This window comes from Micrasema longulum, unplaced genomic scaffold (genome assembly GCF_059751315.1).
Source record: "Micrasema longulum isolate JH-2025_06_02 unplaced genomic scaffold, ASM5975131v1 h1tg002250l, whole genome shotgun sequence".
In the NCBI taxonomy this organism is placed as follows: Eukaryota; Metazoa; Arthropoda; class Insecta; order Trichoptera; family Brachycentridae; genus Micrasema; species Micrasema longulum.
The window spans coordinates 252-72,340 of NW_028279408.1; the positions used below are offsets into that span (position 1 = coordinate 252).

The following is a 72,089-nucleotide window of genomic DNA, read 5'->3' on the forward strand; positions in this document are numbered from 1 at the left end:
TTTGTAACTTGTTCATCTTAATGACTCCCTAGGGGGTGAAATCCAGTCTTTTGTCTACAAACGTTTGGACAATCTCAAAATATTGTTGTTCAATTCAATTTAATTTTGTTTATTCAGAAAAACAACAGCAATTCAATAAAATATACACAACATTGTAAAAAAAACATAAAATAAAGCCAAATCAGTTTTCCACATAAATACAATTATAAAAATCCAGTTCAGTTAGATATTAATTCATAGAAGTGCATGTATCCGAGTTTTTTTTGTGTGAGGATGCGTGTAAAAAAGTGGAGTGTGGTTTTGGTAGGTATGTGAATATGTGTGTGATTGCATATGTGTGTGAGGGTAGGTTTATGGACAGGGTGAGTGTGTGTTTGATATGAGTGAATAGAAACAACTTTAATTTATAATGTAAAAATATTTTTTTTTATAAAGAAACATATTTTTTTTCATATTTTTTTCATATAAATACGTTTCGTATTCGTAAACTGCTTTAATTTATATTTTCGTAGACATTTCATAATAAATTATTAGTTTAAGTAACTTTTTATCGAGCTTGATGAATTAAATCTCCTTTATTGTACATTTTGCACGCTAACATGTAAATGGCATTCCAAAAATATTTCCTCTACAAAAGAAAAATATAAGTTTGTGCCACGTGACCTGAAAGTATTTTGAATCTGGAATTTGTCTGATTTCTTAGTTTTGTTAGGTACCTACCTGTTCCCGTTGTTATTATGACGTCATACAGCTCCGGGAGTCACGTGACCTATTTTACGCTTTATGACGTCACACTAAATGTCAGTGGTGCAATCAATGGCTGATTGATAATTGTCGAACAATGTTCTGAATTTCTCTAAAAACGAGGACTGGATTAAACCCCCTAGAGAGAAACTTCTAATTTTTGAGAGTAAGTGCTTGAGAAGAATATTAGGTATAAGGTCCGCAACCGTCCATGCGCTCAGTAGCTGCAAGACGTGTTGTAATCTTATTATTTTTTTTTATTATAATATATTTTTTGAAAATTTCATTAATACACAAAATGTCTTTGTCGATTTAATAAATGTGTAAATGTGGGCTGGATTTCTTACCGTCCATGCTCTCTGTAGCTGCAAGACGTGCTGTAGTCAAGCTCCTATCTGTTATATTTTAATCTGATTTGAATCGGAAACAAGGAACATGAATCCCAACCGTCCATGCGCTCTGTAGCTGCACGACGTACCGGTATATTTATTTACTATACAGCGCCCTTGAGATGATTTTCACAAAAATGCCGCTATATGAATTATCCAAACAAATATATTTATATATATATAACTAGTGGCGGCCTCCGTGGTGTAGTGGTCAAGACGCTTGACTCACGCACGGAAGGTTCCGGGTTCGATTCCCGGTGAGAACACAAAAATTAAAAATGTGATTTTTCTCAAGCCTGGTTGTTCTGTAATGTAATTCACCACTGTAATTAAACATTTTTCTTGCACCACAACAGGCCAGGAGGCCTAATTACAGTGGTGAATTACATCACAAAGCACCCAGGCTTGAGAAAAATCACATTTTAATTTTTGTGTTCTCACCGGGAATCGAACCCGGAACCTTCCGTGCGTGAATCAAGCGTCTTGACCACTTACACCACGGAGGCCGCCGTAATTGGGCCTCCTGGCCTGTTGTGGTGCAAAAAAAATGAAATTAACTAAGGTGGTTCGATTTTATAACTAACATTAAAGTCCGAGAACGGACGCAGCAGCCTCCCATAACGAGCGTCTTGAGGATGCGGCGGTGGACACGTGCTGCGCATGACTCAGGAGAACCTTAACCCGAGTTGCCTCTTTAAACCTGCGGGCTCACGCCGTCCTGGAAGGCCGTCAATGACGATCTTTAGACTTTATTCGGCGGAATTAAGGGGCGCTGGATTGACGTGGGAAGAAGCGAGAGTGCTGGCGGGCAACTGGGTGTGGAAAGGAAGAAGAAGAAAGTTATTGAGATTACCATATTATGACAGAGATGGAGAAAGTTCTAGAAAATGCGATATGAAGTCCCTTAGGCATGACGTGTTATTGGCTGGTTTAAATGGCCGCTTTACGCACTGTGTAACATTTACTATATTGTACCATCCATATTTTTTTAATTCTTTTAAATACTTTAACTTTGCACGTGGGGTCCAAAGTTCTAACCGTCAATGGGCTCAGTAGCTGCAAGACGTTTTGCAATCAAAATCCTATTTTTATTTTTTTTTTAAATTTCACTAAAAAACTAAAGTTCATTGTCAATTTAAAAAATAAATGGGGGTTAGATTTCTGACCGTCTATGCGCTCTGTAGCTGCAAGACGTGCTCGAATATTTATTTATTGTACAGCACCCATATACAAATTTTACAATGACATTTAGTAAATTTCTATAGGAATGTGCGATTTCAAATCAACGATTCTCGAAAATTTTCCTAAAACTATTTCAACATTGTGATCGTGAATTTTGTAAAAAGTTTACAGTTTAAAAACAGCATTCGTTTTTTATGGATCCCAATCAGATTTCTTTAAACTCCTTGTAATTTCTGTTTAACTCCTTGTATTACTGAATTTTCGGTAATACTAAATTAATAGTAACTGAGATAAAACCGCATTCCTAAATAAAGTGCACCCCTGTTGATGATAAGAACAGAGTTTTACATTAGCAAAGAGAAATCTACATTTGGAATTGAATTATTTAAAGTTTTGAAATTCAACCATAAACAAGTACCTAGGTACCTACATAAATGCAATATTTGAAAATAAATCATTTTAAGATCTTAAATTCAATCATAAACAAGTAACTAGGTACCGATAAAAAGTTACTTTTACGTTTATCCAAGCGGTTTTTACACGTTTCCACGACACAACCGAGCATTTCGATTTCGAATTAAATGTCAAGATCACGTCAAAACTCGACTGGCGGTTAAACAACGACTAAATACGCGTAGGGCAAGACTGTTTTTATAATCTAGGTATTTTAAAAATTTTCGTTGAACATTTTCAATCCTTTCAATGTTTTTTATGTATTGTGGGCTCCACACAACTGATACAAACTGCAAGTTCCTGCGTACAAAAGTGTTGTATAAAGTTTTCAATGTGTTTGGTTTTTTATTTATTTTATTTTACTAGGCAAACAAACAGTATGTACACATATATTGCCAATTTCTTTGTATATTAGTGTAAGAAACTCATGCACACACCAAAAAAATTGTCTACACTTAATTAAATTATGTTCAATATAATAAATGTAAAAGAAACGAAATGAACAAATATGTATATAATAATAGTCTTCTTCTAGTGGGTCCCTTCGACGTAGGCGATCACTACAGCCAAAGAATATGTATCTGTCCTGCGCTAATTTTACATTTCACAGCCAGGACGATTGCTTATTGATGTACTCGCTGTAGTGATTCCTGGGAAAAGATGACCAGAGTGGTTTCCCGTTGCCTTCTCTGGTGGATTTTCTGTCGGGGTTACCTTCCCTTAGCTGGTTGGTTTTGGTTTTGAGGCGCCAAAACCTCGCCTTTCATCCTCTCGTTATCTGCTGTGATCTCACCGTCATGAGTGTGATCCCATTGCCCAGGGCTCGCGACGTGGACGCTAACGAGTTGGACTAGTCAGTAGTGTTGCCGGTGGAACGCAACTGAGCGTTCGCAGCATTTTATAGAATCACATCCTCCAGCAAGATGTGACTCACTACGACCCTACTGACAGTTCGAACCCCTAATAATAATAATAAAGTTAAATGTCTGCTTCTCTCAAAATTTCTATAATTTTTGACCTAAATTTACATACATTGTCACAAAAAATATCAGCCTCGGTAAATATATTGTTATATTGGTCGCATATTCTAGGTATTGTGTGATTGATGTGATTGAGGTGATTTTCACAAAAATGGCGCTATATAAATTATCCAATATTATTGTAGATTGTTTAAAATAGTTTGTTGACGCGTTTTCAGTGTAAAACAGAAGATTTTGTCTTGTCGGTCTAGATGGCACACGGAATGGAAGTCTTTGAAGTAGGTTTGGAGAATCAATTTTATTGATTTGAATAAAAATAACTGGTCTAACATTATTCTTCGATTTTTAAGAGAGTTTATTCCATGGTACTGCATACTTTCAGCATGAATAGAAAAGTTCATGTTTAACCGGTAGTCGAAGTAGTAGTCGTTTTTTGAAGGGTTTGGAAATTCTTAAATTGAAGCCCAGCATTTGGTAAGCTTTTTCAACAATAGATACGAGTATGTACTCAAATCTAGCAATATCAAAGCATTGCCGGGTTTAGCTCCTATATAATCAAACGATTGTTCAGGTCGCAGAATAGAATTGCAACAAAATGTATGAAAACGTGTTCGCGAATTTGTCTCGTTACAAGAACTGTGAACTGCGAGTCGAGCGCCGACCTGTCTATGGAGAAAGTCATCGCCGTCAAATCTTACCTTATACCTGCAATTAGCCGTACTTACTCACAACATCGCCACTTGCGATCCGCCAATATCAGGTGCTCTCAATACATCACTCGGCGAGCGGCCCACGTGTCGCGTGTTGCCGCCTGCCGCGATGCGATACGCCGGCCGTCGAACGCTGTCGCGAAATTACACGTCAAACCTCGAACGCTGCTGCGAAATTACATGTCAAACCTCGAACACTGTCGCAAAATTGCAAGTCAAACTTCGAACGCTGTCGCGAAATTACATGTCAAACTTATTATTTATTGTTTCAGCATTTACTTAGTGGAAAGACATTTTATATATTTTTTAAATAAAACGCTTTGTAATTCTTACCACATGAGAGTTTTATATATAATGACACTACTAGTTTCACGAATTCTGAATTACCCATCATCAGGGCCTCGATTATGATGGGAAGATAAAGATTTCATACTTTCACCTTGACGGTATAGTTGAAGATAAATTCCCTCTAGCGATCATAAAGATAAACTACCAACCCCCCACCTTTAAGTTTTGGGTAGGTACATCGATATTAATCAAGGGGAAGCGTACGTCACGGTACACATATCTACAATCTAAAATGACATAGCTTCAGTACGATGTCATAGTTGAAGATAAAAGTCTCCCAACCTACTACAAAGGTATAGTATCGATACCCACCATCAAGTTTTGATGTAAGTTCATCATTTTATACCGACTTTTTTTTTTTTGTTCCACCGATCAATTTTTCCTTTAATTATGATTTATTAAAAATTTTAATCGTTTTGAGGTTGGCACTTTTTTTCTTAAAAGCCTATTAAAAATATGAGAGAGAAATAAGTAAGTTTTGAAGTCGAATTAAATTCCGACATAACTGTCACTTAATTAAAACGAACGCCTAGATGTGGAAACAATGTCGCTAGGTTCTCTCCTATTAACAAATAAGAGTATATAGGCGTCAGACACAGATAATATGCGTCAGAAAGTTACCACTCTAAAAAAATAATTTAGTTATTATATTTTTTCCATCTGTTTTACTATCTTTCCGAGTGTATGTATCGAGACGTTATAGGAGCCGGCTTTGTAGTCGACCGGTACAGATCGGTAGATACATACAGACGATCGTTAAGTGTACCGTCTAGGTGATTTCCAAAAGTCATGCAAAATTCATGTTCAAGCGAGCATTTTTTGCTTGAATTGGGATTTATTGGAGTTTATAACCGCTTTGAAGTGAGCACTTTTTATTGCAGAAGCCTATTTAAAATAAAAATGAGGACTGTTTTAAATGTTAATGACGTAAGGAACGCGGAATAATTGTTTGCGGTCATTCCATTGGCTTGTTTCCATCATATGATGTCGATATGACAAGTAGGTAGAACATACCGAGGTAAGATACAGATAGTACAGAAGTTGAGTATACCGTCTCGATATTTACAGATGAAGATAGCGTTCATAATCGAGGCACAGGTGTAAATATAAACTAAACTTTAAAAGTTTCACTAAACCACGTTTAATTTATACTAACACTTGATGATGGGACATAGTTTGATGAAACTTTTAAAGTTTAGTTTATATTTACACCCGATGATGGGTTATTCAGAATACCTGAAACAAGTAGTGTTATTATATACTAAACTCTTATGTGGTAAAAAATACAAAGTGTTTTACTTTAAATAAATACTTGACAAACGTCGAACGCTGTCGCGAAATATATGTTAATAATCGCACGTGTTCAATATTGTGTATAGTGCCATTGTTGTAAAAATTTGTGTCCTCACGGATGAAGAATACTCTTCTGTGTGTGAAACAGAACTAGAATCCTGAACGAGTGGTTTCGAGTTGATGGTTGCTCTCCTGAACGTGGAAATCGAATGGAGATAATTCCGCCTCGTCGTGTAGTGGTCGGCGCGTTCGCCTACCATCCTTGAGGTCCTGAGTTGGGAATCCTGGGAGGGTCAAAATGAAATATTTGTTTACATAGGTAGTTTTACACTGCAATATTTCATAGTCCCTGGACTGGCACCTGAAGCGTAATACTGATCATCTTACCTTCGATGTATGAAAAATGATCGAGATGTGCTGAGATTAGTGTAATTGGTGCAAAATAAAAAAAAAGTGCAATATCACCGGCCATATATAAAACTCTTCATATAATTCTTAAAATTATTAATATTCAAATATTGAATTTAAGTAAATACCTAGGTACTTTTTTATGGTTGAATTTAATTCTATTTTAAATACAGAATTGTTTTTGCAAATGTCCAACTCTGCTCTTCTAACAACAGGGAAACTTTATTTACGGTTGCGATTTTTAAAAAAGTGTATCGAATGTCAGTAAATATTATTTTAGTATTACCAAAAATCCTGACTGAAAGAAAAGAAACTGACTGAGATCAACAAAAAAACGAATGCTGTTTGTAAACATTCAAATACAATTTTTTTTTATATGGAAAAAATAACATTTTACCATTTTCTTATTATATGCATTCTCGTCGAATGCAACCCTGGAAGGTCGATGAATTAAACGTTTATGCTCCTAACTTTTAAAAAAAATAAAATAGATTGAAGATTTTAAGAGCTACAAACATGCGCAGCACAAAGCTCGTTATTATGCAATAAACCGCACGGAAATCGGTTAAGCCGTTTAGGGGGAGTGTAGTGTTATCACATGTACAGAAGAATTATATACGTAAAGATTAATAATATTTCGTTGAGAACCCCTTGCAATTATCGAAGCAATTGTTTGTAAAAAAGCGTTTTGAAAGTTTGAGAAATAATGATATATCTAACATCAATAATTAGTAATGCTACTTACTATAGTCATTTCCTCGAAGTGGTAGGCAGAGAGGATGGAACGCCAGTCTTGTCCTATCTGTTGTTTACCGTTGAAAATAGACGCACTATATCTGAATAGGAAAATATGTATATCGTTTTTTTTTTTGCTATTTTAAATTCATAAGATCAATAATTTCCCATCACTAATGACATTAAGATGACAGCTGTCATTTTAATCAAGCTATATTTTAAGGACTATAGTTCGGCATCCTGGAACTGACAGTACACTATCGAATCTATTACTAATACGATTTAAATTATAACTAAACAATTTCCAATTTAAGTAAACATATTTTAGGCACTGAAATAATAATAATTTTCTAAAACTAAGGAGTCCACTCTACGCATAATTTATTACTAGGAAATAGTCTATGTTTTTTGTAAATTATCTTGATTATATTTTTCTGTGCAACCCAGCGATCTTTCGGATCATCTCACCTTCATTGAGTTCATTATCTAACACTATCACTCGAAAACAAAATACGTAACATTTAAAAATAATAATAAAACTATAAACTAAAGTACCTTAAATACAAAACCGGTATTTGTTATGTATCTACTCTCACTGCCTCCACCTTCCATGGAATCATTTCTCTACAATACCGCAGAGTGTGTGCGGACCAACTACTGCTTTACAAAATTACGACAGGAATGGTTGACTGTACAGAGCTGCAGAGTGGGATTCGCACCGCAGACCTTTGGTCCGTGAGTCCGAGACACTAGCCACAGGACCACAACCCGATTTTTATTATATCTATCGGATTCTCTCAGTAGTCTTTATTTCTAAATTTATTTCAACAGAGAGGGAAAAAATTTGACAAGGGAATATGGAAGTCTAGGCATTTACAGGGCTTATGACCTGTCATTGGCTGGTTTAAGTGGCCACTTTACACACTGTGTAACATTCACCATTCTGCCTATGTTTGAACATCCACATTTCCTCAACTCTTCCATCTGTTGACTTTTGTGAAGTAAAAGAGCTGAAACCTTTATCACGTGGGTGAGATTCATCCGGCTGAACCAAATCACCTACTAGGCAACGCCTGAAAACAATTTTTCAATTTTTATACTTCTTCTTTTACCAGGTAGTAATTCAACAATGTTTGATTATGTCCAAATGCTTGCAGACTGGCTGGATTTCCTCCCTAGGGAGTTGTTCATATTTAAATTTATTTCAACAGAGAGGGAAAAATTTTTGAGAAGGGAATATGGAAGTCTAGGCATTTATAGGGCTTATGACCTGTCATTGGCTGGTTTAAGTGGCCACTTTACACACTGTGTAACATTCACCATTCTGCCTATGTTTGAACACTGTAAATGCCTAGACTTCCATATTCCCTTCTCAAAAATTTTTCCCTATCTGTTGAAATAAATTTAAATATGAACAACTCCCTAGGGAGGAAAATCCAGCCAGTCTGCAAGCATTTGGACATAATCAAACATTGTTGAGTCTTTATTTCAATTAAAAGTAAAATGGATACCCACTCACAGGCCATTCCGTTGTGGGATTTTTTTTGTTTTAATGTAATATAAAATTTCTATTAAAAAATGGATAGTGGAGGTGGGTTGCGCACGGATCGATGAGTGGATCAAGCCAAATAGGTAAAATGTGTGTACTGTTTATGAAATTTGTTCTATCGGTCTATATGAATTGGTTATGTTTTTTATGATTATTTCAGTTTTTTATTGTTTATTAATGTTAATGATAATTAGGTTAATTGGATTAATTACGTTTTTTTTATTGTTATTATTTTGTTCACTTCCCTCTCTTCTCAATCCAATGAAGTACGTATTATGTACTTCTGGATTACTTTCTTTCAGCACAAAGATGCTAAGGCTACCAGATTTCAGAGAGCTCCTTCGGGCAGCTTTTCTCGTTTGACAACGAGCAAATTTTCCGTGTATGTGGGCACCGCCAAGGAGACTTATGTCCTCAGATGCGGTGTTATTATTATTATGTTAACTTTGTTAAATAGCTATTTTAAGGCAAGTTTCACAATTTGTAAAATGTTTCCCTTGCCACGGGACACTCCAGTGAGGGAACATTATTCAACTCATTCATTCATTCAAGGAGTACAAACAATGTAAAAGTATGAATAAATAAATAAATAATGAGTTTCTTTCCAGTTATTTCCCTATGCACCATTGCGCGTGGATAGGGGAATGCTGGTGATTGCACCTTTTTACATACATGCTCGCGCACAGCCACACACACATATTTATATTAACAAATAATATTTGAATACTTTGCAAAAAAATTTTTAGCGTCGAATCGATCGTTCTCAATCGCGGTTTGATCTTGATCGCCCGATTATTCCATAAGGTTTGCGGGGATTTAAACGCGGATTGTGCCTGAACCCGCGTTCAACAACCGCAGACAGTGAAAGTAATGGTTGTATAGGAACGATTTGAAAACTCAAGTTTTTGTGCCGTTTTGTCGAGTGTTAGGGTTGCCACCGCGACAGCCTACTTAGCCAGAAAAAAAAAAACGCAAATACGTTTTTTTATTTAGTGTAAAAAATTAAGGAGATGTTGTAGGCTAGCGACCACGCGCCAGTTATACGCTTCACAAAAACACGTTTTTCGTGCGAAGATGTATTGTATATCGCAAATTTGACCACATAACCGAGTATCGCACGCAATTTAAATATTTAGATAGTGACATTTCAATCTTGACTTAAATGTAAATAAAGAAGGGGCGTCTCTAACATTAGTGGGTAGATTATTCCACAATCGAGCGGCTACCACCTACTGTGAAAGAGGAGGCAAGAAAATTAGAGCGATGACAGGGTATTAAAAGGGTTCTCTCGTTATTGAAACGAAAAGATAGTCCGTGTTGTGAAAGAGGCTGGAAGAGCTCTCTCAGATAAACAGGCGAAGTGGGATTATTTAAAATATTGTGAAGAAGTGATAGAATGTGAATGTTTCTTCTATGCCTGATACTGAGCCAGTGTAGTTGCGTGCGATACTCGCAAATCCGTCTAACTTCTTGACTCTAGATTCTGCCTCTTTTGTGTTTCCCTGCGAAGGCCTTTAGTACTTTCATCTCTGACGTTCTGAGCAGTTATTTGGTTTTTCGTATTTTTTATTTTCTCTCTATCTATCCTCGCCTCTGTTGTATACACCATGATTTGGTCTGACACACGTTTTGTATATCCGAATTACGTTTCCAATATCCATGTGTTCATTGTACTATACGACATTTCTTAGGCATCCGGATGTTTACTAACTGGAAATGGATATGTTCTCATCATCACTATGGCAGCATCATCTGCATGGCATGTGATGTTAATGACCTTATCTCCTTTAGTAGATTCACTACTATTTTTTATTCTTAAAAGCGTTTATATATATATATACATTCTGCTTATGTAAGAAAAGGTTTTAGGCGTATATATTGTTGTGCTATATTTAGTTATAAAGGTGCTAAACTTGCTTTGTTTCTTTGTTGTTCTCAATATGTGTTATTTTCTAAATGCTAATATTATTTATGTCCCGAATTGAGTTGTTGTAACTCCTGAGAATGTAATTCAACTTACTTGTAAAATACTTTGTGTTATATGATTTATAAATAAAAAAATAAAATAAAATGTGTGAAAAGGGCCTGACAGTTCTTCCGATTGGTTCTTTTACGGTGACCGAACCGGATATTCTTCAAAGCTCTCATATCATCGGGTGGTTCGTATGAACCAGTGACGTCATTCAAAGTAGTGCGTTTTTATTATTTTTTTCGTACATTTTCAAGAAATTCTGCCGTACAATTTAATGCTCTAATTTTTACGTCGCGCAAGAAGAAATTTTTTGTATCCAATTTCCCGTAGGGCTGAAGCTCCTCATTGAAATTTTGCCAACCCTGTTTGGTAAACCCGTTACCTCATTACATGAACGCGTATCTGATTTGCGCTCTTTTTTGCCCTGAACTCCTAATAACCATTTCACTCCCGTGACCAACATTTTCCAAGTAGAAAATCTACCTGTAACTCAAATCACAAATAATATTGATGTTTTTTGTTGATATTTCTTGATAAAACTCCATAGTCAATGATTATGATAAAATTATAAATAAACTTATCAATGAAACTTCATGGTTTAGTTTTACTTTATATTATTTTGACCAACGAGCGCTTTCGCCTAAGTAGGCATCTTTAAGAATCCAGTCCTTGTCTTCAAAAATTTGGGCAAACTCAAAATATTGTCTTAAACGCGTGTCATCATTGTGGACAACGACATGGCCTGCATTGATAAGAATATTAATTATACAGGGTGTTCTTTAAACCCTGTCACATCCGAAACCACGATGATCAGTATGGGCAAGAAGACATATTGGCATATTTAAAAAAAAATTTAGAACGAAGAAAATTTGTAAAAGTTATATATTAAAAATAACAAATGGTTGCTTACTTCTGCAGGGGAGAAGCGGGGAAGCGCGGCCGCGCAGTTAACGGTGTGTCAGACTCCCCCCTTCTCGTTACTCCCCTGCAGAAGTTACCGACCATTTGTTTTTTTTAATATTTTATTTTTGAAATTTTTATTCGTTTTAAAAATTTATTTTAACGTGCCAATATGTCTTCTTGGTCATACTGATCATCGTGGTTTTGGATGTGACAGGTTTTAAAAAACACCCTGTTTAGATGGCGTTCTCAATAAAAATAGCCCAGGTCTCGAACGGGTTGACCCGAACAGTTACAGGTACGCTTTTCCACTAGCCTATACCTGGCCGGATGATATCACTCTGGGCATAGCCACGCCTCCTGCTATAGGCTGTCGTTTTCCCTACTCACTCTAATCAAACCCCGGTCTGATCTGCACAAATCTAGTCAAAAAACGTACATCAATATTACCAGTATGTTCAAATCCCATTCTGCCGGCTTTTTCGCATCTCGTTCATTCTTCAAACTGTTGGATTTTGTTCAATAAATGGCGTTAGCTCTTTGTGGTAACTTTTAAAAGATGCCAGCGGCTCAATCACAAATAACTATCGACGTGCTAATAAGCGACGTGACAACGATTTCTCACCACGGTTGTTTATCGTATTCGCGATCACAACGGAACATCCGTGAACACCTAATATTAAATGTCAAAATATTTACGTTTCGCGATGTATAATCCTGCTGCGCAATCACATATTTGAATTTTGCCGGTGTAAATATGGAAAGTATTCCAAAACTGCTATTTTTATTTATTTATTATTTTTCATGCTACTTTAAAAAAAATAAAAAAATTATAAAGTTTTATTTATTTTAACAAATCAGTAACATACACAATTGTATTTTTGCGCCCGTAAAGCCGAAGCTTGTCTGCGGTTTACATGACATTAAAAAAAAATATATAAGTAAGTACATAGTTTAGTAATAAATGAAGAATAAAATATATTTATATGCACACTTTGGTTTCACTTGCTGTTTTTAATAATTTTTTGATTATTTTTTTAGGTTTTTTTCCTTACGATTTTCAGCTGGTATTAAATTGTACAGTTTTGGTACTACACTCCCCATTGTTCTATCTCCATAGTAGTTCTTCTGTCGTGGTACCGTCAGCTGCTGTGCGGATTCATTGCATTTAGCCGGCGGTTAGCAAGCCAAATGTCAATAAAAGCTTAATTTTCACTCTTTTGTATTAGATACTCCTTACTATTTGGCAAATGCAATATATTGTATTATTTTTATAGTAAACGCCGATTTTTTGCCAGTGAACTGTATTTATATACGAGTAAAACAAAAACAAACCGACACGAGCGTTGACTTAGAGATTACACATGCGTTGACTTATGACTGCGATTACTTACGTATGTTCATTATTGTTCATTGTGATCGCTCAAATGCTTAGCATGTTTTTAAGCACGTCGATAGTTATTTGTGATTGAGCCACGTGGTTATTTGAAATCGAAGGTCTATGTCAACAAGCCTGCAACCACCCGTGCACGAGATTATTATTATTTTTTTATTTTTTATTTATTTATTCACACTCTTTATCAAAATACAATTCCATGTTCACTTTGCCCAGCTAACAAGGGTACATACCCCGTTCCAAGCTAGGCAATTACATTTTAATATATTATAATAGTTAACAAATTAATATAGAGCACAGACAAACAAAATATAAACTTATTCGGATACACATTTTGATTCATATACATACAGACATACACATATATACACACATATATATAAATATACACATATATACACATGTACATACACACATACGTACATACACCCATGCGCATTTATTTATTTATTTATTTTACAGATTAAACGCTTTGTCAACAAAATTCAGCCACATTTATGCAAAGTGGTCATGAATTTTTTTCAATAATGTTTTGAGTATTTCCAAATGCTTGCAGACTGGCTGGATTTCCTCCCTAGGGAGTTATTGATATTTGAATTTATTGCAACAGAGAGGGAAAACATTTTTGAGAAGGAAATATGGGAGTCTAGGCATTTACAGGTCTTATGACCTGTCATTGGCTGGTTTAAGTGGCCACTTTACACACTGTGTAACATTCTCCATTCTGCTTTGTTTGAACACATTTCCTCAACTCTATCGTCTGTCGGCTTTTGTGAAGTCGTGCAAGATAGGTGCACAAATGCCGAGATCCGTGAACTGTGTAAGGCTGACACATGCATTACCGACAGAATCAAGAAAGGGGTGCTGCGTTGGTTTGGACAAGTAGAGCGAATGGACAACGAAAGAACGGCTAAAAGGATCTAGGATGCAGAAAACGAGGAAGACCGAGAAAGACATGGCACGATCAAGTACATCAAATACTTGAAGATGAACATGTCAAAAGTAGGAATAATCGGCGTGCGTGCATGAAAAGATGTATGAATGTAGAGGAAGCGAGGTCTGTATGCCAAGACAGAGTGATATGGCGTTATATCCTCTCTGCCTACCCCTACGGGGAAACGGCGTGATGGTTTGTTTGTATGATTTAATATTATTTTTTTTAATTTTGTATTAAAAATCAAGGGCGCTGTACAATAAATAAATATCCGAGCACGTCTTGCAGCTACAGAGCGCATGGACGGTCAGAAATCTTACCCCCATTTATTTTTTAAATTGACAGTGAAGTTTAGTTTTTTGGTGAAATGAAAAAAATGATTAAATTTTGATTGCAACACGTCTTGCAGCTACCGAGCCCATTGACGGTTGGAACTTTGGAACCCACGTAAAAAATTAAAGTATTTGGAAGAATTAAAGAGATGTGAATGTAGTTAAAAAAACATGTTTAAAAACCCAGTGAAATACGTAGTAGAAAGAAAAACCACTTTAAAAAAAAACAGTAAAAGAAGTGAAAAAAAATGTACATGTTTTAAACATTTAACCTGTACATCTGTTTGTGTTTTGAATAAATAAAATAAAGTGAAATTAATTCAAGTATATTTACTTCTGGTTGTTTGCATTATTTTGAAATCAACATAACCTGTATGTGTCATAATTTGTAATAATGTTATATTAATTCATTTATAAGAAGCTGTCATTGAATTGGTATGAAATAAATTAGCATTTTTGACGTTTGACGTACGTGTAATTTTTACTATTTTCGTAATTTTTAATTCACGGAAACCGCGGAGTTAGCTACGTATGAAAAATACGTCGAAACTTACGATTAAAAGTTAAACTGTAAACTCCCGTTTAACAGATGCGTTTCAAAAAGCGAATGTTGGTTAGGTCGGAAAACGCCAGAACGAGACAGACTGTTTACCGTCTATGAAGCGCGAGCGAGACAAAACACGATTAGTGCACTCGGAAAATTACGACATAGCACGAGTGCGACGTAAAATAACCAATTCTATTCATTCGTATGAATAAGAAAGAGACAGAAATAAAATACGTAAGTGTGTTGCTAAAAGCGGTTCTACACGCTGGCCAATACGTCGGCCAGTACGCTGACGCGTTTATTGGCAACGAAATCTCTAAACTGTTCACACGTTGGCGAGTGTCAGTAACCGTCCATTCGGGTGTGCGGACGCCAAAACCGCACAAAAAATCGCGTGAGCTCTCTCCGGTAGTTCGTGGCGTACCAGGCATGGTAACTCAATTTTAAACCGGTTCAAAAATACGGTTCGAACGCTTTGAGCTGTTGAGCTGCGGCTCAAACTTCTTATAGGGGGCTCGGTGCTCACAGCGGTTTATTATCAGTTTCGTTTGATTCGTACGTGTACGCGATGCTGAAGGTCAGCTGAGTCAGCGCGTTAGCGGTAATTCATCGAACCATTGAGCTGATCTAAGAGCCGACTCAAAACCCCAGCTCAAGTGTTTGAGCTGCGAGCTGACCTGTGGCCCAAAAAATAATATTGAGTTACCCATGCCTAATGCGCACTAAAAGCTAGGCCAAAGCGTGGATTCGACGACCAGTGTCCGGACAATGGTGTTTGATGTGTGTAAAAAAAACCGGCAACAGATGGATCGCGTACTAGTATATGTGCCAGCGCGTGTGCCAGCTCTGCTAGCCACGGATACCCCCGTTTACACGTTTGCCAAAACGTATTTTCCACCAATTTAACAAGAATTTTAATAGTCTTCATATATAGAACACTACATATAATAGGTACAGAAGAGAACTAATATGCTCGAGTCAGAATAACAGAGAATAGACTCTGTCTGTAGTCTCTTTACTTGCTCTCAATCCTTAAATCAAATGCAATTTTCCACTCCTACTTCCTTCAACCATCCTTCACCACTTCTTGTCAATTTTCTTCTTTTCCTTCTCACAATCTCCTTGTTTTGTCCTTATTTCTTTCATTTGAATATAAAGTATATTTATTCTTAATATAGGTGTTAAACCGTCGTCGCTTTATTGTAGTTTAATTTAGTGAGTACAGATTATTGGATGGCAGGCCCTACTATGTATACATTTTGTATAGTTTTTATTTACATTCATTTAACTGTACATCTGTTTGTATTCGAAATAAATAAAAATTTCCAACGTACTGGCCAATTATTGGTCAATGCATTGGCTAACGTCTAGAGGGTGCTAATTGTGGCTGACGCGTGATTTCTCTGTTGTCGGTTTTTCAACACACATTAGAGGGCGCTGTCTGAGCGCTGGTCATCGCATCCACACGCTGACCCAGCTTTTAGTACGCTATTATTTGTGCGCTTGGACGTCCGCACATTGGCCCGCTCTGACAGGTGCTGAACGACTCGCCAGCGTGTGCGCAGTTTAGCGATTTCGTCGCCGATACGCGCGCCAGCGAACTGGCCAGCGTATTGGCCAGCATGTAGAGCCGCCATGAGACAGCGATACGTTCATTTACAGCTTCACACGCGTTGGAAAGAGAGCGAAGAACTAGTTTTTAAAGTGAACGGTAAAAAAGGGACAGCGATAGAGATTGTGATGTGTTATTTTATTGGTGCAAGGAAGAGAGGTTTATACACTGCCGGGTATAATAATTGGAACAGGGAAATAAAAATTGTTTATTTTGTACCGTAATGTAAATCTAGTTTTTCATTATTTTAAAAATATTAAAACTAGAGCCCTGGACGACTGTGTTAACTCAATTAACGAAATTTTCAGTTTTGAATCTGATTTTCCAAATCGGAAAATTTTCAGTTTTATAATTTAATTCGACTTCAAAATTTACTTATATCTCTTTCGTATTTCAATAAGCTTCTGAGAAAAAAAAATACACGTAAGAATATACAAAGAAGACTAAGTATACATAAAGAAATAACAAAATGTACATACAGTTTTAAACACCACCTATTTATGCTTATATTTAATTTATTTATACCCACAGTATATAATTAAAATAATGCTCAAAGTCCCGATACAGATATCTACTGAAGAAATATTCCACAAATCACAACTTATGACACCAAAACAATTATACGCTAAAACAATACTCACTTACAGATTCAAAAACTATTCTTACTCAAATGAAAGACATACAATACATCACAAACAAATAATTATATAATCACTAGATCCTCAACACAAAGACAACTTAAACAAATACAAACTAATACCACTTTTGGACAAAGGAAAATATTGAATCACCTGCTCAACAAATTTATAGTTTGTGTTATGTTTTTGTTCTTGTATTGTGCGATTTATAATATATTTATTTATTCATATTTTACTCTTACAAACTATAATTAATAATAAAAATAATGTGACCTCACCGGGGTTTCCCGTGCCGAGGACACTTAACAATTTAGTTTTTTTTAAATTACATTTGAGAATAAACAAAGAAGACTAACTTAAAAAACAAACATAATTAACAAATATTCAGACAGTTTTAAAAACAAGGTATTTGTATCGGACATCGCCGCGCGTGCGATAATACAACGTACAACACGGCCTGTGACGCGGCGAACGAGCGCCAAACGTTAGGCACCGACACCAAGCCGAGCGGCCCTTTTGCGGGCGCCCAGGCGGAGATGGTAGCTGCACGGGGAAAATGGACGGAATGACCGCGGAGAGACGGTCGAACCCCCGGCCACGACTGAAGCTTCCCGAGTGGCCGCTAGGGCGACGAATGGCGCTCGGACGAGAGTGTGCGGTGCCAGTGTTTTTAGGTTAATATTTGTATATCATGTTTTTATGTTTATTTTCGGCTAGGAGTCTCGATTTGTAATCTAACTAGCTGCCCCTAAAATAAAGACGGTTAATTATGTCACTCGCAGGGGCAGAAGTTAGGATATCGAGACCCTAGCCACATATTTGTATCAGATTGCGGGGAATCAGACCCTGTCAAATCCTCTAAAACTCATGTCACCCTTTTTCTCAGTATGTGGGACCTTTCCCTGTATCATTTCTACATTAAATAAGATACGGGGAAGAGGCCTACATACTCCCTTTACATGTAAAACTCATCTCGAGGGAGTTAGTTTATCTTATAAGCATACGTGTAAAAACAATATCTGAAATTGTCCAGCCAATAGGAGAGCGTGCTACGGCGTAAGCCGGGAAAGTCCGACCCCTTCTCGCTCTCCCTTGCGGCTTATGTATGCTGTCTCGTACCGTGCCCGACTGCGGCACGGTACAAATTACTTGATAGAACCTCTGTATTTTTATTGAATAAAGTGTGTATAGTGTATAACCAAGACTGCGTTTTATTATATCTACGCCCTCTCCGCCTCTGATGTCGCCGCCTGCCCTTCTGAAGAAGAAAACTGAAGCCTGAAGAAAGCTATCACCCGATAGCCGGTCAAATAGCAGCTCCAAGCCACCTCCTATCTACAGTTCAACTGTATGCACGGCGAGGTGTCGTGTATATAGTTGTGGTCCTTCGTTTCACCGGATCGGAGCTGCTATACGGACGCCACATCCCAGTGGAAGATGACGCCTTCACTTCGCTCTGGAAAAGGCTCCGCCGAGAAAACCTCTGATGTCACCCCCCCTGCCGACGTCGTATCCACGGTGACGGGTACCGAGGCGTCGTCACAGGAGGTTTCCGAGGAGGACACCGTCGAACTTCTGCAGGCTGAAGTTGCGAAACTGCGCGCCGCCCTGAGGCGCTCTGAGAAGACACCGACCGCACCTGGACCCCCAATGGAATCTCCTAGGGCAGATGCGGGCCCCAGCGGACGAGCTGGGGTGGCAGAGAGACAAACCGGAGACTGGGTACGCCGCTCTTCGGACCCGATCGCGCAGATGGCTGCGGCGATCACCGAGATGGCCACCGCGCTACGTGGAGGATCAACGGGGAGCCCACGATCACACGATGGCGACGATGGAAAAATGGAGGCGCTGTTGGCGCGCCAATCTACGGCAAAGGAATTGCCCGCCTTCGAAGGAGACCCACTGGAATGGCCTGCCTTCAAGGCCCAATATACGAGGTCTACGGAAGTCTGCCGGCTGACGACGCCGGAAAACCTGCTCCGACTACAACGTGCGCTGAAAGGGGCCGCCAAGGAGGCGGTTTCCTCCCTGATGGTGGATCCTCAGAATACGGACCTCATCATGGAAACCCTGGAACTGCAGTTCGGCCACGAGGAGATTGTGACGGCGCACATGCTGGAGAAAGCGCGCCGCCTACCCGCCATAGTGGAGAGCCCCAACTCAACCGGGATAGTTGAGTTATCCGTGGCCCTGAGGAACATGGTCGCCACTCTGGAGCGGACAAGGAACTCGAGCTGCCTATCATCACCGCAGCTACTGAACGAGATGGTGGCCAAGATCCCGCTAGCGATGCGGGCTCTGTGGTGGTACACCTTACCGAGGGACAGAGACGAACGCGCCACCGTGAAGGAATTTTCTTGCTGGCTTAGCGAGATCGCTCAGACGTCAATGAGCGCCGGTGGAATGGACGCGGGGTCGTTTTTTCCCAAAAAGAAAACAAAGAACAATGTGTATACAGTGTCCGCGCCAACCGAGACAAGGGACGAGTGCGGAGTGTGCAATCGCCCGCACAAAAGTGAAAAGTGTCGCGAGTTTTTAGCGAAATCGGTAGCGGGCCGATGGGAAATTGTTCGCGAAAAGGGTTTATGTTTCTCGTGTCTGAGGCATAAACATTTAGCCGGTAAATGCCCGGCGGCTAAGAAGTGCGGTATAGAAGAGTGTCGCTATACGCATCATAGGACACTACATGGACAGCGACGAGAAGGCCGCGATAATGTAGTGATGAGCACCTGCGAAAAAGTTCAACCGGTATTGCTCAAAGTGATAAAAGTGAACGTGACCGGCCCCAATGACGGTGCCGACGTTTACGCCCTGTTAGACGAGGGCTCCAATGTGACTTTAATAGACTCCGAACTGGCGGACAGTGTCGGTGCGCCCGGACGAGTGCGCGGGATAACGATTCATGGTGCGAGTGATATGTGTTCCGAGGATAAGGCGTCGCGACGCGTCACAGTGACTATTCGTGGGCCAAGTGGGAATGGATACCCGCTCGTCGGGAACACAATGACGAGTCTAAATCTCCCGCGCCAGTGCATTCCGGAGGGAAACGGTATGAAAGAAGTGCTACCGAAAATATTAATTGGGCAGGACAACGCTCATTTAATCGTGACTAGGAAAGTCAACGAGAAAGGGAGATATTTACGCTCTCTGACGTCGCTGGGATGGATCACGCACGGATGCGTGAATCATAAGCAGAACAAAGCCAGCAAAACACTCACACTGACGAGTGCTAGCGTAGAGGATCGCATGGACGAGTTAATGCGCCTCAATTACGCGGTGGACGCTATGGGCGTCAAACCTAGGCCACGTGTTAACAGCACAGACACGCGCGCTATGGAAATTCTACAGAAAACCACCAGACCAACGCCAACCGGTCAGTGGGAGACGGGTCTTCTATGGAAAGAAGACAACATATGGTTACCGGACAATCGACAGTGCGCAGTAAACAGACTGAAATCTGTCGAGAACAAGATGGCCAAGGACCCGAGCTACAAGGCGGCATATTGCGCGAAAATTAAGGAGTACATCGAGAAGGATTACGCCCGGGAAGTTACGCCGATAGAGATCGCTCGTTTCCCGCGGAAGTGGTACTTAGCCCATTTCGGCGTAGTAAATGTGAACAAGCCGGGAAAGCTGCGAGTCGTCTTCGACGCGGCCAGCCGATGCCGTGGAGTTTCGTTGAACGACAAACTACTCACCGGCCCTGACATGCTGACCTCGCTATGGGGTAACATATTACGCTTCAGAGAAGGCCGCATAGCGCTTGCGGCGGACATAAAAGATATGTTTCTACGGATAAAAATCCGCCCCGCCGATCAAGGAGCTCAGATGTTTTTGTGGAGGGAGCGACCCGACGCCGAGATTAAAACAATGGTGATGACCTCGATGACCTTTGGCGCCGCGTGCTCACCGACAAGTGCGCAATATGTGAAAAATAAGTTAGCCTGTGTAAACGCGAGTGAATTTCCGGAGGCGGCGCGCGCAGTGGAAAACAATTTTTATATGGACGATTATCTTGCCGCGGTGGATACTACGGAACAAGCTATTCAGTTAAGAGATCAAACAAGTGAAATATTAAGACGGGGAGGATTCCAATTGACGAATTGGTCCTCAAATGACGGTGAAGTGCTACGTACCACCGCGGATAATTTGCGCGCCACGGACGCTCGCGAGATAATAGTGAACGGTAGTGAGTACTTGGAGCGAGTACTCGGTGTTAAATGGGACCCAGTCAGTGATCGATTTGTGTTTCAATTTAATAAGACAATAGCGTTAAGCGCACATGAGTGGCCCACTAAAAGACAATTACTGAGCGCGGTAATGAGCATATTCGATCCGCTCGGTTTTCTAGGGTGTGTTACGGTACGCCCGAAAATATTATTACAAGCAGTATGGCGATCGGGAATAGGATGGGATGACGTCATCCTGCCGACCCATCAAGAAAAATGGGCCGAATGGAGAGCCTGTGTGGAGCGCACAGAGAGCTCTATACCCCGGCGGTGTATAGAAAATCGCACCAGTCGGGTGGAACTACACGTATTCTGCGATGCCTCCGAACTGGCGGGGTGCGCAGTAGCGTATTTTGTGGAAAAGACGGACCGTAATAGACATGTACGGTTCGTGGGCAGTAAAGTTAAAGTTAGCCCCTTGCGAGCTCTATCAATACCTCGACTGGAGCTGCAAGCGGCGCTAATGGCCGTGAGACTGGCAGACACCATCAAGCGGGAGAGTGACGTCACTGTGGGGAGGACAGTCTATTGGACGGACTCGGCGACAGTACTGTGCTGGGTACGAAACGACAGCCGTGCGTTCTCGCCGTTCGTGGCCCATCGCCTCGGGGAGATAGATGAGTTATCTCACCCGAAAGAGTGGCGGTGGGTTCCGACTAAGATGAATCCCGCGGATGCTGCCACCAGGGACCTCAACGCGCCTGATCTTACACCTCAGGGAGCCTGGTTCGGGGGACCGGCCTTCCTGACTGGGGAGGAGGGCGAATGGCCGCATCACAAGGGACGCGGCCTGCAGCCCGACATCGCCGTCATGGAAGCAAAGCGCGCCGAACGCATAGTCACCGCGTTACAAGCGGCGCTGCCAGACGCCGCACGGTTTAGCTCGTGGAGACGGCTTATACGTGCCACGGCATGGTGCCTGCGGTTTGTGAATCGATGCCGCCGTGCCGCCCCAGAATGCGTGGGAAAATACCTAACCGCAAAGGAGTGTATAGCCGCTGAGCGATTGTGGATCAGGCGAACGCAAAACGACGCCTTTGGCAGCGACATAACAGCCCTAAAGCGGGGGGAGTCGCTACCCAGAGGCAGCCGCCTGCATGCCCTCACGCCCCGGCTAGACGACACCGGACTGGTGAGGATGGGAACGCGGTTATACGCGGCCAGCGGCGTACGGGAAAATATTGGATTCCCGATAATATTAGACGCCGCGCAGCTGTACGTACAACTGATGCTGAGACACCGGCATGAGATGTGCTATCACGGAAGCACTGAGAGGACTATGGCAGATGTGCGTCAAGATTTCTACGTGATGAGAATACGCACAAAGCTTCGATGGATTGTAGCTAACTGCCAGAAGTGTAAGAACGATCGTGCGCGACCGCAACCGCCTTTGATGGGACGTCTTCCGCCGGCGAGATTGGCACATCACATGCGCGCCTTCACGCATTGCGGAGTGGATCTGTTTGGACCGCTACACGTGACCATGGGACGGCGGAAAGAGAAGAGGTACGGGGCCTTGTTTACGTGTCTCACAACCAGGGCCGTACACATTGAGTTGGTGACGTCACTGAGCACCGACTCGACGATCCAAGCCATCCGGCGGATGGCCGCCAGAAGAGGACACCCGTCTGTCTTGTACTCTGACAACGGGACAAATTTTCGCGGGGCCGATAAAGAGATGGCCGCTGCCTTCCGAGACGTAGCCGAGGACAAGAAAGTGCTAGATGAAATGAGCACTATGAAGATTGAGTGGAAGTTTATCCCTCCTTCATCCCCGCACATGGGAGGGGCATGGGAACGATTAGTTCGTTCCATTAAGAGGGCGCTGTTTGCTATACTGAGAGAGCAAGCGCCTAGAGAAGAGACGTTACGGACGGCGCTAGCCGAGGCTGAATTCTCGGTCAACAGCCGTCCGCTGACGCACGTGACAGTAGACCCTCGTGACGGAGCTCCTTTAACTCCGAATCACTTTTTAATTGGGTCATCCGGGGGCATGCCTTGCCTCGCGGATTACAGCGAAGCGCCGGAGAACGTGTGTTTGCGCAAACAATGGCGCATAGCCCAGAAGATGGCGGATGCTTTCTGGCGCCGATGGATGCGCGAGTACCTGCCAGGCCTGGGCGGACGTCAGAAATGGCGCATCGCGGCCACTCCCCTGCAAGTTGGAGACGTGGTAGTGATCACCGATCCCGCGATGCCACGGAACCAATGGCCACGGGGAGTCGTCACGGGAACCATGCCCGGGAAGGACGGCCAGGTGCGAGCCGTCAGGGTGCGGACCTCCACGGGCGAGTACACAAGACCCACGGTCAAGATCGCGGTCCTGCTACGCCCCACTGATGACAGCGCCCGGAAGACAGCGCCACGCGGCGGCGAGGCCCGATGCGGGACCAGCAGGTGCCGACTGCGCGACACCGGGGGGAGTGTATCGGACATCGCCGCGCGTGCGATAATACAACGTACAACACGGCCTGTGACGCGGCGAACGAGCGCCAAACGTTAGGCACCGACACCAAGCCGAGCGGCCCTTTTGCGGGCGCCCAGGCGGAGATGGTAGCTGCACGGGGAAAATGGACGGAATGACCGCGGAGAGACGGTCGAACCCCCGGCCACGACTGAAGCTTCCCGAGTGGCCGCTAGGGCGACGAATGGCGCTCGGACGAGAGTGTGCGGTGCCAGTGTTTTTAGGTTAATATTTGTATATCATGTTTTTATGTTTATTTTCGGCTAGGAGTCTCGATTTGTAATCTAACTAGCTGCCCCTAAAATAAAGACGGTTAATTATGTCACTCGCAGGGGCAGAAGTTAGGATATCGAGACCCTAGCCACATATTTGTATCAGATTGCGGGGAATCAGACCCTGTCAAATCCTCTAAAACTCATGTCACCCTTTTTCTCAGTATGTGGGACCTTTCCCTGTATCATTTCTACATTAAATAAGATACGGGGAAGAGGCCTACATACTCCCTTTACATGTAAAACTCATCTCGAGGGAGTTAGTTTATCTTATAAGCATACGTGTAAAAACAATATCTGAAATTGTCCAGCCAATAGGAGAGCGTGCTACGGCGTAAGCCGGGAAAGTCCGACCCCTTCTCGCTCTCCCTTGCGGCTTATGTATGCTGTCTCGTACCGTGCCCGACTGCGGCACGGTACAAATTACTTGATAGAACCTCTGTATTTTTATTGAATAAAGTGTGTATAGTGTATAACCAAGACTGCGTTTTATTATATCTACGCCCTCTCCGCCTCTGATGTCGCCGCCTGCCCTTCTGAAGAAGAAAACTGAAGCCTGAAGAAAGCTATCACCCGATAGCCGGTCAAATAGCAGCTCCAAGCCACCTCCTATCTACAGTTCAACTGTATGCACGGCGAGGTGTCGTGTATAGTATTTATGTACATCTATATTATTTATATTACAAAACGCACAATGAAAACAACAAAAACCTAACATAAGCTATACAGTTGTGGAGCAGTTGATTCAGCATTGGTATGGGCGAATGAGACAATCCATTTTACTTCTACCTAGCTCTACTATCCATTTTATATCAATATTTTATATCAATTATTAAAAAACCAAAGCGGAAGATGATACGCAGTTATATTTAAATTTATTCTCCAGATCGAATTTAAGATTCGTTCTAGAACTAGTTTCAAATTGAAATTTGAATCGGCCAATGGCGTGAGGTTAGTAGGGCACTTTCGCTGCTTTGACCATTGCTGGTTTCAACTTTTCGCGTGCTATTTGACAGGTTTTTTTAAAACTTTTGTTAGAATAAGAAAGTTGTTTTACGTATAAAAAAAATGAAAAAAATAATCAGTTGATTTTGAACAATCGATAAACAACTTCAACTATTAGCCAATCAAGAAGTTCAGAGCTACGGGGAATTGAATTTATTTCACAGTTTTATAGTGTATTTTGTTACATGTAATAAAATTACTATGATCATTAGCATATTACTTACATTTGACCAATTTACTACTATACTCTATTTTTTATAAATTTATTGATATTGTTTTAACTTTGCTGGAATTCCTCTCGTCCATGCGCTTTGTAGCTGCACGATGATTGGTTATCTAGCTTTCATATATCAACTTTTAAAATACCTAAATTTTGTAAACGGGGTCTAGAATTCCAATCGTCCATGCGCTTAGTAGCTGCAAGGCGTGTTGTAATCTTACTCCTTTTTATTATTCATATTATTATTATTTTTTAATAACCTTAATTTATTTGTCAATTTTTAAAATGTGTAAATGGGGGCTAAATTTCTAACTGTCTATGCGCTCTGTAGCTGCAAGACGTCCTGTAATCTAGCTCCTATCTGTTATAATTTTTTATCGATCTTAATTGAAAACGAGGAACTAGAATCCCAACCGTCCATGCGCTCTGTAGCTGCAAGACGTACTGGGATATTTATTAATTGTACAGCGCCCTTGAGGTGATTTTCACAAAAATGGCGCTTTATAAATTATCCAACTATATATATATATATTACAAAAGAGTTGAAGAATATTTTAGAGAAGGTAATATAGAAGTCAAGGCATCTACAGACATCTTTCCGGCGCTTTGGCCGAGAGCCTGTGGTGGTATTCGGGATCTTCTATAACCCCTAAAGAGTGATTAATTTAAATTATTTTATTTTTTTCATATTTTTTTTATTTTTTGCACCACAACAGGCCAGGAGGCCTAATTACAGTGGTGAATTACATCACAGAACACCCAGGCTTGACAAAAATCACATAAAATTTTTGTGTTCTCACCGGGAATCGAACCCGGAACCTTCCATGTGTGAGTCGAGCGTCTTGACCACTACACCACGGAGGCCGTCAAATGGAGTATAAAACTGCTTCAAAAACGGAAATAAAACTAATACGGTTTGGTCAACTCAATCTAATTAGGTGTTTTGGGTAATGCTTAAGGCCACTTTCGCTGCGGGCATTCATGAAGTCGCCGCGTTATGTTGCCAGATGGGAAAAATATAATCAGAAGACAAATGTAAGGTAAAAAAAAAGCAATTTGTTAATTTATCTAAAATTTTATTATGCACGCGTTAACATTGATTGACACAACAGAGTAGATAAGTAAAGGGTCATTTAATAAGAGTAATTGAATAAATGAACTTTGAACTTAAAATATAAAACAAATTTTATTTGACATAAAACGGATATTTTTATATCATGTTAAATAATATTTGATGTTTTAAAGATAATGTCGGTCAAATTTCCACCACGGCGTTGTTTAATCCGAGGTCCAATTTTCATTAGATGAGCAAACTAGGGTAAAAACAATTACTACCCTGGCAACACTCACAGATGGAGAAATAATTCAATTTTTAAGTAATGCATTTGTTACATACACATTTATTTGCGAATTACACATGAAATGTGATTGCATTTTGTTTCTTTAAGATCCTAGCAGTATTTCTACACTTTAAAAGGACACACGGCATAGTTGAATTTAAATCAGGTGTTGCGTACTGAGCGACGTCTACAAAGAAACTAATGGGTCAAAACGTAAAACTACTCGTTTAAGAGTTTAGTAAGGCAACGCCTGAAAATATTATTTTTTCAATTTCTATACTTCTTCATGGATATTTTCAGGCGATATTTTCAGGCGTTGCCTAGTATGTAGGTGAAATAATTCAATTAGATGAATCTCACCCGCATAAATAAAGGTTTCAGCTCTTTAACTTCACATACATCAACAGATGAAAGAATTCAAGGAATATAGATATTCAAATATAGGCAGAATGGTGAATGTTACACAGTGTGTAAAGTGGCCACTTAAACCAGCCATTGACAGGTCATAAGCCCTGTAGATGCCTAGACTTCTTTATTACCTTCTCTTAAATGTTCTTCATCTCTGTTGTAATATGTTAATATAAACAGCTCCCCAGGGAGTTGAATCCAGTCCTTGTCTACAAAAATTTGGACAAACTCAAAATATTGTTGATAAACGTATTTGTTTATAAATTACCTTAAATCAAAACTATTACTCAATGGGAAAAAGGAAAAAAGAGGAAAGAGGAAAAAGGAAAGGAGGAGAGATTAAGGAAGAGAAAGGAGATGTTTCTTCAGACGTGATTTAAACAGAGATAATGTAGTAACATCTTTGATGGTGGATGGGAGATGATTCCACAGTCGAGCCGCATGGACACTATATGAGTTAGAGAAGAAAGAGGAATTGTGGATGGGTATTAAGAGAGTGCCTTGAGAATTAGAACGAAGAGGTAAACCATGAACTGATAAGCGTTGAAATTTTTCACGCAGGTATATAGGAGCGTTAGGACTATGAAGTACATGGAACAGAAGTGAGAGGTAGTGATAGTCTCTCCGCTGTCTAATTTTGAGCCATTTCAGTTGCCTACGATAATCAGAAATGTGGTCATATTTCCTAAGACCAAAAAAGTACCTTATGCATGTATTCTGAAGTCGTCCAAGTTTATCGAGTTGCTCACAGCCTAAATCAGTCATGGAAACATCAGCGTAATCTAGAATAGGTAGTAGTAATGCTTGTACAAGGGTGCATTTAGTACTAATGGGTAAGAATTTTCACCTTAACAAATGCTACGGTTCTTTTCACACGTTCAACTGTATTCCGCGTTCCGCCCGGACACGGACAAATAAAACGTAATATTCATAATATTATGTTTAAGTGTTCGTATTATGCAAGTCTATTTAATAATACGAATTTCCTTGAAATAACATTCTACCAATCACAGTGTACCTAAACATGTGGTAGCCTTACCTATTTCTATATTGAATAGAGCAATCTCTTTAGGCTGTTAATAATAATGTTTGGATAATTTATATAGCGCCATTTTTGTGAAAATCACGTCAAGGGTGCTGTTGTCGGGTAAAACGCACGAAATATGAGGAAATCACACGACTTTGCCGTTTTAAAACGATTTTTTGCTCAATTGCGCAATAATAAAAAACAAAAATCGTAAATTAGAAAAAAACAATGATTTTTAAAGGTATTTCTATAAAAAAGTTTAACTAAATGCTATTAAAGACTTGTATCTAACCACTTACCGACTTTTCTATGTCTACCGGTTTCGAGACGTACCCGTCTCTTCGCCAGGACGCCAATTAAACCAACATGCAAAACCCACTATACACCTTCACCATAGTTGTTGCACAAAAATATAAAACCAACACGACCATGCATTTTCATAAGCACATGCACTGATAAGGACAAACATGCATTGATTAAATTATGAAAATATTATTTTATTTTATTAGGTAATTCAACAAATATTACATACATACTAGAAAACATACAATTTGAAAGCATTCGTCGATACAATTTTACATGCATATATATCTTCAATTATAGAATTACCCAAAATACATTTATGCATTAAGTTGTCATACATATTTTTTATACAGGATACAATGCAATAAAAAAAGTTGTACGTGTGTACTTATTGAATAAGATTTATTCCTAAGAGATTATTCGCAAAAGCTGAGAGAGTATCATGGAAAATGTCAATTTTATTGTTTCGGCAGTATATATTATATTACCGACACATGCGGGCCATAGGTGTGTGGTATGTAGTATTATTTGAAAACAAAGGTAGTTTAAATATATCCCGATGTCCGAGTTTTCTCAATCCCGCATTAATTTGTATTTTATTTAGGAGGTTAGTATCTACTTTGTAGTTTAATATTTTATACAGAAATTTTATATCGAAAACAACGCGGTGGACAACAAACAAACAACAATTATATGTTTAAATTTGTTGCAACAGAGAGCGAAAACATTTTTAAGAACGGAATATGGGAGTCTAGGCATTTACAGGGCTTATGACATGTCATTTGCTGGTTAAAGTGGCCACTTTACACACTGTGTAACATTCAGCCGGCAAGCATTTGGACATACTCAAAACGTATTATATGTTGTTTGAGAAATAGTTCAAAAAGGTAGAGGGGATGGAGGGAGGGTGTGAGCTTAATAGGTTTCATAGGTTGACCGTTACAGTGGAACATCGTACAAACGACTATATTGAAAGGACGTTTGATTATGGATCAAATTGGTTAGACAGGGTGTTCATTAAACCCTGTCACATCCGAAACCACGATGATCAGTATAAGCAAGAAGACATTTTGACACATTGAAATAAATTTTTGGAACGCATAAAATTTACAAAAATAAAATATTAAAAAAACAAATAGTTGGTTACTTCTGCAGGAGTGAAACGAGGAGGGGGGAGGGGGGAGTCTAATATACCGTCAACCGCGCGGCGGCGCCCCCCTCGCTTTTCCCTGCAGAAGTACGCAACCATTTGTTTTTTTAATACTTTCTTTTAAAAAAAAATTGTTCGTTCTAAATATTTTTTAAATATGCTAATATGTCTTCTTGCCCATACTGATCATCGTGGTTTCGGATGTGACAGGGTTTAAAGAACACCCTGTATACAAATATTTGATAACATTTAGTAAAACGTTTGACCACAAAGGTAATGCTTTGAATATTAGTAATATTTTAAATAAATAATCAGAAATCAGTCGGCGGTTTAGTCTGTCCGTTCTTTTCACTCTATTATGATGTCGGTAGGGGGTGGTGGGGTGGTGGGGGGGAGAATGACTTTGAATGGATCTAGCGGTCGGCGGGGTGAGGGGCCAGTCCAAGAGAGGGGGAATTCGCTGTTGCCATGCCAGGAACTAGGTCACCCAGCTACCTAGATGTGTACCTAATATAGAAGAATGTTAGAAACAGCGGTGTGTGGAGTAAATGCAATACTAATAATGATTTAGTTGTACTGCATTTGCTTATGCAATTTAATTTCGGCCAATTTTAGTAACTGGCTCGGTTAACTGGATCGATTAACTGGATCGATTAAAATAATCGAATAATTCGTTGTCTCAGTAGTCGATAGAACCAAGCGATATTTTTATTTGTCAATATTAATAATAATAATAATAAAAATAATAATTATTCCTATTTTGAAATAGAGCAATCTCTTAATCTGTCTTCATTGGAGAGACGTAGAACTGAGATGGACCTTATATGCATTTTCAAAATACTTAATGCTTTAAGTGATGTCCCATCTCTGTTGCAATCAATTTCGTTTCATGTTCCCACCCGTGTCACCAGAAGTCAAAATCTGCTATTTATAAAATCTTCTAAAGCAACTTTGGTTTTTATGCCCCAATGTCCAGAATGTGTAGATTAGTCAATTCATCACACGACTTGGAATTCTTTGGAAATCTTCCGGCTTTTCGTAGATCTCTTCGCGACTAAACAGTGGGATGAAGTTGGATTGGCATGGTTTAGCTCGAAGTCTTAGGTCTTTCGTTTTTATGAATATATTGTATATAATTATTGTTTTGCCCTTGTTTGTCTTTGCTGAATAATTTTATGTTATTTTTGTTCAGTTTCTTGCATTTATGTTTCTTCATGTAACTGTTGTAATTGGCTTAGGCCGTATATATAATAAATAAATAAATAAATATACTGCCAAACTGGTCAGCGCGTTTGCCTACCATGCAAGAGGTCTCGTGTTCGATTCCCGACAGGGTTGATACAAAATATATATGTTTAAAAAAGGTGTGTTCACGCTGGAATATTTCACAGTCCCTGGACTGGTACACGAAGCGTAAGACTGATCATATTAAAAATGATCAAGATACCTTACAATTGGTGTACCCATGCTGTGCCCTATGCACCATTAGGTGCGGAAAGGGAATGATGATTTGAAATTACTCCGCCTGTGACGTCTCAATTTCTCTACGGTGAATTGTCCCGATTGGTGGGTTGGCCTCCCGGAAATACATCACAACACTCTGTCTGTAAATAAATTGTGTTAATTAAATTACAAATTTAAAAGCTTCAATTAGATTTGTTTATCTGTAGAATCACTATGTAAAGCGCCCTTATTTATAGTATTATATTACGAAAATGGCGCTTTATAAGTTATTCATATTAATCTGTCATTGGCTAATTTCGGAGAACTAGTGACGTCGTTCAAAGTAGTTCGTTTTATCAAAATATTTTGAATTTTTAAAAAACATTTTCGAGGAACTTACCGCGCGTGAGAAATCATTTTTATATCCAAATTCCCGTTGCGCTGAAACTCCTATTTATAACTTATTGTTGCATGCTAGAAAGTTTGGCCCTTCGGGACTCACTTTATCGGCCCTCTGGGGCTTGATGTATCGGCCCTCCGCGCCTCATTTGTCGGCCCTCCGGGCCTCGGCATTTGGGGGGTCTCAAATATTCAGAAATTTGCGAATGTATATGGATGCAGAAAACGAGGAAGACCGAGAAAGACATGGCACGATCAAGTCCATCAAATGCTTGAAGACATGTCAAAGGTAGGAATAATCGGCGTGCGTGCATGAGAAGATGTACGACTGTAGATAAATCGAGGTATGTATGCAAAGACATAGTGATATGGCGTTCTGTCCTATCTGCCTACCCCTACGGATAAACGTCGTGATGGTTTGTTCGCTGTGATGACTGTATTTATTTACGAGGAAAACAAAAAGCAAACCGACAAGAGCGTTGACTTAGAGATTACACACGCGTTGACTTATGACTGCGATAACAATATGTATGTTCATTATTCAACAATGTTTGATTATGTCCAAATGCTTGCAGACTGGCTGGATTTCCTCCCTAGGGAGTTGTTCATATTTAAATCTATTTCAACAGAGAGGGAAAGAGTTTTCGTGAAAAAAATTTGGAAGTCTAGGCATTTACAGGGCTCATGACCTGTCATTGGCTGGTTTAAGTGGCCACTTTACACACTGTGTAACATTCACCATTCTGCCCATGTTTGAACATCCACATTTCCTCAACTCTTCCATCTGTTGACTTTTGTGAAGTGAAAGAGCTGAAACCTTTATCACGTGGGTGAGATTCATCCGGCTGAACCAAATCACCTACTAGGCAACGCCTGGAAACAATTTTCCAATTTTAATTACTTCTTCTTTTACCAGGTATTAATTCTTAGACTTCCAAATTTCTTCACGAAAACTCTTTCCCTCTCTGTTGAAAAATCCAGCCAGTCTGCAAGCATTTGGACATACTCAAACATTGTTGAATTACTACCTGGTAAAAGAAGAAGTATAAAAATTGAAAAATTGTTTTCAGGCGTTGCCTAGTAGGTGATTTGGTTCAGCCGGATGAATCTCACCCGCGTGATAAAGGTTTCAGCTCTTTTACTTCACAGAAGTCAACAGATGGAAGAGTTGAGGAAATGTGGATGTTCAAACATGGGCAGAATGGTGAATGTTACACGGTGTGTAAAGTGGCCACTTAAACCAGCCAATGACATGTCAAAAGCCCCGTAAATGCCTAGACTTCCAAATTTCTTCACGAAAACTCTTTCCCTCTCTGTTGAAATAAATTTAAATATGAACAACTCCCTAGGGAAGAAATCCAGCCAGTCTGCAAGCATTTGAACATAATCAAACAACGTTGATAGTTATTTGTGATTATTACAGTTAATCAGATTGTAATAGTGAACAATATGAAGATCTTTCACATGGTGAATGATTAATTTTTTTAATCACCTTACCGTACTCGCGATAGACAAACTGACGCCTGTGGCCTTTCATTTGCCACAATGTAGATCAGAAGTACACTAATATTATGCAACTCGGTTTCGTGGAGGTCACACATACAATCACGAATGCGTAATGAAGGATACCATTATACATATACGCGTTTCTAATTCCTACTGATTTATCAACAATCTTTTGAGTTTGTCCAAATTTTTGTAGACACGGACTGGATTCAACTCCCTCTGGAGCTGTTTATATTAACATTTTACAACAGAGATGAGGAACATTTAAGAGAAGGTAATATAGAAGTCCAGGCATCCACAGGGCTTATGACCTGTCAATGGCTGGTTTAAGTGGCCACTTTATACACTGTGTAACATTCACCATTCTGCCTATATTTGAACATCTATATTCCTTCAATTCTTTCATCTGTTGATGTTTGTGAAGTTAGATCTAGATTTATTTCAAGAGAGGGAAAACATCTTTGCGAAGGGAATATGGAAGTCTAGGCATTTACAGGGCTTATGACCTGTCATTTGCTGGTTTAAGTGGCCACTTTACACACTGTGTAACATTCACCATTCTGCCCATGTTTCAATATCCACATTTCCTCAACTCTTCCATCTGTTGACTTTTGTGAATTAAAAGCATTTGGACACACTCAAACATCATTAAATAATCATTTAGTCATTAAGTCAAATTAATACAGTTTAATATTATACCAAGGCTTATTAATAGAAAGCCGGGTAAAAAAATTCGACCACTCTGGCAATACTAACAAAATGTCCACCTTGTTTTATTTAACAATCTGACGGACGGTAAAATACTCTAATTTTTAAATAGCATTATTTGTGAATTCGCTACTTACTCGTGAAATGTGATCTCACCCTATTTCCCTTTAATTCCAGCAGTTTTTTGACCCTTGAAAACGACACAACGCGGCGTAGTTGAATTTAAATCGGCAGTTGCGTTCTAAGCGACATCTACAGCGTAACTGATCGCCGAAACGTTAAATTACTCATTCACGAGTAGTTTTACCGGTTTCTGGACTGTTATATTTATATGGTCTCTGATCTCTTTTTGTCTACAAAAATTTAATCAAAAAATGATCGCAGACACCTATTTGGAGTAATTCCTTGGCAACAAATATTTTGGCAATATTCCTGGATTTGACACTCCCTTGACGCATGCGACTTCCGTGTGTTGTGACGTCATCACCAGCGTCAAACTATCATTCATTACCGCTGTGCCAAGAAGATGGACGGCCAATTTATTTTCAATGCTTATTTACGGAGCAAATATGATCGGTTTTGTAAATTTAGCTACTTATGTAGTCATCATCACCATGGTCCACACGGTCCACATATTGGTGTATTCTTCTACTTCTCGCGTCGCTCCTATCGGAGGTTGGCGACCCCCACTTGAAACTTCTCTCGAACCTGTGCTTCGATAACGAACGCTATCTTTATCTGTAAATTTATATTTTATTTATTTATTTATTCATATTTTTCGCTTACAAACTATAATTAATAATAAAAATAATGTAACCTCACTGGGGTTTCCCGTGCCGAGGACACTTAAGTTTTTTGAAATGACATTTGAGAATAAACAAAGAAGACTAACTTAAAAAACAAAGATAATTAACAAATATTCAGACAGTTTTAAAAACAAGGTATTTATGTACATCTATGTTATTTATATCACAAAACACACAATGAAAATAACAAAAACCTAACATAAGCTATACACTTTTGGAGCAGTTGATTCAATATTGGTATGGGCGATTGAGACAATCCATTTTACTTATACCTAGCTCCACTATCCATTTTTTTATAGTCTTTTTAAACATTTTTTCGTTACTAATTGTTTTAATAGATACTGGAAGTAGGTTATAGATTTTAATTGAATAATACTCAAAATCCCTTTGTCCGAAAGTGGTATTAGTTCGTATTTGTTTAAGTTGTCTATGTGTTGAGGATCTAGTGATTATATTATTTGTATGTGATGTATTGTGGGGGTTATGTCTTTCATTTGAGTAAGAGTAGTTTTTGAATCTGTAAGTGAGTATTGTTTTAGCGTATAATTGTTTTGGTGTCATAAGTTGTGATTTGTGGAATATTTCTTTAGTAGATGTCTGTATCGGGACTATTATTTTAATTATGGATTTTTGTGCAACAAATACACTATTTAAAACTGTGTCACTCGCACCACCCCAACCGATTATACCATACTCCAAAATTAATTGGCACAATGCAAAATAAAGCTTTAAAAGTTCCTGTACATTAATTATATTTTAAATTGTTTTGAATATATACGTTAGTCTCTTAAGTTGAATAGTAAGATTTTCAATCTGCTGTTTCCACTTTAAATGTATATAAATAACAACTCCCAAATATATGACATTTTCTTAAGTAATTGTTTTTTTCCGCTCTAATCCGAATACATCAGACTGTGTCCAAAAATCCCCCCATTATGCCCCACTTTCGCCGCGCGCATTCGTGATGTCGCCGCGTAATGTTGCACGATGGGAAAAAATATAATCATAACACAAATGTAAGCTCAGACGCTGTAGTCTTTGCGGGCATTTTTACCAATTCATGTTATTGCTTAATTTTAAGATGTATTTTTCTAAAGTGTATTTTTGTAATTATATTTCTATGTAAATAATATATGTATGGAAAAATAAACAAAAAAAAATCAATCTGTTAATTTCTCTAAAATTTTATAGTGCACGCGTAAATATTGATTGACACAACAGAGTAGATAAGTAAAGGGTCATTTAATAAGAGTAATTGAATTAATGAACTTTGAACTTAAAATATAAAACAAATTTTATTTGACATAAAACGGATATTTTTATATCATGTTAAATAATATGTGATGTTTTAAAGATAATGTCGGTCAAATTTCCACCACGGCGTTGTTTAATCCGAGGTCCAATTTTCATTAGTTCTCTCATTAGATAAGCAAAGTAGGGTAAAAAAATTATAAATGTCCATTTTGATTTCTCGTACTGTAAGACATTGTCTTGCTGACTAGCTGTATCTGACTATGCTGTTAATAGATCATTATTCTTTATTACTGCAAAAATGCATACATAAATGCACGTACAATATATTATTGTGTCTAGAAACTTATCTCTAGTTCAAAGCCCTTATTATGTATATAATTTTATAAATAACATTACAATTGATACATTAATAATTTTATTAATTTTATTTATCTACAATGATAACTGTAAAATAATTATTTTCCATTAAGCATTTGACCTGACGTATCATTACAAGTCGGCTTCGTGGTGTAGTGGTCAGCGCGTTTGCCTACCATGCAAGAGGTCTCAGGTTCGATTCCCGACATGGTTGACACGATATTTTTATTTCAACTACAAACCATCACGCCGTTGCCCCGTAGGGGTAGGCAGAGAGGATAGAACGCCGTATCACTCTGTTTGCGTACAGACCTTGCTTCCTCTACATTCATACATCTTCTCATGCACGCACGCCGACTATTCCTACTCTTGACATGTCCATCTTCAAGTATTCGATGGACTCGATCGTGCCATGTCTTTCTCGGTCTTCCTCGTTTTATGCATCCATCAACATTCGCATCGTAGATCCTTTGCGCCGTTCTTTCGCTGTCCATTCGCTCTACATGTCCAAATCAACGCGGCACCCCTTTCTTGATTCTGTCTATAATGCATGTCTCAGTCTCACGCAGTTCACGGATCTCGACATTTGTGCACTTATCATACATCGTTTTACCACACATTCGCCTAAGGGATCGCATATCGACAGCATTTAACCTACTTGCATTATTATTTTTCTAATTCCATACTTCGCTCCCATACATTAGTTATTTATAGTAAATTTATTTCATTCATTTATTCATTAATCCATGTCCGCTCCCTATTTGGAGCATATGGTGTCCACGAAGATCCTCCAGGCATCTCTGTCGGTTGCCAGCTCCTGTGCATCCTCCCAAGTCAGGTTCGCGTCCCGTAGTTCTCACATAAACTGCCGACGAACAGTCAGCAGCGGACGTCCAGGACGTCGAGAACCAGATTCCTTGCAAGCGTGGTTAAGGCTCTCAGGAGGCATCCGCAGTATATGGCCCAGCCAACCGTATCGCCTCCGCTTGATGACAGTTGCCACCGGAGTTTGCTGCGTCCGTTTTCTTATTACTTCATTCCCCACAAAGTAAAACCACGAGACATCTGTTCTCAAAACTCAGTATTTTGCTGTGTTGGGCCCTAGAGAGGTCCCGCAGTTCGCATTCTTCAGATAGTCAAACTAAACCGCAAAATCTGATTGATGTACATTAAAATGATCAAATATTTTTTCTCCCTAGATGCACAGCTGCGAGGTGCCTCCAGCGCAGGGGGCCGAGCTCCTGCTGGAGCTGGGCACACTCATCACCGAGGGCAGAGCCAGCAGCCAGCAGCAGCCCGGCCGGGGGCAGCAGCCCTCGCCCTTTCCAACCAGGGCCGGCAGCTTTGGGAGCGACCAGGCAAGGAGGCAGGATGACACCAAAAGGTACACTTATTTAACTGTAACTATATATGTATAATGTGTCTTGGACAGCCAGAAAGGACGAATGCATCGATGCTGGAAGAGCTGCATGTTTCAACTCGTCTGTCAGTGGTGTGTCTGAGGAGGATACTGTCTTTCTTTGGACATGTTGCTAGACGTGAGCCAGACAATCTAGAAAAGGGAATAATGTCTGGCCGAGTTGAAGGTAGGAGAAGCCGGGGTAGAATCCCATATAGATGGACTGACCAAATAAAGGAGGCTACGGGGCTAAAATTTGATGTGTCGGTTCGTCGGGCTTAGGACAGACTGGAGTGGAACAGACTAATCAGAAGTGCTCATGGTGATCACGATCCTCAGCATTGAGGGACCGCATGAGAAGAAGAAGAAGTATATATAAACTGAGATATTTGACCTATGCTTTCAAACGTTTAAATAATTATGTTCATTCATACGCCGAGTTTATGGGTAACGCCCTTAACATATCTGTGTGCTCTCCTTCATCTTTAAATACAGCTTTGTGCTATCCTTTAACTTCCACATTCAACATAGCTGTGTGCCCTTCTTCAACTTTAATTACAGCTTTGTCATCTTTTTCAATTTCTACATTTATCATTTTTTGTATACTCTCTATTAACTCGTACATTTAACATATTCTGTGCGCTCTCCTTCATCTTTAAATACTGCTTTGTGCTCTCTTTGACTACTGCATTCAACATAACTGTTTTACTATAGTGGGATAATTTATTTAGCGCCATTTTTGTGAAAATCACATGTTGCTGTGCTCTCCTTCAACTTCTAAACTCAGTATATCTGTGTGCTCTCCTTCAACTTTCAATACATCCGTGTACTTTCCCTTAGCTTTCAATGTATCTGTGTATTCTCCTTTAACTTTCAATGCATTAATTGTGGGCTCTCCGTTAACTTAGCATATCTGTGTGCTCTCCTTCAACTTTCAATACTGCCACATTTATGTGTTCTCTGTCAACCTCTACATTCAACATAGCCGTGTGTCCTCATTTGACTTTTCCATTCAACGGTTGCATGCTAACCTTCGATACGTTTAAAACGCCTGTGAAAATCAAAAAGGAAACGAATATTTAATACTTCAGCGTGAAATCTCACTTCCAGAACCACGGAGAAAGACGGCGAGTACTGCTGGGACGGGGAGGCGGGCGCGGCGGCGGCCGGCGACGGGGGCGCGGCGGGGGCGGGGGCGGCCGCCCGGCGGCTGGAGGAGGCTCACCGGAGGCTGCTGGTGGCCAAGCTGCTGGCGTGCCGGCGGGCGCACTTCGCCGCCGAGCCGGGGGACCAAGACACGGTAAACGTCGCTGTGTTAATCCCCAGTCCGAGGAGTATATACGATGGATATCCAGAAAGCAACCGTTTAAAAATATTTAATCTCACAAAATACATTTACTCGACAATGTTTTCAGTATATTCAGCCTATAATTAATAACAGTAGCCTCAATTAATGATATTTATAATCCTTGAAATTTAGCTTGATTAAAATGACAGCTGTCAAACTCATGTCAATATTGATGAGAAATTACTGATCACTGATCACTGATCATGTACCGATCAAATAGATTTTATCAGTTTTTTCATGCAAACATAAAACCCTGTTTCCGAAAATTGATATAAAAACAAGCCTGCTATAGTGTGTCTAAGACAATTATTCACAAAAAAAGACATTTATACTTTTTCCATGAACAACATCAAATGAATTATTTTTTTATTCGATCGATTCTGGCGCCTATCTTAATTCGCATTTATGACCCAATTTTTTTATCAGGGTCCGCAGGGGGCGCAGGGCGGCGGCGACGCGGGCGCGGCGCGCGGGCGGCGGCTGGCGCTGCGGGGGCACGCGGAGGCCCTGTGGCGCGAGCAAGTTCCGCTGTGCATCGAGGTGCTCCTGGCGCCCCCGTGCGGCGCCTGCCGCGCCCCTCTCGTGCTGCTGGAGACGTGGACCATGTCCATCTACACCAAGAGGTAATTGGATATACAGAATTCGAACTTGGCTGTGGTCTTGTGGGTAGTAGTGGCGAGCGGTAACTTTTTTATAGGTAAGCTACGAAAAATGTAGAGTTTCGATCATCTGTTAAATGAAGGTAAGGTGTTCAGTCTTACGCTTTAAGTACCAGTCGAGGGACATGAAATATTGCAATGAAAAAAAAAAAATATTGTCGAGTGACCTTGGCACGGGTAACCCCAGTGAGGTCACATTATTTTTATTTTTAATCATTTTGCAGAATGGAAAAAAAATAATAAATTGTAGAACCACCTTTTTAATTGATATTTCATTTCGCCCCTCCCAGGAATCGTACCCGGGACACAAGAACTCCATTGTGAACGGTTCATTTCATCTCCTGCTACAAAACTTTATTTGCCAAAGTTGATTTTAATGCCCAGTTTCTGTTACCAGCACTTGCCTTCCTATCAATATGTTTCTCAGTTTTTTCATCCCCAATAAACATACTTCCTAGATCCACAAATTCCTCTAACTGTTTCAAAAACTGTAGTAATATCTCCATGAAAAATAAAATAACAATTATTTACTGTTTTTTACTTTTGTGCTTTTTTTTTCCAGAGCTCAAGATCAGTCTAGTCATATCACATCTCAGTGGCTGCTCAACGCCGTGCGATCTCAGCTCCACTTCTCTCAGATCTCCGCCTGGAACGCCAAGCTTCTCCAGGAGCAACTGGCCAAGGAGCAGTCGCCGTCGGAGCGCCAGCGGAAGCTCAGCCGCGAGACCTGCAACTTCAAGAAGTATGAATCCAACTGCGACGAGGAAGACAAGGAGGAAGACAGGGTCAAGAGGCTCAACGTGGTCTACAGCATCAAGATCCCGGGGGAGAATTACAAGATAGCCGACTTCAAATGCGACCCGGTCAAACATACATTCCCCATCACCGACATTGGCAGCAATGTCTACCTCAAAGTCACGCTTGAGAGTCTTCCGCGCGTTGAGGATATCCCCCTCGTCAGGTGCGGCTGTTCCACCAGCAATCCAGGCACCCTGAAGCGGCGGCGGAGTAAGGATATGTTGACCAGTGCAGCTTTGTCTGAAGAAGTTCTAGCATCTACGCTGGCAGCCGCATGCAGCTTGGCAGAGAGCAAGGCCTCGTGTTCTCGAATCTCAAAATACCTGGAGAACGATGGCGGGAAGAGCAGAATCAAAGGCGCTACGTTTTCGCCAGATCTCGGCATCATCAACTCCGATATGGGATGCGCTAGCGGAATCACGAGGAAGTTATCAGCCTACGAACCTCCTAACTCCGATGTTTACTGCGCTCCTAATTCCCGTGGCACAACACCAGAATCTGATCTTAATGATTCGGGGTATTCATGCTCCACCAAGTGCGACGAGCCTCTTCACAAAGCCTGCAAAAGGAAACAGTCTGACATGTATCAATTGTATGACGAAGTTAATATCCACGCGCCCGCTGATAATGTCGTTCGAGCTAATTATGTCTTGCTCGATGATCGGATGCAGACGCAGTGCAGGCTGAAAGGTAAACATCGGTGCAACTGCGACGAAGAGTCGGACCAAGGAATGCAGCCGAAGGAATCGGAGAACAAGAGGAAGGGAGATGGAGAAAATAAACCAAAAGATCTAGACGAGCGGAGAGCGAAGGAGATAGCCAAATACATGAGGCGGTTGAGGAAGGAAGCCAAACTGAAACAGATCAGAGAGAGTGGACAGTCCAGTCAGGAAAATTCCGAGTGCAAGGACGGTAAGCCGTACGACGCTGTAAAATCTAAATCAGGTCGGCGCGGAACACCTAGCAGACACAATGATCTCATTTCTAATAAGGATTCTGTCAATGGCGAACAGAAAAACTCAGTACCTGATGAGCGAGCCAAAGTATCTCCTGACTCAATCAAAACTCAAACGCCAAAGGCCAATCAGAAGTCTACGGATTTTCATTCTGCGACATCCATCCCCATCTTGCAGGCGTCCCGCTTCGACCACACTCTCCGAATGGGGAACTACAGATCGTCCGTCTCTTTCCACGGAGCTTTGTCTTCGCGAGAAGCGTATTCCGTCAAAGATTCAGACTGCGTGTGCTCTTCGATCGGTTGCGACCAAATGGCTTCTGTTAAATCGTGCAGTCAACTAGACGGCGAGATCGTAAACACATATCATGTTAGTTCGCTGAACAAACGGTCTCAGACGACCAGCTATCCGGAGCAAGGAACCAACGGATCGAGCGACAACTATCAACCGTCCGTTAAGAAGTTAATATCCAGTTACACCCAAACCGACGATTACTCTTGCGACTGCGGTAAACCTCTAGCGTCCAAATGCGCAGATTGTATGAACCTACGTCCAGAGGAGACGAGCGAAAGTGGGCTCCACCAGGCGGGGATGAAGAGGTCCATAGGAACGCACGATCTAACAGCTATAAACAAGTCGGACTTGCTACTCGAGGCCATAGAACGATGCAGCAGACAACCGAGATCTCCGGATGCCATGGACAAATGTGATACAGGAAAAAACGACGCGAGAGACAGTTCAAACAAAGTGATTGAGAACAAATGTGATAGTAGTAATTATTGTGCGTGTGATAAAAATATATATAATAATATTAGTTTTAGTGATTTTAGCTGTAGTAACGAAATGCTTCTTAGCACGTCCCATAAAGATAAGTTCGACAAAAATTCTAAGCCGTCGACAGGCAATGATCTCATCGGTAGTGAAAGAAAACCTTCCAGGTACGAGGGACTTGTACAAAACATCGACAGAGCCGTCGATTTCATAAGGAAACCAAAACTGAAACGCCTCGCGCCCATCATCGACAAAATAGACAAGATCATGATAGAAAGAACGGAGCAAAAATTGAAAGAGATACCTCAAAGTATTCTTAATTCCACACCCGACATTTCGAATTCCCCGATAGAATTCGTTAACGACCAAGACGAAGATTTTCTCTGCAGAGACGAAGCGTCGGGAGTCATGTATATGACGAATTCGCGAGCGTTCCTCAAACAGGTTAACTCCGGCGAGCGGCGTACCGGCTACGATTCCGTCGAAGAAAACGACGCCCGAACGAACAGCGATTCGGAGCAGCATGTCGTCGTGTACGAGAAGGGAGATTACGGAAGCTTCGGCGAGGTCAAGAGCGCGGGGAAGCACGGCTACGACGACGTGGAAAACTTCTGTGCCCGCAATTGCAAGCACTTTCGAGGTGATGAAGAAACTCAATCCCAAGACTCTCTCGAAGACGTCTGGGACGTGGAGTGCCACAAGTTTAAGGTACAGTTGTTGTTAATTATATTTTTAATATCTTAGTATACAAGATAACTTGTCCTCGGAAAGAGACCAATCTACTCGACTCGAGCACCGGTTTGTGGGTTCATTAAATTCATTCGCAGTTAGTTCGCTACTTTGCCAAATTCTGCCTCAAATCAGATATTTATTAGATCAATCCTTAAGCCCAAGATTTATTTGCAAATTTCGTCTGAAATTTTAGAGGATGGTTGTTATTGAAGTAACAAAATTACCTATTTACTACTTATTAGTACTCATATACAGGGTGTTCATTAAACCCTGTCACGTCCGAAACCACGATGATCAGTATGAGCAAGAAGACATATTGGCACATTAAAATAAATTTTTAGAACGACTAAAATCTTAAATTAAATCGAATATAAAAAACAAATGGTTGCTTATCCCTGTAGAGGCGAAACGAGGAATGGGGAAGGGGGGAGCCTGATACACTGTCAACCGCACGTCCGCGTCCCCCTCGCTTCTCCCCTGCAGAAGTGAGCAACCATTTGTTTTTTTTTTAAATATTTTATTTGAAAATTTTTCTTCTTTCTAGATATTTTTTTAATATGCTAATATATCTTCTTGCCCATACTGATCATCGTGGTTTTGGATGTGACAGGGTTTAAAGAACACCTGTATAAAATAAAATATCTTGGGGTTTACTTGGATAGATATTTGAATTTCAAAACACATTCCCAATATGTAACAAAAAAAAAATTAATTGACATTCAATACATTTTGAAATCGTATTCCTACATTAGGTGCACCCCTGTTGGTGAAAAGAGCTGAGTTTGACATTTACAAAAATAATTCTAAATTTGATTGTTTATTATTTCAAGTACCTAGGTACCTACTTACAAATGAAAAGTTGAATGATCTTTTTTACGTTTATCTGGATGGATTTTACTCGCGTTCAAGACATAATCAGGCATTTTGGTTTCGAATTAAATGTCAAGCTCACGTCAAAACCCGGCTGGCGGTTGGACAACGGCTAATTACACATTGGGCATGACTAGGCGTTTGGGCATGAATTAAGTGTCATAATTTTAGAGTGCACATCTTTGTCTATTAATAGGTCCACGGTTTTATATAAGAACACCGAATATGTTAATATGGTTCTGTAAAAGTAAAGTTTAACGTTAACTTAACTTTAATTTTAACAATTTAAAAAAAATAAATTATTGTGTTAATTACTCAAATACTAAAATCTAGCAATAGCAAAGCATTGCTGGGTTCAGTTCGTCACATATATTTAACGTGTTTCATTGTTTTGTCACAGCTGCAGAAGTTCGGTAACGCTCCGGACCTGTCTGCCGTCCCGTCCGTCTCGGAGATGGACAGGTTCCGCTGGCGACTGGATTCTGCGGCCTCCATGGTCTTCCACTCCAGGACCGGCCTTCCGCTGACCTCCAGCCCGGCTCCGCTGAGGAGGGGCAAGTCCTGCTTCGACTTCGACAGCACCATCAACAGCGTGTCAGGCATCAAGAGGTATGTCCAACTTACAGATACTCGAGGTCAAATAAAAAAGGATATTATTAATATTTAAATAAAATTATTAATATTGACAGGCGCCGTGGCGCAGTTGGTAAGACAGCCAACTGTGAAACTGGCGTCGCAGGTTCGATTCCCGCCAGTTGCAATAAAAAAATCCAAGAAAGATTTTTTTCTCAATTGGTCTGGGTGTTGTGGTATATTTTCCATTACTTCCTTCCATATCCTATTTGCCACCTGCTGACAAGCCTCTACAGAAGAGGCTTAGCGGGTTATTCCTTTAACCCCTTGAGGTCCTTTGGCGGGAGCCACCCGCCCGAAACAAAAATACGCTAGAAATCCTACGGCGTGTGTCACCCGCCCGAGCTAACCGTCATGTAAAAAATGCGGTAACTTTCTTATTTCTTCAAAAAAAAAACAAAACTTTCACTACCATATGTTGTAAAACAAATGAAGTTGAACGAGCAAGAGCCGCAACTTGTAAAAGAACGGCACCTTTCTTCTCTGAATTTCCCCTTAGCTTTGCTAAACGCTGTATAAAACAAAATACGCAGCAGTGTTGGGAGGATCATTACGGCGCTTCTTCTACAGGTAAAATCACTACACCCAACGCTGGCTGATGTGGCAAACTTCCGTCATCATCACCGAAGTACTTTAAAAACGACCCAAATTTTTACCGGACACGGAGCTATGAGAAGTTACCTATATAGGTTTAAATTAAGGAATGATGACTATTGTCCATGCGATGATATTTCTTCACAGAGTATCGAACATCTGTTATTTCAGTGCCCATTTTTCAGTTTGCAACGCCATAATCTTGAAGCAGAATGCAGGAAAGATGGAATATCCTTAACAGATATCCACACTGTAGTTAAAAGTAGTTATCACGCGCCATTGTTCTTGGACTTTGCAACAATGGTGATTGGACTCATAAAGGTAATAAACCAAAATCAGATAATTCAGAGCTAGCTTCAACAAAAACTAAAAAAGAAAAGAAAAAAAAAAGCATTGATTTTGTGGTCAAACAATTTACTAAATAATAATAATTTAATAAATAATGTGCTGTTCTTCGATCAACACAGCACAAACTATGGCTCGCATGCACCAATGTCCCGATTGTGTCGTATTGTAAACTCGAAACAAGATCTTGTCTTGGGGTAGTAATTTTTTTTTTTTTGTCCTAGCTTTAATTTCATTTAGTTGTATTTTATTTTATTAGTGCCTGTATTTATTATAAGAAATCGTATTTACCATCATTAGAATGGACTGCGTAAGTCCGTCAACTAAATAAATAAATAAACTAGTTTTTCTACCGGGGGTAGCGAAACAATGTCGCCAGCCTCTGTTGCGTCATATTCACCATGTTCGCCCTTTCCAGCGCCCTGTACGGGCAGGTGGCGGAGGACACGCCCATCCAGGCGTGGTCCCCGGGCTCCAGCCCCGGCTCGCCCCCGCCCCCCTCGCTGCCGCGCGCCCTCGCGCGCCCCGCGCCGCTGCCCGCGTTGCGCCCCCCGGGCAGGGGCGCGCTGTTCCGCCACGGCACCACCAGCGGCCTCTTGGGTGAGGAATGACGAGACATGACCGTGACGGAAAATTCGCTTCTTTGTTTATTTATTGAAGCGGCATCATCTTTGTGGAACAACAATATTTTTTTTCTATTTTAGGGAGTTTCGAAGAGTCTGTGTTGAACGGGCGTTTGGAGCCGGCAGCCACTGTCGCTGGCTTCACGGCCGAAATCGGAGCCTCGGGCTCCTTCTGCCCGCCACACCTCAAGCTTCCCGTCACCGTGTTCTTCTACTCGCTCGGGGAGAACAACACTACCAGCGCTCCCTACTTGGTAACTACGCAATACAGAGTCTAGGGTTTTGTAAAAACTCAGTCCTATGCGATTCAGAATTTGGGGTTTTGTAAAAACTCAGTCCTATGCGATTCAGAATTTGGAGTTTTGTAAAAACTCGGTCCTATGCGATTCAGAATTTGGGGTTTTGTAAAAACTCAGTCCTATGCGATTCAGAATTTGGGGTTTTGTAAAAACTCTACACACTCAAGAGACATGTGTTCAGTTCGTAGCGTCACATAAGGCTCTTGAGAAGTTTATTAAAATAGTAAAAACTTAACTAGACGCAATTTTGAATGAAATGTTTTATGAAAACATAAACTCGACACAATCCAGAGTTTAGAGTTTTGTAAAAACTTAACTAGACAATTTCGAATTATAGTCCTTGAAATATAGCTTGATTAAACTGACAGCTTCCAAACTAATGTCAATCGTGATAGGAAATTACTGATCACTGATCATGTACCGATCAAATTGATTTTATCAGTTTTTTTCATGCCAACATGAAACTCTGTTTCCGACAATTGATATAAAAACGAAAAAACAAGCCTATTATAGTGTGTTTAAGACAATTATTCACCAAAAAAATCTTACGTTGATCAATTTGTCCAATCTCTAACGTTTTTGCAAAATGATGTAACCTTGTAAGAACGTCGTTAATAATTAGGTTTTAAAGATGATTTTATACATTTATGTTGATTTATATGTCAAGCATTGTATTAAAAAAATTAATTAACATGCCAGATACGAATAATTTTTTGTGTGTCAATATTAATCACTCCTTAGACGTCACTACGGAGTTATGTCGTCACTATTGCTGACAACTGTCATCTAATCAAGCTATATTTTAAGGACTATAGTAATTTTTTACAAACCGTAACTTGCCACAATCCGCAGTTTATTCTTGTTATTATCCTCGGCCCTACCCGACCGAGTTTCTCCAGGGTATGCTCGGCTACAACAGTTTAGAGACTAGAAGGAATGTGTATTTGACTACACATGTTTATCGATTGTTGCGCGGTGTGATCGATAATTCTGAGATTATGATGAGCATTGGTTTGTATGTTCCTGATAATTACCCAAGACAGCGTCAGCATAGATTGTTTCATATTCCGATATACAGGACCACCCTGCCGTTGGAAGGGCTACCGCTACGCTGAACAACATCGCTCTGGATGTTGATCTATTCCATGTATCCGAAGGGGTTTTCCGGAGCAGGATTCTCCTACTATTTTGACAAGAGTCTCTTTCATGTATTTTTTTTCTATTTATGATATGTACGTCTTGAGTTTTAGTTTGTTATGTATATGTTATTTTGAAATAAATGAATTGAATTGAACACCCCGATATAACCCAAAATATTATTTATCCCCAGGGCCACATAAACCTCGGCAGACGCGGATACTGCGTGCCTCGCGCAGGCACGGTCCAAGCTACCCTGTTCAACCCGCACGGCACAGTCGTCAAGGTGTTCGTCGTCATGTACGACGTGACGGGCATGCCGGCGAGCTCGCGCACGTTCCTGCGCCAGAGGACGCTGTGCGCGGCGGAGGCTCGCGACCCGCGCGCGCTGCGCTACCTCATACACCTGAGGTGAGTCAACCGGCAGCGTTGTGACGTGACTTTAATGAGTGCCAGATGTTATCCGGATATGCAGAGATCCGGATGATTGGATTAGCCTTTTAAAAAAAAAAAATGGTTTATTAACAAAAATTACATATCCTTTATCTACTTAATACATACTTATGTAATAGATTTCTCTGGATCATGTCTAGTCTGCCTAACTAGGTACAACCTGTTTTAAGGCAGACATTTTTATGTCCTTAAAATATAGCTTGATTAGAATGACAGCTGTCTAATTTAATTAGCTAATTTTATTAGTGATGGAAATTACTAATCACTGATCAAATCGATTTTATCAGTTATTTCGTGCAATCATGAAACTCTGTTTCCCAAAATTGATATAAAAAACGCAAAAACGAGCCTATTATAGTGTGTTAAACACAATTATTCACAAAAAATAAAACATTTATACATTTTCAAGAACAACATCAAATGAATTATTTTTTTATTTGATCAATTTGTCCATCTCTAACGTTTTTGCAAAATGATGTAACCTTGTAACGTCGTCAATAATTAGGTTTATTTTAGTTTTTTTTGTTTTAAAGCTGATTTTATATATTAATGTTGAGTTATGTGTCAAGCATTGTATTAAAAAAATTAATCAATATACGAAATACAAATGATTTTTCATGTGTCAATATAAATCACTCCTTAGACGTTACTACAAAGTTATGTCATCGGTTTTTCTGACAACTGTCATTCTAATCATGCTATATTTTAAGGACTATAGTTAATTTATTATAAAGTTATACAATATATATACCATTTATTATTTTAGATTGTTTTTTTAGTAAGTTTTCCGATTTTTCTCTACCTAAATCCAGTAACCATTTTATTACAAATTTATTTAATTGCATTAGTTCGGGTCACAGCTTTGTAATGTTTGGGTAACAAATTGAATATTTTGGGGCCCAGAAACCTGAAATTTCTTTGCCCGAATTCAGAGTTTGTGGTAGACCCCATGACCACCCTCTAGTTTGACTTCTGGTAGTGTGGGAGTGTTCCTTTTGGGATTTGATAGAATAATTTAACTTGCACAAACATTATCATTCTAAAAATATATAATGAGGAAGTTCAGTGGTTTTTAAAAAAAAAATTGTTTGTTAAAAGACTGTTGAACTAAGTCAAAATTTTTTTTTAAATTTTTTTATATATCGTAATATCGGTGCTACGATTATTCAATGTTTTGTATTTCTGAAATAACTCCGCGTGTAACGTCAGAGGTTCATTTCCGCTTATTCTCATTCAGTTCTTCCCATTGGTCCGGAAGCGACAAGCAGACCGGAAATCTTCCATAGCTCTCAGATCATAGGTTGATTCACATGAACCAGTGACGTCATTTAAAGTAGTGCGTTTTTATCAAAATATTTTTTATTATATTTTCTGTACATTTTCAAGAAACTTTGCCGTACAATTTAATGCTCTAATTTTTACCCCGCGTAAGAAAACATTTTTGTATCCAATTTCCCGTAGGGCTGAAGTTCCTCATTGTCTTATATCTAAGATCTCGAATTCCTCAAATAACTTGACGCTGGGGTTCCTCAGGTACCTGAAGTACAATAGTTGGAATGTTTTTAACTTTTACAAACGATAAACAATAAATACAGAAGTTTTTTTTAAATATTACAAACAAGAATCTTTTTATGTATTTGACCAGTTTAAAATTTTTTTTAAATACCATAAGATTTTCTAGTTTTGTAGGTGTTTTCTGAAAATTTAGAATTATCGTTTTTGTGATTGACACCTTTTTCCGAATGTGATTAATACAGTGTTTTATATGAAAGCAGTCTGGCTGTTTTTAGCGGAACATAGAATCGACCTTACTTCACCCGATAACATTAATATCTCATTTTTCCAAAATTGTGGACTGGCTGCTTTCTGCATAACTACGTTCAATTATTGAATACCAAAGGAAGAGTTCCTATTTCTAGATAATATTAAAAAAAAACTGCAAAGCTGAATCTATAATAAAAACTATTAATACAGTTTACAACAGAGATGAAGAACATTTAAGAGAAGGTAATATAGAAGTCTAACCAGCCATTGACAGGTCATAAGCCCTGTAAATATAATATAAACAGCTCCCCAGGGAGTTGAATCCAGTCCTTGTCTACAAAAATTTGAACAAACTCAAAATATTGTTGCTATTAATACAGGTTACGATTTTATTTCAATCACCCTATTTTTAGGCATAGAAATACGAATAAAGTGAACAGCCGATTACAAATATGGCCGGAAAGTCGGCTTTCCCGACTAGTCGGTACATCTCTAATAATTATTTAATTCAATATTTTGAACATTACAAAATGTTGGTAGACAAAGTCCAAAGACAAAACAAGACAAAAATATTCTCCATCTCTTGGAATATTTGATTACTCTCTAGGGAGTGAAAATTCCTTGTTTACAAACATTTGGACATACTCAAAATATCAAGTCTCTTGTTTTGTCAGAGTTAGATTTTCTTGAATGAGCACTTGTGGTGTTTATAATATACACGGTGTTCTTTAAACCCTGTCACATCCGAAACTGCGATGATCAGTATGAGCAAGAAGACATATTGGCACATTAAAATATTTTTTTAGAACGAATAAAATATAAATAAAAAAAATATCAAAAAAGCAAATGGTTGCTTACTTCTGCAGGGGTGAAACGAGGAGGGGAAGGGGGGAGTCTGATACTGAACCGCGCTCCCCTCACTTCTCCCCTGCAGAAGTAAGCAACCATTTGTTTTTTTTAAATTTTATTTTCAAAAAATTTATTTGTTCTAAATATTTTTTTAAATATGCTTATATGTCCTCTTGCCCATACTGATCATCGTGGTTTCGGATGTGACAGGGTTTGAAGAACACCCTGTATAATAATAAGTGATTTTAACTAATGTTTGAATTTTTAATTTCAGATTCCTTACCTCAAAATCCGGCAAAGTCTATCTCCACACAGACATCAGAATAATCGTATCCCGGAAGGCGGATTTGGACACGGCGCACTCCCTGAACTCCGCGATGGCGACGCAACTTCACGACGGCGAGGCGCGCACGAAAAACTCCGACGCCCGCAAGAAAAAAACGGTAGAAACCGGCGTGTTCCAGAAACGGAACGGCAAAGCGGCCGCCGCACCCAAGATCAACCGCATGTTCGGCGGCAGCCACGACTTCAACGACAGAAAGGAGACTCTCGGTGGCTCGGCGTCGCACAGCGCCGACGAGGACCCCGCCGGCCGAAAGATCGAGGCCGTCGCCAGCCACTCCTCGAAGGAGATGTCTTACGAGCTGCGCAGCTTCACGTACGGTCCGGACAATCCGAAATATTCGCCGCGATGAGCGTCGAAAATCACGGCCAAACTTACGCCTTAAAAATTTGACAAATTTAACATGTCTGACAGAACGCGATGCGTTATTTATTTTGTACGAAATACTTTTACCATTAGCATAGATCTCATTTTTCGTTGCGGTTAAAATTTGCAGCTCACGTGTTATATTTTTTTTAGTTAGCCGATCGTGGAATCTTTAATGTATATTATTTAATTTTTAATGTTACGAATCACGGTTATTTGAAAATTTTCATTTGTAATTTTAACCCCTGAAAATTTTCATTTGTAATTTTAACCCCTGAAAATTTTCATTTGTAATTTTAACCCCTGAAAATTTTCATTTGTAATTTTAACCCCTGAAAATTTTCATTTGTAATTTTAACCCCTGAAAATTTTCATTTGTAATTTTAACCCCTGAAAATTTTCATTTGTAATTTTAACCAGAAGTCGAATAAAAAACAACGTTCCGTTTTGTAAAAGGTCTCGCCATATTATCAACACTTTTTATTATATAAATAAAAGACGAGTGAAACTTTAATCCACAAATTTAATCCAAAAATATCCAGTGACCGGTTTCATCGCTTTCGCGACATCTTCGAGACTGATATCTTTATTTAAGAGCTCAATGTATTTATACAAAACAGAAGTAAGGATAGATAATTCAAAATTATTTCTTTTATTTTATTTAACTTTTTGTACATAACTTTATTTGTACATTGGCGGGCTTATTGCCAAATGGCAATTTCTTCCAACCAACCAATAAAATTCTATTTTTATTTTTATAACTCAAGTTACATAACATATTCAATAGAAATTAAAGATTGGAAAGCTAAAGATATATCAAAATGGAAATAAATGTATTTGTTTATAAATGACCTCAAATCAAAACTATTACTCAATGGGAAAAAGGAAAAAAGAGGAAAGAGAAAAAGGGGAGAGACTTAGGAAGAGAAAGGAGATGTTTATTCAGACGTGATTTAAACAGAGATAATGTAGTAACATCTTTGATGGTGGATGGGAGATGATTCCACAGTGGAGCCGCATGGACACTACATGAGTTAGAGAAGAAAGAGGACTTGTGGATGGGTATTAAGAGAGTGCCTTGAGAATTAGAACGAAGAGGTAAATCGTGAACTGATAAGCGTTGAAATTTTTTACGCAGGTAAATAGGAGCGTTAGGAGTGATAGTCTCTCCGCTGTCTAATTTTTAGCCATTTCAGTTGCCTACGATAATCAGAAATGTGGTCATATTTCCTAAGACCAAAAATGTACCTTATGCATGTATTCTGAAGTCGTTCAAGTTTATCGAGTTGCTCACAGCTTAAATCAGTGAAGTATAATTTTATTGATTAGTTTTTGTGAGGTTTCTAAAAGTTTAGTATGATTATTAGTATTTTTTATTTAAGTTTACTGTTGTGCACACAGTGCTATATCAGTGTTATTACAAAAAATAAGTTATTTTTATCTTAAGGATCATTATTAAAAAAAATTCGGGTTAACTAATGAGTTGATATAATGCTATTTTAACGAGTTTAAGTATTTTATTTTTAGTTAACCCGAAAAAAAATTGATAATGATCCTTAAGATAAAAATAACTTTATTTAATTAACTTTCATATAACTTTGAATTATCTATCCTTACCTCTGTTTTGTATAAATACATTGAACTCCTTAATAAAGATACTTGTCTCGAAGATGTCGCGAAAGCGATGAAACCGGTCACTGGATATTCGTAATTTGTGTATTAAAGTATCACTCGTCTATTATTTATATAATAAATTACAATGAACTTCCATCAAGAATTTTCACTTACAAACTTAAATGTTATCAACACACGGTATTTTACAGTGCGATATGGTTAATCGTCGATTGGCTCTTTTACAATACGGAGCCGTTTGGTAATATGCCTTGCCAATATTTATGCCGGCTAAAATGACAATCTGACTCCGACATATCCACCAGAAAGAAGCAGTCTGCAAATTGTTTTTATTTCAATGCAAGTGTAGTAAGATTTTATAATACCAACTTCCGTTTGTCTCTCACGCGACATTATAAAATATACATATAATAATATAATCGAAAATGTACAATATTTTGAGTAAATCCAAATGTTTGCAAACAAGAACTTAAGTCCTTAAAATATAGCTTGATTAAAATGACAGATGCCAAACTAATGTCAATAGTGATGGGAAATCACTGATCAATGATCATGTACCGATCAAATCGATTTTATCAGTTTTTTTTATGCCAACATGAAACTCTGTTTCCAACAATTGATATAAAAACGCAAAAACAAGCCTACTTATAGTGTGTACCAAAAAATAAGACATTTATACTTTTTTCATGAACAACATCAAATGAATAATTTTTTTATTCGATCAATTTGTATTGAAACGTTTTTGCAAAATGATGTAACCGTGTAAGAACGTCGTTAAAAATTAGGTTTTTTTTTTTTTTAGTTTTAAAGCTGAATTTATATATTTTTGTTGATTTATATGTCAAGCATTGTATTAAAAAAAATAATTAACTTGCCAGATACAAATGATTTTTCGTGTGTCAATATAATCACTCCTTCGACGTTACTACAGTCATCACTTTTGCTGACAACTGTCATTCTAATCAAGCTATATTTTAAGAACTATAGACGTCCATAAAAAAAAAATTGTATCGAAATTTTTAGTTTGTCCAGATGTTTGCAGACAGACAAAAGACTGGATTTCACCCCTTGGGAGTTGTTAAGATCAACAAATTACAACAGAGATGGAAGCTTAGGCATTTACATGGCTTATGACCTGTCATTGGCTGGTTTAAGTGGCCATTAAATTCACGTTTTGCCTATGTTTGAACATCTGTATTTCTTCAAATCTTCCGTCTTTTGATTTTGGTGAAGTTAAATCGCCGAAACCTTTATTTGTTGCGAAGAGATTCGTCCGATTAATGAGGGAGTTTAGCGGTTTTAAAAATAAATAAAAAATGGTCAATAGACTCAAATTAAACGAAGAAATATTATTTTGTTTTGTATTATCAGCACTACGATTTTTTTGTCTTATTTTTTAATTACTTTGCGTGTGACATCGCTGGTTCTCTTCGGTGAGTTGTCCCGCTTGGTGGGTTGGCTCCCCGGAGACCGTAAATCAATCACAACGCTCCATCGTCGCTTGATTTAGGCAGAACTTGTCACACCATTTAAAGTAGTTCATTTTTTAACAATGTTTGAGTACGTCCAAATGGACTGGCTGGATTTCCTCCCTCGGGAGTTATTCAAATTAAAATTTATTGCAACAGAGAGGGAAAACATTATTGAGAAGGGAATATGGAAGTCTGGGCATTTACAGGGCTTATGTGCCTGCCTGTGCATTGGCTGGTTTGAGTGGCCACTTTACACACTCTAACATTCACCATTGTTGAATTTACACACATTTTATTTTTATTTATTTATTTTTCAAAAATATTTACAAAATAGTCTTAAATTAAAGTCCTGCTTAGTTGCATACATACAACTCGTCAGCAGGTTCTTATAAATTGCATCGATTATTCACACTTTACCCACATTATTAATAATTTTACTTGAAAAACATTACATATTACACTATCAAAAATTTAAAACTATCACTATAGTCCTTAAAATTTAGCTTGATTAAAATGACAGCTGTCAAACTCATGTCAATAGTGATGGGAAATTACTGATCACTAATCATGTACCGATCAAATCGATTTTATCAGTTTTTTCATGCAATCATGAAACTCTGTTTCCGAAAATTGATATAAAAACGCAAAAACAAGCCTATTATAGTGTGTTTAATAAGACAATTATTCACCAAAAAATAAGACATTTATACTTTTTTTATTTGATCAAATTACATTGATCTATTTGTCCCATCTCAACGTTTTTGCAAAATGATGGAGCCTTGTAAGAACATCGTTTTTTTTTAGTTTTAAAGCTGATTTTATTATTTATGTTGATTTATATGTCAAGCATTGTATTAAAAAAATAAATTAACTTACCAAATACGAATGATTTTTCGTGTGTCAATATAAATCACTCCTTAGACGTTACTACAAAGTTATGTCGTCAGTTTTTCTGACAATTGTCATTCTAATCACGCTAGATTTTAAGGACTATAATACAATTTTTTTTCTATTAGCCATAGTTTGAGCAAGCGTCTCACTCCTGTATTTAATGCTGTATTTTTAATATTGTTTGGTAACATGTTAAATATTTGAGGTATACTGTATTGCAGTGTCCTTTTGCCACATTTATTGCAATATCTAGGAACAGCTAGCTCCAGTACAGCCATAGTAAACCTGGTGTTGTAATCATGTACCGACTTGTGTTTATACTCGGAGTGCGACGCATGCTGACAAATTAATTTGTACCAAAGTAGAGCCCTAACAGATAATTTATTTACAGATTTATACATCAATGATATTGAAAATTAAAATGAACATATTGTTGCATTGGTGAATGTTACACAGTGTGTAAAGTGGCCATTAAACCAGCCAATGACAGGTCATAAGCCCTGTAAATGTCTAGTCTTCCATATTCCCCTCTCAATCATGTTTTCCCTCTCTTTTGCAGTAAATTTAAATAGTTCATTTTTATTAAAATCGGTTTTTCATGCATTTTTGAGAAACTTTGCCATACAATTAAATGCTCTAATTTTTACCGTGCGTAAGAAAACAATATCCAATTTTTACATAGCACTGAACTCCCTCATTATTTCCCATACGAGGCAACGCCTGAAACGCCGACGTTCACGTCTAGATGTCTGTCTACTCGCGATCTAACCTAACCTACAAAATATTCTTACGTGTTTTTCACTGTATATAAATGTACATATGATGTTTTTTATCTCACAGACCACTTATTTTTTTATGCATAACATACATATTTTCAATTGTTTTGTTTTTTATTTGTTTCATGTGTTTTTTATTATTTTTTTTCTCTTTTCTCTTAGTCTGATAAAAAGTAAGGAAATCATACAATTCAATAGATGTTAATTTAAAACAATCATTTTTATGGTATTTCTACTGCTACCATCACGCCATTTCTCCGTACGAGTAGGCAGAGAGAACGGACCGCCACGCACATCCATCCTTGCATACATGTCTAGCTTCTTCCACATTCATTCAACTTTTTATACATGCCATTCGGTTCTGCCCGCTTTTGACATGACCAGACTTGAGATTTCGGTTTATCCGATCGTGCCACGTCTTCCTCAATCGTCCTCGTCCCACGTTACCGTTCATTCTCGCCATATATATCTGTTTCTCCATTCTTTTGTCATCCATTCGTTCTATATGACCGAACCATCTCAGAGACCCTTTCTTAATCTTGTCAATTATACCTGACTCAAATTTACACTCTCCCCTGATTTTACACACATTTGTCTAAGATATCGTATTTCGACTGCGTTCACTCCTCTTTCATCCTTCCTCTGGCAGTTCCATATTTCACTTCCATACATAAGCATTGGGACTAAAACTCCATTGCGCACTGCCAATTTAGCTTCGATTGACATACTTATTTTAGCAATTACTGTGCTCAGTGCGCCTTTCATTTTGTTGCCCGCATTCACTCTCCTTTCAACATCTTTTTCTATTCTTCCATCTCTTGAAAACATGCTTCCCAGATACACAAATTCTTCTACTTGGTATTTCCGATAAAAAATATACATTTTGGTAATAAAAATATAATTACTTTTCGACTGTTTTACGAAGCTTCTTACCATCATAATGTCCACAACTCAACTTCTGCAAAGCAAAAGTATAACAGGTGTTTTGATAGCCGTTTGCAAATAATGAAATGCATATTTTTTAGTTCTTCAAAATTTTCATAATAAAATTTAAAAAAACAGTTGCAAATTGGGGTGTGACATTTGTGTCACATTGTGTTCAATCATTGAAATATAATAGTCCAGAAACCGCGTACATCAAACTGAAGCCAACTAAACTACGCACAAATGCGTAGTTTTACGTTTTGGCCATTAGTTACTCTGTAGACATCGCTTAGTACGCAACTGCCAATTTTAATTCAATCATGCCGTGTTATGTCATTTTTAAGCGCCAAAATACTGCTGGGATTAAAAGAGAATAATGGTAGGATCACATTTCACATGTAAGAAGCGAATTCACAAGTAATATTATTCAATTATTTTACCGTCTGTCAGATTGTGAAATAAAACAAGACGTCGTGACGTCTTCATGAAAAAACAGAATTGTATAATTTCCATACTTTTTATCAGAGTGCCTTAATTAAAAATACCATTATTATTATTTGGAATGCGTCAATTAAGGATTCTATTATACAATATGATTTGAATAGATTTTCGCTTTGAAACTGAAATTTTTTCACTGGATCAAACCCACGAATCCATTTTATTTTTGTGACTATTTTACTATCAACTCTATTCAATCTAAATGAATTAAGAGGAAACACGGTCTGACTTATCATACAGACTTATTCCCGTATTGTCTCCCTGGATTGTGGCACTTGAGCAATAATTTTACACACTACCTTTGCTGTGTCTCTATCATTTTGCTTTTTTTAAAAATTGTTTCTAATAGGAGCTAAGACCACCCGAAAACTCAAAAAAGCGCCCTGTTTTATCTGCCGTCTTCGTACGTACGGTATACAAATTTGATAAATAGTTTTTAAAAATGAAAAAAGTACCGACACAGAGAATTTCACTCTAATACTTTTTGTCAAAAAAAAATGCAAAATCTGTTCAATTTTGGGGTGCGAAAAATAAGACAACTAAACCTCGGTTTTGTCGAGTTTAGTTAGGCATAATAGTCCGACATGCAATTGTCTTTTTCACACAATATCGCGGAGGCATACGCGAGAGAGTGACCAAAAAACTATGCTCAAATCCCCACTCATCAAATATCTCTTCACCGTAAAACCTCTTAATTTATTTAACTTGTAAAATTTCTAAAGAAAACGTTATGGAAAAAATATTCGCAAAAGAAATATCGTCACCCTGACTTGTAAAACTAAGAAGTCCACAAATGGTCAAAAATGATATTTTGTCATTTTCTGTTAGGACTTCAAATCCATGTCCGTACTAATATTATAAATGCGAAGGGTGTTCGTTTTTGTTTCCTTCACGTCGCAACGGGGTGACCGATCGACTTGATTTTTGCAAAGGGATAGCGAGAGAGCTGACGAGTGCCATAAGTCGATTTCCGTAGTGAAAAATTTTTCATTCCCTTGAGAAAATTCATAATAGAAAAAAGAATTATTCTTTTACGTCGCAACGGAGCAACCGATCGACGTGATTTTTTGCACAGTGATAGCCAGAGAGCTGACAATTGTCATAAGCTACTTTTCATTGCGAAAAAATATGTTCTGCTTGGTCAAAAAATTCATTAATAGTAAAACAGGATAACGATGCTGCATCACCTAGACTAACAGATTGTCGTATTTTTGCATAACAATAGTTTTTGAGGACCGACATTCGACGCAGGTTACTTTTTATCCAAAAAAATATAGCATTTAAGTGCGTGTGTGTACAAAAAAACTTCGCTGCGCTGATTCGCGACCCGCCTATAGATCCGCCCATACTGACAAAAACCACTCTAGTATATCAATCGCGAAGTCAGCTTACAGTTCACAGCAAAACAATGGGCTGTAGGTACTCAGGTCGAGAATTGCAAGCCAAGTGAAACCGTCCGTTACACGTTTGTTGTTAAACCAAAAACCAGGACAAAAATTTGCAACGCTTTTGTTCTGTGCAAAAGAGTAAAAAATCTTAACGAGTTTTACAAGTTAGGTCAACAATATTATATATTTTTCACCGGGCAGGACGATATGATACAAAAAGCCACTTTGTTTCATCTATAAATAAATTAACAAGCAAATTTCAGCTTTCTGTACATTATCAATATTTCACAGCAATAAATAGCATTATCATGTTTTTTCCTCTTTTGTTTGTTTTTATTTTGTTCTAAATATACATAATGTTTTATTAATATTATTTAAATGTAAAAATTTGTTAATATACCTCTCATAGTATGTAAAATTAGAGTTTTATATTAAAATTTATTTTGTAAAAATACTTAACTAAATTTTATCGAAAAATATATAAATAAATTATGATTTTATTTTGTTTTATTTTTTATTTTACACAAACACACATTGGTGTCTGTATTCAGAGACAATACTCAAGGTGAGGAAATTTTTATTTTATGTTTATTGTTAAATTTATGTTTATATTTATATTTATGTTTATGGTTATGTTTATAATTATAGTAGGACCAATTGAATAGGTCACATTTGACACTTCATCAAAATTCAACAACCTTGTAGTAAAATATTATTTATTTTTTCGAATTTAGAACTGCACAATTGCTTAACCTTTTACAATTACGATTACATATTTATCGTAATAATGACAAACGAAGGTAATTTTATGATTTACTTTCACTAATAAACCATTCTAAACATAATAAACTTTTTCTGTTCTAAACGTCGTTACAATGTTGTTATGTTACCCAGAAAAATCGAATGTTGATAGTTTTGTTAAATTATGTACATATCTTATTTTGTTCCTTAAATTTAAGATAGAAAATAATAATGGGACAGGGATTCGACTTATGATTTTGAAAATAAAATTACAGTACCTATAAGTACTTTTTCATAGCAACTGAATTCAATTGACATATATTAGGTTTGAAGTCCGAATCGATTCATTCACTTTAATTGATGTTTTTAAGCAGGTTACCTCACTATGAAGCTAAAACCGACAAATGTCAAATGTGACCTATTAAATTGGCCCTACTATGTTTATGTTTATATGGTAGAATTGGCTCTGCACTATATAGCCATTTTACTGGAATGAAATAAAATAATAAAATATTATTAACAATAAAGCACATTCTTCTGTCCTCACTTTTAAGTAACTCTCTACACATGAGAATAGATTGCGCTTTCCTTATAAAATTTATATTTCAAGCACTTGTTTTGTGGCTATTCATTATAATTTTATTAATTATTTATTTTAATGGAAAAAACAGTCGACAATGAAATAATAACATTTTTTTTAAAAATAAATATAAAAAAATTTTGTTGTTAACATATTACAACAGAGATGAAGAACATTTAAGAGAAGGTAATATAGAAGTCCAGGCATCTACAGGGCCTGTCAATGGCTGATTTAAGTGGCCACTTTACACACTGTGTAACATTCACCATTCTGTCTATATTCCTTCAATTCTTTCATCTGTTGATGTTTGTGAAGTTAAAGAGCTGAAACCTTTATTTATGCGGGTGAGATTCATCTAATTGAATTATTTCACCTACATACTACTAGGCAACGCCCGAAAATATTATTTTTTCAATTTCTATACTTCTTCATAGACCAGGTAATTTATCAACAATATTTTTAGTTTGTCATAATTTTTGTAGACAAGGACTGGATTTAACTCCCTGGGGAGCTGTTTATATTGACATATTACAACAGAGATGAAGAATATTTAAGAGAAGGTAATATAGAAGTCCAGGCATCTACAGGGCTTATGACCTGCCAATGGCTGACAGGTCATAAGACACAATTCAACACTGTCTTCATCTTCAGATATGGCATCTATCACATTGATGGAATTCTTCGGGAATGACTCCTGTTTTGCATAACTTTAACAAGTCTTTTTTAACATAGTTTTTTGCTGTAGCAAGGTTTCATTAAGGCAGATATTTTTACTTCAATGAAAACTAGCTAAAGGCACACAGTAGATGTTTTTACTTGTAATAAAAACCTTGAATGTGATATTGTTTTAGTTATGAAAACCAGACAAAGACACTTAACCGTTTTTCCTTGTATATTCATTATTAAAAACATAAACTTCGATTAAAAAATAATCACTTAAAATCATTTAGGTGATTTTCTTTGTAAAGATTTGGGAAGAAATGCTATATATACGTTTTTACTCGCTCTACAATTCTCTGTAACTAAGTTAATGGCGGTAATATCATTAAACCTATTAAACCTGTAGATAGAGGATAAAAGTTAGATGTTAATGGTATTCATAACTCAAATATGCCAAAAACGTAGCTAACCGGTTTTCCTTGTATACCTACTATATGAAATTACTAACCATTCTGCACATTCTCTAAAAGACAATCCTGCAAATATCGGTCACGATTTTGAAGCACCCCTGAGAGTCTCCCATTTCTATGAGTGAATAATCTAAATCTTCCACTTACCCGAACAACCGTTTTAAAGACCGTGGGTCTTTCTATTGGTTTCGCTCTTTCTATGAGCAATGTTTTTTGACAATTAACGAGTTACTTTTTGAAAGTTTCTAACTTCGTAAACCGCGATTTTAATTGAATTTAAGACTACTGTTTTCATTGTCCCTTTCACCGTGAGTTTGGAAAATTATATGGAGGACTTATGTCGAATATTGTCATTCTTTCTTGTGACCATATTGCAAACACGAGTGGTAACTAAAATCTGTGCTTACTTGCATTGAATTCAGTTACGAAAGTTCATTTCCATTTCATTATTTTTATGAACTGAATATCATCAATTTTATATTATATTTTTTAAAATATATTTTTAAATATTTATAAAAAATAACATAAATTAATTCCTAGTAAAAGACCCGTGCTAAGGCAGACTAACATATATGTTCATTTAGATTAAGATTATAATTATTTTACGAAACGGCACATATTACGTTACCGCGCCATACTTCTACCCAATGTTTGTTAGAAGCGCACTCGGCTTGAGACGTCAAAGTGACATGACGCCGACTGCGAGCCGCTTTGTATGTGCTCGATTTAAACCAGAAAATTATGAACGAAAGCTTGTTTTGTATAAATTGTAGTGCTTGGCCACAGTGGCGAAGCGTTTGCGGCGCGGTGCGAGCGCGGTGAACTCAAATATATGGTAAAGAAGCGTAGTGTCCATGGTGAGCGCGCGGGCGCGGCAAGGCGCCGCGCCGCAAACGCTTCGCCACTTCGTCCAAGATCTTAGACATCCGCTCTAAATATTGAAAATGTACTTAACGTTATTCCCTATTTGCGAAAAAAATATGCTATTTGATTTAAAAATCGTTTCATAAACCGATGATAACATTTGATCGACGAGAAGTAAGTTTTGGCCGTGGTTTTATTTAAGTATGTGGTAATCTTAATGATCTTTTAATATATTCTTGGCAATAAGATATTTTTAAATCGATATATTTTTGTAAAGAAGCTTTATTTTGAATAAAGGATATATGTTTCTAATGGCTGTATTACGCGGGTTGGAAAATCAAAAAGGAATTGCCAGAAAGTTGAAAAAGTAATCTGGTAGCTAATTTTAATGTTTGAAATTACCCCGTGGGCTGTATGCATTCGCTAAATCTCCAAGCAATTCAGTGGATATTATTGTGTCAGTACCAAAAGTAATTTGAACCTTATTGGCGTAAATAAACACTGTATACGTATTAGTTTCCCTTAAATTGATTTAACGCGCGAGTAGGCAACAAACCTATTTTGCAATACTAAAATGTAAATAAAACATGACATAAAAACATAAACACGTTTTTCGTAGGTAGATGTATTAACAATACCTCAAGCAACGCGACGTCTGTCGCCGAACCTGTATATAAGAGAGCCCAAGGGACCGGGACATTTTTCTCTTATAAAGAGGTCTCTCTTTATCACCGCTTTCTTTTACAGAGGTCTAAAAACATAACCAGGCTTCGTATTATCTATGTTCATATGTACAGGAGGTACAAAAAAAACGAAAGTATACGACATATGTATTAGGTAAAGTGCTCGTGCACAAGCAGTGACGCTGCGGCTACATTTGCAAACCAAACGCTCTTTTGCAGAGGTCACGGTTTTGGCACTCTCTTATATAGAGGTCAGTTCAGAGCACGACTCTCTTATACATCATCATCATCATCATTCCCTTTCCGCACCTAATGATGCATAGGGCACTACATTGGTACACCAATCGCAGCGTATCTTTATTTTTTTTTGTTACACGAAGGTAAGATGACCAGTCTTACGCTTCAGGTACTATGAAATATCCTAGTGTGAAAACACCCTTTTCAATAAATATTTCATATCAACCATGTCGGGAATCGAACCCGAGACCTCTTGCATGGTAGGCAAACGCACTGACCATTACGGCACGAGGCTGACTCTTATACATAGGGAGTAAAATGACGGGACGAGCTCTTTTTTAAAGAGGTTTCTCTTATGTCCAGGTCTCGCAAATCTAGGTTGCACTGTAATTAATTATTCACTCGGTTCACCCCATATAAATTTATATGAAAATCACGGAGAAAAAATCAATGAAAATGAAGAATGTTAAAGTAAACGACGGAACAAAAATACACATCATCATTCCATGTCGTTGTTGAGCATATGGTGTCCACGAAGATCCTCCAGGCATCTCTGTCGGCTGCCAGCTCCTATGCATCCTCCCAAGTCAGGTTCGCGTCCCGTAGTTCTGACATGAACTGCCGACGAACAGTCGGCAGTGAGCGTTCAGGACGTCGAGAACCTGATGCCTTGTAAAGTGGGCAAGCGTGGTTCAGACTCTCAGGAGGCATCCGCAGTACACGGTCAAGCCAACCGTATCGTCTCTGCTTGATGACAGTTATTGTTATGATTATTATTATGGATAACTTATAAAGCGCCATTTTCGTAATATAATACCTCAAGGACACTTTACATACTGATTCTTTTGTTAAATAAATTTAATTGAAGCCTTTAAATTTGTAATTTAATTAAAACAATTTATTTTGTTGTCACGTGCTACGGATTTATTCAAATGATTTAGAGAACAAGTGGGTTTTAAGTTTTTTCCGAAACATCACTTCACTTTCACAGCCTCGCACCTCTGCTGGGAGAGCATTCCATGCCATAGGGCCTGCGACCGCAAATGCGCGCTCACCAAATTTAGTGCGCTGTTTGCGTAGAGGTATAATAACTTTTCCTCTCGCCGTAGACGTAGCTGATCTAAGCGTGAGACGCCTGTCAGCTAGTTCATCTGGAATGCATAGTTCCCTTAGATATTCCGGAGCAGAGTTGTGCAGTGAATTATACATAAGCCAACTGAGTTTGTATCCGACCCTCTGTGGAAAACGTAGCCAGTGTAGTTCCCGAAGTAGTGGAGTGATATGACTGAACTTAGAGATTCTGCTATATAAGTTATCCATAATAATAATAATAATGGCTGGTTTAAGTGGCCACTTTACACACTGTGTAACATTCACCATTTTGCCCATATTTAAACATCTATATTCCTTCAATTCTTTCATCTGTTGATGTTTGTAAAGTTAAATAGCTGAAACCTTTATTTATGCGGGTGAGATTCATCTAATTAAATTATTTCACCTACATACTAGGCAACGCCTGAAAATGTTTTTTTTTTAAATTTCTATACTTCTTCATGGACCAGGTAATTTATCAACAATATTTTGAGTTTGTCCAAATTTTTGCAGACAAGGACTGGTTTCAACTCCCTGGGGAGCTGCCTATATTGACATATTACAACAGAGATTAAATATGGGCAGAATGGTGAATGTTACACAGTGTGTAAAGTGGCCACGTAAACCAGCCATTGACAGGTCATAAGCCCTGTAGATGCCTAGACTTCTATATTACCTTCTCTTAAATGTTCTTCATACTGTTGAATGTGGTGCCTGCTATTTTTAGCCCTCCCAGTTAACTCCCAGTTCATTTTGAAAGCTGCCATTTACACAAAAATACACATGTTTTTTGTGCCTAATAGCTAAGGCATTTTGTAGCATTTTCATCCATTTTAAGGTATGATTATCTGTGTTCACGTATTAAATACATAAAAAACAGTAAACTTTTATTCTTTTTTAAGCGCACATATTTTAATACTATACTAAAAGCCAGTAAGAGTTACGCCCACAGTATGCGCGTCTATGCAAACTTTCTGAGCCAAATCTGGTCAGTTTTCTGGCCAGTTTTCTAACCCATGTAATACAGCTAAAAGATTTTAATTTATAGTCAGTAGAAGGTAGAGGCATGTTTGTGATTTCTTGATGTGGCGAAGGATTATTGTAAAACATTAATATCAATATTATACATTATTCGTGCATAATAATTATACATATATAATAAAACGTAATGGTCAAATTATATTTATAGTCCCTTAGCGTCAAATAATTCCCGAAATGCTATTTTGATGAAACCAGCAGCACTTTTTGGTATGTCAAAATCCCGAAATGTTATTTTGATGAAACCAGTAGCACTTTTTAAAATGTCAAAAAAATCCGAAATGTTATTTTGATGAAAGCAGTAGCACTTTTTAGTATGTCGAAAAAAATCCCGAAATGTTATTTTGATGTTTAGATGAAACCAGTAGCACTTTTCAGTATGTCAAAAAAATCCGAAATGTTCTTTTGATGAAACCAGCAGCACTCAAGTGTGTCAAAAATCCCGAAATGTTATTTTGATGAAACCTGTAGCACCTTTTAGTATGTCAAAAAATCACGAAATGTTATTTTGATGTTTTGATGAAACCAGTTATTTAATATGTCGAAAAAATCCGAAATGTTATTTTGATGAAAGCAGTAGCACTTTTTAGTTTGTCGAAAAAAATCCCGAATTGTTATTTTGATGTTTAGATGAAACCAGTAGCACTTTTCAATATGTCGAAAAAATCCGAAATGTTATTTTGATGAAAGCAGTAGCACTTTTTAGTATGTCAAAAAAATCCGAAATGTTCTTTTGATGAAACCAGCAGCACTCAAGTGTGTCAAAAATCCCGAAATGTTATTTTGATGAAACCTGTAGCACCTTTTAGTATGTCAAAAAATCACGAAATGTTATTTTGATGTTTTGATGAAACCAGTTATTTAATATGTCGAAAAAATCCGAAATGTTATTTTGATGAAAGCAGTAGCACTTTTTAGTTTGTCGAAAAAAATCCCGAATTGTTATTTTGATGTTTAGATGAAACCAGTAGCACTTTTCAATATGTCAAAAAAATCCGAAATGTTCTTTTGATGAAACCAGCAGCACTCAAGTGTGTCAAAAATCCCGAAATGTTATTTTGATGTTTTGATGAAACCAGTAGCACTTTTTAATATGTCAAAAAATCCGAAATGTTCTTTTGATGAAACCAGCAGCACTTTTAAGTACCTTTAGGTAGACATAGAAATGTCGGCTAGTTGTTTTATACAAATATTAACTGACATTTACTAACACTTTTTGAGTTTAAAGTTTGAAATTCTTCAGAGTAATAAGGCACGCGCTATCACTTATACAGACGCCCATACGCACAAAAAATTAAGTATGATTTTTCCAAACACGAAGTTAGCTACAGTTTGCAGAAAAACAACGGGCCGTACTCAGGTCGAGAATTGCCAAATCGATATTGATTTGCGTTGTAATTACTTTTAAATAAATGTATTTATTTATTTAAAATGCATATAACCGAATACTTAGCTGGTTGGTTCTTGTTTGGAGGCGCCAGAAACTCGCCTATCATCCTCTCGTTATCTGCTGTGATCACGCCGTTATGAGTGTGATCCCATTGCCCGGGGTTCGCGACGTGGACGCTAACGAGTTGGACTAGTCAGTGGTGTTGCCGGTGGAATGCAACTGGGCGTTCGCAGCATTTTATAGAATCCCACCCTCCAGCAAGATGTGACTCACTGCTACCCTACTGGCAGTTCGAACCCCATTAACTATTGTCGATATTTTATTAATAATATAAATTAAGGAAATTTCAAACCAAAGAATAATGGCCGCCAGCTGAGTGAAGTTCTCGCTAGTCAAATTTTTTCAACCCTTTTGTTATAAATTATATAATTTATCGATTCCCTGGTATTTATTATGGCTTAATACGGGCACAGCCTAAAGATACAGAGTAAGTCAATTAATTTTGAAATTGATAAATAAATAAAAGAGTGAAATGCCATGGCGTCTCTGTAAACGGTAGCGCGCGCATTACTCCGTGCCGAGGTTTTTCCCATTTCGTATTTTTTAACTGCCATGGATAAAATTTATTTTGTAAAATTGTCTTCTCCCTAAATAGGAAACTGATCTTTTCCTGATAATGATTATGTAAGTGATGAAACGGATAGTGGTTGGCCGGACACCGGATACATCCAGCGTACGTCTAAGCTATCCGGCCTATAGTCGAAAAAACAGTAAAAACACATTGGTACTCGAATTTTTCTCATAGTTTAAAAAAAACTTTTAATGGTCATAAAATACAAAGGGGTTAATTTTTTTTGATGATCACTTATCGATCAACGAGTTGCATATCAATATGGTTTAAAAGTTTATTAATTCAATAATTAAAATGGCTTCGGGCGGTTTCGCCCCTTGCGCATTATTTTTTCCACGCAAATATATTTTAAATTGGAAAATATTTTTAAATAAACAATTTTTATTCGTGAGTAAAATTATTTTTCTAGAGTGCATACTGAACACTGTCAATCTTTCAAATAATGAGGATTATGTATTTTTTCCCAAATACGCTCGATATCAATAAATACATTTAGTGGCGTTGATTTTATGAAATTTTCGCAGTTAAATGTATTTTAGGTTATTGAGCTGCTATCCGGTATCCGGCCGGGTAGTAAAATTAGACCGGGTACCGGATAGTTACCGGATATCCGTTTTATCTCTAGTTTATGTTGACTGTTTTGTTTTGAATATTTTGTGTCAACGTGTGTGCATGTCTTTACTTATGCTAAAATTCCACATTCGCAACTTCCTAACAAACACAGGTAAATCATCTACCTTTTCATTGTATTAAGGGACATTTTACGCACTTCGATGTCATAAACGTAGGGCGTTTTTCAAGCGTGATATAACTTTCAATTGAAATAAAAGAAGCAAACAAGAAAAACGATTTGCTTATGAATGTTGATAAATCGGAAGTGATGGTTTTTGAAAGGGATGCAAATATAACTAAATGTGAGATCAGCGTGAACGGAGATATTCTGAATCAGGTAGAAGAATTTGTGTACCTGGGAAGTATGTTTACTAGGGACGGAAAGGCCGTTAAGATATTGAAAGGAGGGTGAGTGCCGGGAACAGGGTGAACGGTGCACTAAAATCTACTTTGGCAAACAAATGTTTATCGCAGGAGGCTAAACTAGCAGTTCACAGCGGAGTTCTAGTTCCAACTCTAATGTATGGGAGCGAAGTATGGAATTGGAAAAATAATGATAAAAGTAGGTTGAATGCTGTCGAAATGCGATCCCTCAGGCGAATGTGTGGTAAAACGATGTATGACAGGTGCACAGATGTCGAGATCCGTGAAGTGTGTAAGGCTGAGACATGCATTATTGACAGAATTAAGAAAGGGGTGCTGCGTTGGTTTGGACATGAAGAGCGAATGGACAGCGAAAGAACGACTAAAAGGATCTACGATGCAAATGTTGATGGATGCAGAAAACGAGGAAGAGCGAGAAAGACATGGCACGATCAAGTCCATCAAATACTTGAAGATGGACATGTCAAAAGTAGGAATAATCGGCGTGCGTGCATAAGAAGATGTATGAATGTAGAGGAAGCGAGGTCTGTATGCCAAGATAGAGTGTTATGGCGTTCTATCCTCGTTATAGCGATGGTTTGTTGTGTAATATTTGTTGGGACAAGTTTGTTTTTATTGTGTTGTAAATAATAAAAATACAAATGTATTTTTTAAAGATAATATCAGACTAACGACAGTTATGTAGCGCATTCTGTCGGTTCGATTTTCGGTCAAAATTTTCCAACAAATCCTTTTGAAATGGTGCGTATTATATTGGCTTCCAATGCTTCAAGAGTTGTCGGTTTATTTACGTAAACCATGGACTTAAACGCTGTCCCATAGGTAATAATCGATGGCGTCAAATAACAGATCGCGGAGGCCATTCATTAACCGGACTGTGTTTTAGTCCCAACACTTATGTATGGAAGTAAAACATGGAACTGGCAGAGGAAGGATGAAAGCCGAGAGAACGCGGTTGAAATGCAATCTCTTAGACGAATGTGTGGGAAATCAATGTATGACAGGGTTACGAATGATGAAATCAGGCGAGAGTGTAAATCTGAAACAAGTATAATTGATAAGATTAAGAAAGGGTCTCTGAGATGGTTTGGTCACGTAGAACGAATGGACGACGAGAGAATGGTAAAACAAGTATTTATGGCAAAAATGAATGGCAACGTTAGACGAGGACGACCAAGGAAGACGTGGCATGATCAGATAAACCAAAATCTTAAGTCTGGTCATGTCAAAAGCAGACAGAACCGAAGGGCATGTATGAAAAGATGTATGAATGTGGAAGAGGCTAGGAGTGTATGCCAGGATAGACGTGTGTGGCGGTCCATTCTCTCTGCCTACCCCTACGGGGAAATGGCGTGATGGTAGTAGTAGTAGTAGTAGTGTCTGGAAATAATGTTGTCGCCGAATTTGTCACGCAGTGAATTCGTAGTTTCACGAAGAGCTCTACGTTTGGCGAACTGAACACTAATTTTAAAAGTAAATTTCCTCAATTTGCAAGCATTTTTCAAATGTAATGTTCGTCGCATGAAAATGGTACAAGATCTTGCACAAGATTTGACCTTATCAATATCGTGTAGTGTAATACACAATTTGGGTGAAATTTGTGGTCAAATTCATAAAAAATACGCCATTTTTCAAAAAAATATTTGTACCAAGATCTGTGCGCGCGTTTCACGTAGACTCGAGACATTTTCAATATACAGGTTGTTCTTTAAAGCCTGTCACATCCGAAACCACGATGATCAGTTTGGTCAAAATGACATATCAGCATATTTGAAAATATATTTAGAACGAACAAATTTTTTTTCAAGAAAGTATTAAAAGTGTGAATCCAGTCCTAGTCTACAAAAATTTGGAAAAAACTCAAAACATTGTTGATTTTCTAAATAAACATTCACTGTATTATTTCAAAAGCAATAAAATCTAGCAGTCATTTATCCGGACAATTGGGAAATATCACTTTATAATTTTTTTTTATTTGCAATTTTATTTTTATTTTTTAAAGAAATCTTTGCGTTTTTATGATTTGCCCAAATAATTCAATTTTGTTTGCCATTTTCAACGAGTTGTAAATAACTCACTGTTAGAAAAATGTTTATCGCAGGAGGCTAAACTGGCAGTTCACAACGGAGTTCTAGTGCCAACTCTAATGTATGGGAGCGAAGTATGGAATTGGAAAGATGATGATGAAAGTAGGTCGAATGCTGTCGAAATGCGATCCCTCAGACGAATGTGTGGTAAAACGATGTATGATAGGTGCACACATGTCGAGATCCGTGAAGTGTGTAAGGCCGAGACATGCATTATCGACAGAATCAAGAAAGGGGTGCTGCGTTGGTTTGGACACGTAGAGCGCATGGACAGCGCGGTTGAAAGGATCTACGATGCGAATGTTGATGGATTCAGAAAACGAGGAAGACCGAGAAAGACATGGCACGATCAAGTCCATCGAGTACTTGAAGATGGACATGTCAAGAGTAGGAATAATCGGCGTGCGTGCATGACAAGATGTATGAATGCAGAGGAAGCGAGGTTTGTATGCCAAGATAGATTGATATGGCGTTCTTTCCTCTCTGCCTACCCATACGGGGAAACTGCATGATGGTTTGTTTGTTTGTTTGTTTGAAATCAAGTTGTGGTAGAGTGGGGTGCGATCCTCTGATCTTTGATTCATGAGTCCACGTCACTAGCCACGGGACCACAACCCGATAATTTTAAATCAATAATGGTCTATGAAATACTGTCTAGTAAAAATATAGCATAATTTTTTTTTACAATTATAATTTTAAATTACCGCGAAAACGGTTCATTGCATCGGCCACGCCCCTAATACCCCATGATTCGGTTTAATTTTGAGCTTTTTTGTGACCGTTCAAATTAAAATGGAACATAGTCAGGAATCTTGACGTCACAATTGTCAAGGCCAACATGTCGCATTTTAGTAAAGAAATATTTTTTTAAATTTTATTTTAAAAATTATAAATGAAAACATTTCTCACGAAGTATGTGATAATTCCCTATTGGAGATTTGCAGTGTTACCAATCGAAAGTTTTATCACGACGAAAAAATACCCGTTACCTAGTTATAATTTGGACGATCGAAAAATCATATAGTTTTAATCTTTATTCGAGACTTATTTGCATTAAAAATGTTAATAATTATTGTAGGGAATATTAATCATAATATCAATAACTATTTGAAATAATCTAAATATGTTAGACTTAAGCAAACAAATATATTATCTATACTTATACACAAATGTATTCTACTACTTAAAGTATATATTTTAAAATTATAAAAAACATAAAAAAAACTGAAAAGGATTTAAATTATTGTTAACTATTTAGAATGTGATTATAGAAATTAGTGTCTAGCCCATATTGTTAAATATTTTGAGTTGTAAATTTATTGCATCAGAGAGGCAAAACATTTTTAATAATGGATGTAGAAGTCTAGGCGTATGTGGGTGTATGATCTGTTATTTGCTGGTTTAAGTTGCCACTTAACACAGTGTAACATTCACCACTTTGTCTATGTTTGAACATCCATATTTCATTTGGTAATGTATCCAAAACAAAACACGTTTATTAAGAATAGTCCAGAAGGAGCGTAGAATCATATTTGAATACATCGGACTGTGTCCGAAAATCCCCCCACTTTGCCGCCGCGTAATGTTGCCAGATGGGAAAGGATATAATCATAACACACATGTAAGGTAGAAAAAAAGCAATTTGTTAATTTCTCTAAAATTTTATTGTGCACGCGGAAACATTGATTGACACAACAGAGTAGATAAGTAAAGGAACTTTGAACTTAAAATATAAAACAAATTTTATTTTACATGAAACAGATATTTTTATATCACGTTAAATAATATTTGATGTTTTAAAGATAATGTCGTTCAAATGTCCACCACGGAGTGTCTTAATCCGAGGTCTAATTTTCATTAATTTTTTCATTAGATGAGCAAAGTAGGGTTAAAAAGTTTTTTCTACCCTGGCAACACTAACGATTTATCCATTTTGTTTTTTTCGACAATCTGACAGATGGAAAACTAATTCATTTTTTAAGTAATGCATTGGCTACTTACACGTGCATTTGCTAATTACACATGAAATGTGATCCCATCCTGTTTCTTTAAAATTCTCAGCTGTATTTCTACACTTTAAAACGACC

General features: G+C 38.2%; 2 protein-coding genes and 1 long non-coding RNA gene across 3 annotated transcripts; 2 read left to right on the forward strand and 1 right to left on the reverse strand.

The window, feature by feature from the left end:
* Positions 1–18,559: 18,559 nt before the first annotated feature.
* On the forward strand, positions 18,560–23,854 carry LOC148272665 (uncharacterized). The gene is made up of 2 exons (XM_088239745.1): positions 18,560–20,849; positions 21,531–23,854. Exons 1-2 carry the CDS (start codon positions 18,560–18,562, stop codon positions 23,852–23,854), a joined length of 4,614 nt encoding a protein of 1,537 aa, XP_088095871.1.
* A 13,358-nt stretch (positions 23,855–37,212) lies between these two features.
* atos (atos homolog atossa) lies at positions 37,213–51,274 on the forward strand. Its single transcript, XM_088239746.1, has 9 exons — positions 37,213–37,397; positions 38,523–38,712; positions 39,187–39,383; positions 39,982–42,652; positions 43,947–44,155; positions 45,537–45,718; positions 45,823–45,995; positions 47,371–47,588; positions 50,518–51,274. Exons 1-9 carry the CDS (start codon positions 37,213–37,215, stop codon positions 50,936–50,938), a joined length of 4,446 nt encoding a protein of 1,481 aa, XP_088095872.1. The 3' UTR covers positions 50,939–51,274.
* LOC148272667 (uncharacterized) lies at positions 51,066–51,860 on the reverse strand. The gene is made up of 2 exons (XR_015824799.1): positions 51,254–51,860; positions 51,066–51,197 (listed from the first exon to the last, which is right to left on the reverse strand). It is a non-coding gene; the product is annotated as an uncharacterized LOC148272667 (long non-coding RNA).
* Positions 51,861–72,089: the final 20,229 nt, after the last annotated feature.

What these genes read in the sequence shown, in the direction of transcription:
- LOC148272665 (XM_088239745.1), top strand. Translation starts at nt 18,560, where the DNA reads ATGACGCCTTCACTTCGCTCTGGAAAAGGCTCCGCCGAGAAAACCTCT. An exon ending in CATGCTGACCTCGCTATGGG is followed by an intron (nt 20,850 to 21,530) that starts GTAACATATTAC and finishes GATCGGGAATAG; the next exon opens with GATGGGATGACGTCATCCTG.
- atos (XM_088239746.1), top strand. Translation starts at nt 37,213, where the DNA reads ATGCACAGCTGCGAGGTGCCTCCAGCGCAGGGGGCCGAGCTCCTGCTG. An exon ending in AGCGTGTCAGGCATCAAGAG is followed by an intron (nt 44,156 to 45,536) that starts GTATGTCCAACT and finishes CGCCCTTTCCAG; the next exon opens with CGCCCTGTACGGGCAGGTGG. An exon ending in CTACCAGCGCTCCCTACTTG is followed by an intron (nt 45,996 to 47,370) that starts GTAACTACGCAA and finishes ATTTATCCCCAG; the next exon opens with GGCCACATAAACCTCGGCAG.